Genomic DNA, 71,050 nt, shown 5'->3' with positions numbered 1-71,050 from the left:
ACTTCATTGTCCCCAAGAAAGACCGGTGGGTTACGACCGATCCTGGACCTGCGCATTTTGAACCGTTCTCTCCATCGACTACCGTTCAAAATGCTCACGGCCAAACGCATTTTCGAATGTGTTCGGTATCAGGATTGGGTTGCAGCGATCGACCTGAAGGACGCGTACTTCCATGTCTCCATTCTCCCTCGACACAGACCGTTTCTTCGGTTTGCCTTCGAGGGCCAGGCATACCAGTACGCCGTTCTCCCATTCGGGTTAGCTCTGTCCCCTCGCGTCTTTACGAAGATCGTCGAGGCAGCCCTTGTTCCCCTTCGCGAACACGGGGTTCGCATCCTGAACTATCTCGACGACTGGCTGTTACTAGCACACTCTCGAGCTCAGGTTTGCGAACACAGAGACCTGGTGCTACGGCACCTAGCCCGTCTGGGCCTTCGGGTCAACCGGGAAAAGAGCAAACTTTGCCCCGTGCAGAGGATCTCTTTTCTCGGCATGGAGATAGACTCGGTCGCCATGTCCGCGCAGCTCACGAACGAGCGCGCGCACTCACTGCTGGCTTGTCTTCGACAGTTCGAGGGCAAGAGTGCGGTTCCACTGAAACTATTTCAGAGGCTCCTGGGGCATATGGCATCCGCGGCCGCGGCATCGCCGCTCGGTTTGCTTCATATGAGACCGCTTCAGCTGTGGCTTCGCGATCGAGTCCCGAGGTGGGCATGGCATCGCGGCTCGCTCCGAGTTCCAGTGACTCCGACGTGCCGCCGATCCTTCTTCCCGTGGTCGAACCTCAGCTTTTTACGGACAGGGTCCCTATTCAGCGAGTTTCCAGGCATCTCGTTGTCTCCACGGATGCGTCTACCACGGGTTGGGGTGCCATGTGCAATGGGCATGCAGCCGCCGGTTCCTGGACAGGAGCCCAGCGCCTCATGCACATCAATTGCCTCGAGCTGTTGGCAGTACGGCTCGCCCGGCACCGCTTCCGAGCGTGCTCTAGGGCCAGCATGTGCTTGTCCGCTCAGACAACACTACGGCAGTAGCGTACATCAACCACCAGGGGGGGTCTACGCTCGCGCCGGTTGTCGCAGCTCGCCCGCCACCTCTTGATATGGAGTCAGAAGCACCTGAGGTCCCTTCGTGCAGTTACATTCCTGGAGACCGGAACCGGGCAGCCGCGAGCTGTCCCGGGCCCGTCCCATCTCCGGCGAATGGCGACTCCATCCCCAGTCGGTCCAGCTGATTTGGGACCAGTTCGGGGAGGCACAGTTAGACCTGTTCGCCTCTCGGGACTCGTCCCACTGCGCCCAGTTTATTCTCTGACCCGCGGCTCGGCTCGGATGCGCTGGCGCACAGCTGGCCACGGGGCCCACGCAAGTGTGCGTTCCCCCGGTGAGCCTCCTTGCACGGGTGTTGTGCAAGATCAAGGAGGACGAGGAGCAGGTCTTGCTGGTAGCCCCCTACTGGCCCACCAAGACGTGGTTCTCCGAACTCTTGCTCCTCGCGACAGCACCTCCTTGGCCTATTCCTCTGAGACCGGACCTACTCTCTCAGAGACGGGGCACTCTGTGGCACCCTCGTCCCGATCCTGGAGGCTGCACGTGTGGCTCCAGGACGGGACGAGGCAGGTTTGAGTTCGCTGCCACCTGCGGTGGCGGCAACCATCACTTCCGCAAGAGCGTCGTCCACGTGACACCTTTATGCGTTGAAGTGAAACCTCTTCGTCAATTGGTGTTCTTCTCGCTGAGAAGACCCCCGGAGATGTTCGATCGGAGTCATGCTTCCTTCCTGCAGGAGGGGTTGGAGCGCAGGCTGTCGCCCTCCACCCTTTGGATTTATGTCGCGGCCATTGCCGCGTCTCATGATGCAGTGAAAGGTAAGTCTATGGGAAGCATGACCTGGTCATCAGGTTCCTGAGGGGAGTGAGGGGGCTAAATCCGCCTCCCTCCCCTCCTGCCCTCTGGGGACCTCTCAGTAGACCTGGGTGCTCTGCAGAGGCCTCCCCTGGAGCCTTTGCAGTCGGTAGAGTTTTTGCCCTGTCCTATGTGACAGCACTCCTGATTGCATTGGTTCCATCAGGAGAGTAAGGGACCTGCACGCACGCTCTGTTGACGAAGTGTGCCTGGAGTTCGGGCCGGCTTACTCTCACGTATTCCTGAGACCCCGGCCTGGATATATGCCCAAGGTTCCTACCATTCCCCTCCGGGACCTGGTGGTGAACCTGCAAGCGCTGCCCCTGGAGGAGGCAGACCCAGCCTTGGCACTGCTCTGTCCGGTACGTGCTCTCTGCACCTATGCGACAGAACGCAGTGTTTCAGGACCTCAGACCAGCTCTTTGTCTGTCATGGGGGGAGCCAGAAGGGAAGGGCTCTCTCGAAGCAACGGCTGTCCCACTGGATAGTGGATGCCATTGCTTTGTCTTACCAGCAGCAAGGCCTTCCGTGCCCCCTTGGTGTGACGGCCCATTCCACTCGGAGTGTAGCCTCCTCTTGGGCTTTAGCGCACGGCGCCTCGCTAACAGACATCTGCAGAGCTGCAGGCTGGGCGACACCCAACACCTTCGCCAGATTCTATAATCTGCGAATTGAGCCGGTATCCTCTCACGTACTCGTTTCGGCCAGTTCTGGATCCGCTCAGGTGTCTTCGCTTGCTCGCCACTCCACTCCCCGGACTGGATAAGTGCGATATTTCCTCAGTTCTTCCATTGAAGTCTTGAGTCCTCCAGCACCGACGATGCGGGCACCACTGCGTTGCTCTGGATGCTAGCTAGGTGCCTCCATGCGCACGGTTCCCCATGGTAACCGTCTCATGTGTATTATCCACTGTAAGCCTCTCTGAGCATGTGTCTTCCCTTGGCAAGCCATCTGCCACCCCTGGAGTTTAAATCAGTAGCCACCTGCGGTTGGTACTCCAGTGTTCCATATGCGTTCCTATGTGGCCATATGTGTATTCTTAAGTCCTCCCTTCGGTAGGCAGCTGGTAGCATGTCCCCTTCGGGATATGTTTCCCAGTGTACCTTGGTAATCCTGTGTCAAAGTCGGATCCCCCAAAAAAAAAAAAAAAAAAAAGAGGTAAGGCTCGGGGGTTCAGTCTTTCGCAGGGCACTGGAAGACAGCTTGAAGATGGCGTGATGGCACAGACCCCCAATCTCCGTCACTTCTGACGTAACTCGAAGTGACTACGAAAGGGAACGTCTCGGTTACGTATGTAACCCTCGTTCCCTGAGTAGGGAACGGAGACGTTACGTCTCCCTGCCACTTCTGCTGTATCGCTGGGTAGAGGCCGAGTTCAGTCTTGGCTCCTCAGCGAAGACATACTGCGGTTGCGTTCACTTCCTCCTTTTATACTCACGGAGTAGGGCGGAGTACGCTATGCAAAATTCCGCAGCCCCAAGGCATTGCATGCCATTGGCTCGTGTTTTAATACTCGAAGAGGATTGGCTTTCTATGCGAAACCCCCAATCTCCGTCACTTCTGACGTAACGTCTCCGTTCCCTACTCAGGGAACGAGGGTTACATACGTAACCGAGACGTTTTCTTTCTGATTCATCTGATTTGGCCATTTCATTTCAAGAACATCAACATCTCAATTCCTTCTTTGCCCGTTTTCCTCCTTCTCCTGTTCAGGATTTAATAAAGCTGTTATCTTGGACTATGTTTTTATCCTTTGAACTTGGTGGATGGTGGAGGATATATCAAACTTATTGCATGTCAGTTACAGACTCATAACTTTACAATCATAAAGTTAGTCTCAGGGCTGAATTTTACTCCAAGCTTGAAGCCTTTTCTAAAACTCTCCATGTTTGCCAAGGCTTCATGATTAGTAACACTAATTTGCCAAATGGTTTTAGGGACGATGCACATGGTGATTATAGCTGATATGATATATGACAGATATTATTTTTGGTTTTGTAGCACACATATACTGTAGATCACAGTGTAGTGTATTTGCTGTAAAAGCAGACTTTCACTGTCTCACCAGCAGAGGACAGTGTCCATCATATTTTTAATGAGCTCTACAACAGAGTTTCAAACTGAGGGGGGTTCAACCACACAGGGAGAGAGGATTCTGTGGTCCAAATCTCCTCTTATGGTTTCAGAATTTACCTCTATATCTGTGCAGTATGTGTATAGTTCAGTCTCAAGGATAGATAGCCAGTTTCAAGGATCGATTGATCTATCTAATCTATCTAATCTATCTGATGGCAGAATGTTATTGACATTTTGGATGTCTACTCCGACACATGCACACACCGGTAATTGTATTCTGCTAATTTATTCCGCTGTTATTAACACATTTTAATTATCCTTTAATCTGCTGATATATATAGGATATTTAATCATGCATAACTGATACACTGATGATATGACACTCTTTAAAGGAGCCGTATGTAAGATTGTGGCCAATACTGGTACTGCAATCACTTTCAAATTACTGTAGAGTGGTGTATCCCCTCCCCCTCCCCCCTGACTCGGGGTTGTCAGATTGGGTGCAGAATGCAACATTTTTTTTTTTTATCCAACACGTTTGTATCTGCAGCTGTGGTAACTAGAATAGAGCTGGCAACCCAGATGCTGCAACACTACTGACTTTGTGATTGGTTGATAGGTGGTGGGTGGCACATCAGACCAAAACACAACATGACAACGTCAACATCAGTTGAGGCCTGCAACTTCACGTTTTAAATGACAATATCCTGGCTGGACTACTGTTGTCAGTGATACAAGTATTTGAAATGAACATGATTTCTTAAAGGGGTGGTTTACTGCTTTTTTGATTGTGTTGATGGGGTGCAATATAACATGTATTCGTGGTTTTTCATTTTTAAAAATTTCACCTTTATTGTAAGCCACTTTCTCATCTGTCATTTGACCGTCCGGTTTACATCCTGATTCTATGAAACCTCTCCCCTAGAAACAGGCAGTGGGCTCAGATTGGTTATCTGGGCCGGTGTGTTGTGATCGGCTAAGCTATGTAGTGCAAGTTGTCCGGATACTTCACGCCCATTACCTTTACGGGAAAGTACGAAAGTTGCATGTGTTCCTGTCAAATGTACATAATGGTGTCGATACTGCAGTATCAGTATGAGCAAGAATCAGACCCAGAAAGCAGCACTGAAGAGAGTCAAACAGAACCTCACCAAACACGGCTCTTACAAAACATCTCTGAATGGTAATTTGTCTATATATATATTTTTTAACTTTATACATGTGTTTGTTTTACACAATAACATCGAACTGACTGGTCACTATATACACAAACAGCGTTGACATTGGTTTACGTTCTTGATCAAATCGAAAAATAACGTCATAAAGTATATATAAATGAAAAATACATTTACAAAATTAGTACACAAATTCAGGTCCAAAATATTTGCACGCATTTGTCGTAGACGTGAAATAGCATAACTAAGTGGCTATAAAGCCAGCGCTGGCATTTGATAAAACTAAAACATTACATCTGAAATTATACATGCAAATACATTTAAAAATGATTTAGCCTACTTACAGGTTGTGGCCCAACAACTGCTGCCTCTGGTTTAAAGTTGGAACTGCTTCATGTTTTAGTAACAGTTTCTTGTTGAATCTGGCACTGAATTCATGGAGATTCTGGAAGCTGTCTTTCATAAAATGCACAGCACAGAGAGCTTACGATTTTCAGGAACATTATCAAACATAAATTGTATCCATTGTTGACGAACTAAAACATCCGTGGGAAGCCTGAACACAGAAGACCTGACAGCTGTGTGAAAATAACACTTTTGATGAGTCGCAGAAATATGGCCATGCCCTTTTTTGCATATTCCCGAGGGAGGGTTGATGCAAATGTCTGGGTTAGTTACGTATAAAACCCGTTGTAGTCTCATTCGAGTTGTTTCTGTGGGCATTAAACTTCCTGATTTTTAAAAGACAATATCTCTGCTTACACTGAACTTTCAGCGCTGCAACTTTGCAGATAATGTTCATGCACCAAAAACAACATTACACACCATTTAAAATGAAAAAAGTGAAATCGCAATCAACCACCCCTTTAAAGGGCACCTATTATGGAAAATTCACTTTTACATGGTGTTTGAACATAAATGTGTGTTGGCAGTGTGTGAGCAAAACCACCCTAGAATGATAAAAATCCATCCAGTAGTTTTTTTACAATCTCAATAAATCATATGCACTGCCTCAGAACGAGCTGTTCTGAGATCCAGGTCTTTGTGACGTAGAACGGGAGACAGGGGGTTGATTGACAGTGTGGCTGTGGCCTAGACCCCGCCCTCGGTGATCTGTACACACCATCCTTCATTGTTTCAACGACGACAGCCGGTAATGTCTCTTGGAAACGTAAATTTATGTTCTGTCATGGACTCGTGGGTTAATCCTGTTGTTGTGGCTTAAAAGTTAATCATCAAGTGTGGATTGTCGTCTACTGTTTGCGATCCACCGTCACCTCCAGTAACAGTACGTGTATTTTATGATTTTTGAGCAAATAGTCTTTTCAGTCAATGTCAGCCAATTCAATAACAAATGCGTCTAAAGTTATTGCCGTCATAGGATGTCTGTGTATATAATTTAAAACCTTGTTTGTATAGTGTGTAACCACACGTTTATAAATATATATATATTTTTAAAGATATTGTATTAAAAACTGCATATATGTTGGTGTTCTGTAAGTTAGCCATCTTCTCACATTTGCCACAGAAGCACCTATGACAAGTAGCTAAACATGACGCCACAGGTCCCTCGCATAAATGTAATTTCGCTCGTACGTTGCAAACTTTATCACAGAATGTATATGTAGTTTCAAAAAATTGCGCTAGTGTCTGTGTGTGTGTGTTGGACATCCATCATTTCAAATGGGACGCGATTACAACTCTAAAGTACATAAAAGTATCAAATAACCATACCGAGACGTACTGGTCCATTCTCATTTGTTTATTCTGCCGGAGTCTCTTCATACTATTTAAATATTCCGATTCAAACGTACTCTGAATGACATTCAATACGGCGCGTCTCTTCACTCTCTCAGTACCGACTGCCTGCCATAGGTATCAAGTTACGCCCTCATCCAATGGCAGGGCGGGGATATGCAGCTCATTTGCATTTAAGGTGGAATACCCCCTGAAACCGCTCATTTTTAAGCAGGCCCCAAAATGACATTTTCAAATGGTTATAATAAATTAACTGTGGGGTATTTTGAGCTGAAACTTCACAAATACATTCTGGGGACACCAGAGACCAATATTACATCTTGTAAAAAGGGGCATAATAGGTGCCCTTTAATGTCTAGTGACATGTCAGGGCCATTTTATAATTATTTGATACACATACATTCCTTTAAGCATTCTATTTCTTGAAGATCATATAATGACATTTTAATGGTCTTAAGCTCAAAATGAAAAGCTATTATATAATAATGCTTAAATTCACTTAAGCATAACAACATTGGTGTTATGTGGATGAAAGATGAACCCAATAGCAGACAGCAACTGATTCTCACAGGGTTTATTTAAGGACAGAAAACAAAACCCACGATGGGGCAAAGAACACTGGTAGGGAAAAATAAAGACTAATAACACTAGACTAAGACTATAAACTAACAACTTTGACAGGAACAAACTTCTTGTAGACAAGACTCTCAACAGATTACGCACGGCTTGACAACACACACAAAGTATGACAATGTCAAACAATGAACTGACACGGGCAGCAAACACAAGGGGATTAAATAGGGAACACTAATGAAGAGGACAGGTGAAACTGACTAGACAATAATGACAAGATGAGAATAACAAGAGGGCGGGGTTATGTAACGAGACAACACAAGCACATGGCCCAAACAGGCCATGCTCTTATACACAAAACATGGGTCTGTCATGATCCTGCCACAAGACCAGGAAAAAATCATAGACATGATGGCAGAATCATGACAATTGGTTTGGCATTGACAAAAACTATTGATTTTACTCTGTTTTAAACAAAATAGTATTGTCATCCGTTAATTACATAGAAAGGATTATCAATTGCATGGCTCTATAAGTATAATTCATCAAAACTAAAACATGTAAAAAATGAAAAATGCTTTTAAAAATGAACACAAAATTGAAAATGCAAAACTGTAATAACCTTGTAAAAGGGAAGGGGAAGCAGTAGTGTTCCCTGAGGTGGCCCAGCGTTACTCATCATCACTGGCTCTGACACATTCCTGTAGCCTCAGAGTGTTTAGCTCTACGCTTGGCCTTCAGTAGTCTAGGAAGTTTATGTGGGCCAAAGAGAAAATGTTTCTGTGTGCATTGGCTAACTGTGTTTATAGCTAGACAGAGGGTGAAACATCTGCTTGTTGAGGCCCAAGCTGAGCAGCGAGAGCACTTTCATCTGGCGGCTGTATGGACCAGATGGAACGTAATGCACATGGGAAAAGGCACAACCACTGCTTTAACATTCCTTCCACAGAACCCATTATTTATTTATTTATATATTTATTTGTGTCCCATCAGTTTACAAAGGCATCACACCTCTTATTCGACACTCCAATCTGTTCAAGAAGCAGAAGATAAGATCAATCATTCCCATGCACGCCAGCGGGTGTTTAGCACGGCTCGCTTAAAAGAAAGAAAAACTTTCCTTCAGGTTTTGTTGGCCATGGCCCACCATATTTTGTATCATAACAAGTTGGCATTTGGCAGCGATGGCCGAACCCAGCGTGAGAGTGCGTGCCCACCTTTATTCTCCTGCTCTTTCAAATTCATCTCCACAGATGGCCTTTCCTCATTGCAGTTACCCATGCTAACAGGACACAGTGGCAGCAATGCACACTTTATCTCTCCACCTTCAGCCTCTATGAATAATAAGCAGAAAAGTCATCCTATGGAGAACCGACTTGGAATACCTTTCCCGATAGCGGTGACTTACTGTGGCCCGTGCATCCGTGACCGAGGGAGAGATGAGGCGTTCCGATACCTCCCATCTTCCGCCTCCCTCTTCCCTGACACTTTTGTCATCCTGCCTGACTGCAAGGAACAGTTTTAGTAGCAAGCAATGTCAACCTGTCTCTCCATCTCTGACCCCCAACCGGGCTTGATAAGCTAATATGATGTTTTGTTGACACCAAAGGGTTTGAGCACAGCCTGCAGGCACAGGTTGAAATTGAAATGCTATTCAGGGCCAGCCACAAAGGGTGTCTTTGCCATCTCCCGCCACGCTTGTGACTCATATACAGATACTGTGGATATGCTGCATACACTCCAAAGGCCCTGGTTTTACTGGTGCCGATGTAATGCGACCTTTAAACTAAGAGCCCCCGGAGAAAGCAGGCTTTATCTGCGCTGATAAGACTTTCTTCTTGCCCTGTGAGAATGTATCTATCAGGCCAGAACAGGGGGCGTTGACATCAGGAGCAGCCATTGCTCAGTGTGCTTCCTTGGCAGTGGCCACATTACCACTCCACAGCAACACTGCGCTCTATCAACGTCCCACTTGGATCACTTGAACAGAGCGCCGGCGTCTCGCTGTGCTTTTACGAATGCTGTTGGGATTTGAAAGAAACCGTCTGGATGATGATGGGATTCAACAGAGCTCGCTCTTCAAAACAACACCTGGTTTTAGAGCATTTTGCATGAGGTACAAAAGCACTGAAAGTGATTATGTTGATTTTCCCCTCAGCTCTGTTTCCCATAGTGATCATTATGACATTACAACACCCATACAATCCAAACGATTGTGCAGAGATTGGAAAATCACTGCCATTATAGGACTCCGGAGAACTGATAATTCCACCGCTGATATTGAGCACACAAAGGAGATCCGTCAAGCCTTCTCGAAGACTCAAACTGTGACATCAGTACCTTCCCAGACGTCATTCGAATTTCAAAGCCCACCAGTGTGAATACACGGAACTATATTCATCATCTTGTCAAGGCTCGATGGATTTCGTAGTGGGGGGTCACCATCTCTCGATCTCCAATTAAAAAGATTCACCCCTCTCACAGACTGAAGTGCTGAACTCCTCTGAGAACTTAGCTCGGCTTTGCTTCACTGCAATCTTCACCTAAGTCGCCACCACAGCTGATAAGCTCTCAGCTTCATTTCCATCATACGGCGCGAGAGAGAAGTCCATTCTACTGTGCTTTATGTCCCTAATTTCTGTGTGCAGCTGATCTGTGATCTGATCTGAGCTGATCTGATTATAGTCTAGCGGAGTCACCCGCCATTGCCGAGCAGATGGTGGGGCTTTGTATGCAATTCTGAGCTCTTCCTATTAAAAGACCAGAATAGAGGATTACCACACTGGTATTGAATATTGTTATGATATTTTATCTTTTTTTTTTTTTTTTTTTTTTTTTTAAGACAGGCCCTCAATCTGTGTGTTATTCATCTGACTAATGGACAAGATTTCAACTTTTACAAACCCAAAGACCCCCTTTCCCAACTGAATATGCTAACACTTTATTTTCATTCTTAATATAGTCTATATAAACTACCATTACTACATTGTATATAATGCTTGTAGGATCATTAGTTCAAAATGCTTTAAAATTCAACAGTTTTAACAATTATATCTTCTCCATGGCCCCTCTGGAGTAACTTCAGAGACCCCTGGTAGGAACCCCTGGAGCAAATGCAATAGTCAAAAAGACTGTGATCTTGAGAGGTGCGTCATCCAGGTTTTGAGGTAAATGAAAGAAATAAGAAAATTAGTTTGAAAGAGGGAATAGCGAGCAAGGTTTTAATGTGCACTTCCTGTGTTCTCTTTTAAATTCACTGTCACTGAGTCTGAGCCGATAAGCACCAATGAGGTGGAAATATTCTGAGGAGAAGGTGAATGGAAATATTGAAGCATTTCTCATGCTTTCCCTCAGGGACACAAATATGGGGTATATGCAGGATAGCCAATGGACCCGGGACCAATAGGGGAATCCATCAGGAAATATATAGAAGTGAAAAAAGAACTAACAAGCAGGGCCTGCATTTTACTATGGGATTATTATTAACCCTAAAAACACTTGCCTATGTAGAAGATCTTTTAATATTGTTTCTACAATATCTACCCCCTTTTTTGTGATGCAGATGTCTTTTACGTAAACGTAACGAAATGGTTAGAAAAACCTTTATATTTTTATTTCACAATGAATATTTTGTAGATTATATGCATAAAAGCATACAATATGTGACCCTGGATCACAAAACCAGTCACAAGTAGAATGGGTATATTCGTGGAAATTATTTAACAATTATTTAGTAATTATCGATTTTTTTTTTTTATGCCAAAAATCATTAGGATAGTAGGCAAGGCAAGGCAAGTTTATTTATATAGCACATTTCACTATGGCAATTCAAAGTGCTTTACCTAAAATAATCACAAAATAAAAGCAAAGAAAATTAAAACAGTTATAAAAGAAATTAAAAGAGATATATGATAGTTAATTAAAAGAGTAAAAAGATGATGCATAGATAAACTTCTCATCTGGCAAAACACCAGTGTATTATATTTTTCACAACTCCCGGTTTTACTCTATAGATTTTCCCATGTTGATTACACTGTCCGTAGTGTTCTTTCAGCGTGCCTAAAAAATCTATTGGATGTCTCTGATTGACCCCATTTTTCCTTAAAATTGGACAGGAAGGAGACGGGGGTAACCCCGGGTTCCCTTTCAAGGGAACTTTGAGCTCCGTTGAACGCTGTGGGAACGGCGCTGCATTGTGCGTCATGAAGCACGTATGGAATCAGCCCAATAGAGAGACGGAACAGCCTAGGCGGGTGACGTCATCGACCAGGGGTGCGTTTCCCGTACAACGACGTAGTTCACTGCTTCACTACCATAGTATGATGCATCGTGGAGAAATCAACTAGCTAGTCACAACTGTTTCACGAAACCCACTGTCACAAAGTATCGTTCAACCACGTTGGTTTCGCACGTGGTGGAGTAATAACTACTTTTAATGAAACTGTTTGAGATCCAATTAACGCTAGTTTTGTTTTTTTTATAAATTACGGACATGTCATCTGAGGACTATTTCTAATTGTTCTCAGTTGTTTTGCTTTATTACCAGACTCAATATTTGGCTCGTTCTTACACAGTAGAGCACGTTTGCACATGCGCACGCATCAAACATGTTACTTCAAATCTTTTGATAAACTAAAAGATGTAAATTACATTTGTATGTGTGCTGAATAAATACCACTGGCTGTACTGAATGTCAGCTTGCTTATTTTGCTCAAGACAAGGATTTATACGTCCTAATGTGTTGCAATATAGAAACGATGCCTCTAACCACAGGTCGAGAGCTATCGTTCAAACCACACAACTTTGCGATGCTGTTTGCGAATGTGTGTTGGAACGATAGTTTCGGGAAACATCGACTCGTTGAACTATGCTGATAATGACGGAACTTGCAATCATAGTTGGCTAACGATGCTTTTGGAAAACGCACCCCAGGAAACTATAACGCACCCCAAAAACACAAGCGCATCAGCTTCTGTGCCTTCAGTGGTGGATCGTGGGGGATCACAAATGGATCTTTCAGCGAGGTTAAAGATGGGCTCTGCCTTTACCTGTTAGATCCAGTGTCTCAGACCCGGTTCGGAAGCACGCTCTGCGGTTTCCTCTCCCCGGGCTGAAGCAGCAGTTATAAAAACTGAGGAGATAAAAATAGCAGTATTGACAAGGAACATGTGGAGAACTCGCCAATGAAAAGAGATGGGATGTAATGAAAACCCTGTGGTCGTTGTGGTTTCTCCTTTGGTCGCAAACTCGCATTCATGAAAGAAGCAACACTCATTATTTTACTACTTCTTCCAGCGTGCGTGCAGTTGAGTTCTGTTCATGCTTTGCATGTGACGTCTCAAGTACTGCCTGACTGGCAAGAACGTTGTTCTCTAGCAATGAAACCCAGTAAACTAATCAAGGATCTTGCCAGGACTTCGCCAGTTTTAATATACAAAAGTTGGTGTTTTGAGGTGTAATCATCATGTAATCATGAGGTGTAAATCGTGTAATCTTAACACGTTTATACATTCGCCAGTAGGTTGTGAGAATACGCTCATCTGCACGTGATTTGATATATGATATGAGAAGATGAACACATGAAGAATGAACGACGCGTTACTGTTGTACAGTTACATACACTTATTACTATACTACATCACAGCCTAACTTGTCCACAGCCAGCTTTTCTGTAGTCTGATGCTACAGTATGTGGAGTGGATAAGCAGGTAGGCTACAACATTCTGACTAGAATATTATGACGAAGCCAGGCTTGTAATCAACTACAATGGCATTGAAAAACACTTAGTATTTAGCAATATTGCTGTGGGAACAAATGGCTTAAGGACAGGGTGACAGGAAATGGGAAGGAACTGATGTGGCAGGAACAGAAAATGACAGTTACATTTTTTAGGTGACGGCTGAGACAACCCGATCTCACGACCAAGTCGTACGAATTCGACGAATGATTAAAAAGTGGCTAATTCGTAACAATTCATACGACCTCACTCGTACGAATTAATACGATTTTGCTAAATCGTACATATTTTACGAATTGGCCAATTCGTATGAATTCGTACGAATGACCTACCCCTTACCCCTCCCCTAAACTTAACCATCACGTGGGTTTAGACAAATCGTACGAATTAGTACGAGTGAGGTCGTACGAATTAGTACGAATTAGACACTTTTTAATCATGCGTCAAATTTGTACGAATTGGTCGTGAGATAGTGTTGGCTGAGAGGACGGAAGCCTGATCAGACGTTACACAGGGTTAATAATTACTTATATAATTCCTTAAGTTAATTAATGAATCCGCCAATATGAAGAAATCAAACAATCATTTCGTCTTTCTCAAACTGTATTTCCTTGAAAATCAGCTCTGTCCATCTTCTCTCTCCTGAGTTTTCTTAAGGCTTATAGAGTTGTACAGTGACCTGTATCACAAACATTTTATTTAGACACACGGTAAATTAAGTCTTCTCACACATTTGCTATGAAAGAGGTACCACTGGATGAACAAAATTTGTTGGTAAAAATATACACATGATTTTAAATAAATAACAAATTTCTTAGACTGAAAAATCAATTCTCAGAGCTGCAGAGTGAAGAGGGCTACATAAAACAGCCTCCTTCAAAATCCTTATAGCACACCTGTTGCATTTTTTATCTCCATCTCTCTCTAGACTTCCACCTACTGACAATAGTCAGGGAATAGAAACGATATTTGAAAACCAGAAGGAAAACCAGGCTGTGAAGTATTGATGTGCTGTTTGCTGACAAACAATTGAATGGGCTGCAAATATATGCCTCACAGGCTCATCTCTTTGCATATAAAAAATAACATCTATTTAGGTATTTTATGTCTTATGTATTAACTTACATATTTATTATTATTTTTCACATTCATCTAAAGAAGATATTTGGAAGAATGTTTCTTTCCTGTATGGACCAATTTTTTTTTCTTCTAATTGTCAGTTTTGTTAGAAATATGGCATATTTAAGGAAGGATTTTTTTAAGGTTTAAGTTTTATTTATCCTTTATTTATCTAGTAGCTACAATACAGTTTGTTTCAAAGTGGCTTTACGTCTTTAAACGGGTAAATAATGATCAATTATGCAAACATAATTCTAGAAAGACATTATTCAGTTGAAATCAGTTCAATGTTGACTCAGTTTAGTTCATACATTTTGGGATGAGTTCAATAAATCTATAAAGCAGCTCTGGAGAAAACAGTAATGTCATCATCTAGCTCAGTTCAGTTCTCATCCGATAGTATCAGTGCAGACAAATTAATAATACTGCAGAATATTAAGTGTCACCAACAAAGCAAGCTGAAACGCAACAGTGGCATGGAACCCAAATTTAATCAATGACAGAAAAAAACAAAAAACCTTGGGAGAAACCAGGCTCAGTCAGGGGGCCAGACAAACGAACATGATGTGGTTAAATTCCAGGTTGCATATCATTCACAATATTTCACTTAGATCCTCCTGCTTGAGGATTGGGATACATTGTGCCAGCATTTGTTGGGAGACAGTTGAAGCTGGAAATTGCAGAAGATTGTGGTCTTCACTGAGGATCTGTGCAGATGGCTGGCTTGTCAACGGGGTCTTCGTAAGGGTTCTGATCCTAAGGCTCGTCTAGTTGTCATATGCTCCTCTGATTTAGGGCAGTTGTGGTCATCTGCAGGTGCAGGTCCACCATCTGGTCTGGACACCGATAGGACCCGGCTGCCTACTGTAACCTTTATTACCACTCAATCGATATCGCCATAGTGAACATTCCTCTTATGATGTAAAAAGTACATTGGATGTTATGGGAAGTGTTCCCAGTTCCGATTGACGTAATCTATGTGGTCTAACAATCCATTTTTTTAAAGGGAATGATTAAACAGTGATAGTGTGTTTTGTGTGAGCAAGGTTAAAGAGACCTTTAATCTAGATATAAACTGACAGAGGAAAAGGGAACGGAAAAACGGGAAAAGGATATACCACCCGTAGTCGATTTTGATATTCAACTGACCATTTCATCAACTGGCCAGAATTTTGAGATCACAATGAACTTGAAGGACTGCTGAGCTAAACCATTCAGGGCTTTATAAGTAATTAGCAAGATTTAAAAATGTATGCCATGGTAAAAGGGAGCCAGTGCAGTGTTGACAAAATCTGGCTAATATGATCTCACTTCCTTGTTCTAGTAAGAAAGCTAGCTGCTGCATTTTGAACCAGCTGGAGTTTGTTTATTGAGCCTGCAGGGCAACCACCCAGTAAAGCATCACAATAATGTAGTCTTGAGGTCATGAATGCATGAATTAACTTTTCTGCATTTGACACTGAGAACATATGTTGTAATTTATATATTTTAAGAATAAAAAAAATGCAGTTTTACATATGCAAGAAATGTGGATTTCACATGAAATATTGCTGACAAATAGCACGTCCCTAACTGATGACAAAGAAAGAGCAGACATCATGACTTGTTTCAGTATTCTTGTTATTACGCACAGAGGTTTTTGGTCAAATAATTAAAACCTCAGAATCTAAAAAAAAATTAAAATTCTACATCAAATGCATTCCATTAGTTTTGTGAATTGTGTTTCATCAGCCCACAGAGAAATATAGAGCTGATGCAAATGCAATGATGATACTTTCCTAATGAGCTCCCAAAGGAAGTCTACAGGGTGAAAAGCAATGGTCCTAGTACTGAGCTTTGTGGTTCTCCATTCTGAAAGTGTGATTGGTATGAAACCTCTTAATTTACAGCTACACATTGATAACAGTCAGATAAGTATAATTTCAACCATGCTATTTCACTAATGCCAAAATCATTTTCAAGTCTATTCAAAAGAATGTTGTGGTCGATAATGTCAAATGCAGCAGTAACACGAATAGAGAGATGCAACCACGACTGAATGATGAAGCAAGTCATTTGTTAGTCTATGAGAGCAGTCTATGATATAGTCTAAATCCTGATGGGAAATCCTCACAGATACCATTTCATAGTTGTGTGGATACTGCCTTTTCCAGTATTTCCAACCCGATCTCACGGGAATTCGTACGAATTTTACGAGGTGGCTAATTCGTAACAATTTGTACGACCTCACTCGTACGAATTAGTACGATTGAGCTAATTCGTACATATTTTACGAATTAGCCAATTCGTATGAATTCGTACGAATGACCTACCCCTGACCCCGCCCCTAAACATAACCGTCACGTGGGTTTAGACAAATCGTACAAATTTGTACGAGTGAGGTTGTATGAATTAGTACGAATTAGCCACTTTTGAATCATTAGTACGAATTCGTACGAATTGGTCGTGAGATAGGGTAGGTATTTCTGACAGAAAAGGGATACAGTATATATTATAGTATATGACTAAAATTTGAACTTATGAATAACAAATAGCTAAACTTTTTTCACAGTCCTGCAATGTCCTAAATATTACTGTTCATTTAGGATTTTAGCGTTGACGTTATATTCACTGTATAATGAGGCTTATACAGTATATTGCCCCATAAAAAGTGAGTGACCAAACCATATGACATAAGAAGAGATGCACCTACACTATACTTGCACTCATATATTCTTGAAATAGTTCTCAAATAGTTTTGGAAGAGACAACATGGAACTCAACCTGGACAATATGGAACTCAACTCAATAAATTTGTTCAGTATTTTGAAGTGCAGGCCTAATTATGATACATGTACTTTCTAAAACATTAAAAAAATAAATCCGCAGGGTCAGTTCAATTAACCGCTCAAGCATCCAAACAGCCAAACTGAAACTATTTTAACTCGGATCCCCTCAGTGTTCTATTGCAGAAAAATGTCGGAACATGATCCCATGTCAAAGAGGCTGTGTGCGCCATGCCCTGTAGAAGCCCTTGACGCTTTCATCTCCAATTCCAAATACCACCCTATGGTAAATTATTTCCTTTCACTTCATTTGCCCTTTCGATGTGCAAGACTAATTTCTGATTACATAAACTCTGCGGTTCAAATTTGGCTGACTCGCACCAAGCTGCTGACCTACATAAGTCAAAATGCCATTAAAACAAACGATAGAAATTACATTTTTTTTATAATGGGGTTATTAGAAACTAGAAGAGTCATGTTGTGGAAAAATCGAGACTATGAAATGCTTTTGGATGCATGTTAATGTCAGAGGTAATAAGGATTGTGTATGCTCACAATTGCGTAAGAATGATGCCCCATATGGCAGTGGTGATATTTGCGATATTGTTCTGAAATGCCTTGGGTAAGATTATATAGGCCGTGGCCTTTCAAACAGCTGTTTAGCCTTTGCGTGGATCACCCGTGGCAATCTGCAGCACAGTTATATATTTTTTCTTTGCAAGCTCACTCAATTTAGGAACGAACTCTACTTTTTGTGTGTGCCACTGAGTGGGCATATTAAATTTCGCTTCATCGTTCAATGGCTCTATGAGTTGTTTATTTGATGGGAGTTTTCTTATTGAAAGATGTTGTTTAGTCACTCAAGGCTATCCAGTATGGACACACTTTATCTTGTTTCACCAACCCAGAGTGGGTACATGAATCCAGCTGATGGGTGACTCAGTCCATGTATCACTCCCAAAGCGCTATATCCTTTTATCCAAGCCTTGCTTAATCCCAACAAGAACAGAGGGCATCTGAGATGTACTGGGCTGCTGATGATAGATAGTGGGGATGATAAAATAATGCGAGCATGATGCCAAGAGCGCTTTTAGCCCCATAAAGGCCATACACAAATGAGAGGGGAGGAGGATATGAGAGGGTCCTGATGGATGAGGCTCAGGGGGTGGACCAACATCAGGACAGTGATGGAGGGAGAGATGTGAGACGCAGCAGGTTCAGGTAGCGTTGTACAAAGAAAAATAAATAAGGGGTGTTTGCCGTGGTCTGTGCATCTGCGGTTGACCACCCATGGTTAACTAATCCCAAAGGTCAAGCCTTATATTGAGGGCTGTGCACAAATCAACAGATGACAAATGAGTGTCCAAAATATTTTTTTACCAAATATTCTCAGTAAGTAAAAAACATTATTTTATGAAAGTGAACATTCATTCTTCAGTTTTAAGAAAATAATTATTTGGTTATTATTTCATGAGCATCGTGGAAAACATTAACAGAACAACTGCTGCAATTGTATTTTTTTTTTTTTATGCCAAGCATCATTGAAAACATGTACAAAAAACATTAAAACATGTATGCAACTCTTTTAACCAAAGTTACCTATGGTACATTCCACATGTATGCTACATTTGACCAGATTTTATTGTGAATTGAACCCATGGCCTTGGCATTAATATGGTGCACAATCAATGGAGCAACAGAAACCAAGGGTATATTTTCATTAAAATATATAAAGTCTGAATAAAATAAGATTCAAATGAGAAATTCTGTTGAAGACAAGCAATCTTTTGCACAATAGTTTTCAATGTCACCGAATATGATCATTCTTTTCCAGATTTCTGTGTTCATGATGTACAGGAGCAGTGTTTATTGAGAATGGCATGTTTGATATTCCTGTATTTTAATGAGTGGACTGAAAAAAAGAAATGTCAGTTCTGTTCTCATGCAATTTGAGGTTTTGCATCTGTTACTTCAACAAGAAACCTTTAAAATTTGCCTGCTGGCTCAAATCCTTCACCCCTGACATTATGTTAACCCCCATTTTTTACAGTTCCGTGACTATGTTGACTTTGCAGACAGCTTCAGAGAAGTGACATGCTCATGATTAAGACTGCTCATGTCTAAAATGTCATATGCGGTCATGGTTAGTAACATTTTAAATATCTAGAAATACAGCAAGATCTGCATATTCTGCATTGACATGTATTCTAGTTCTATCTATCTGGTTGATTTATTTATATCTCAAGCGTGTGTGTCAACACGTTGCTGCAGTAACCAGCAGAGTGTGCTACAATCATATAGAGATATCAGTGAGTTGATTGCAGCAAAAGAGGCAAGCAAATGCTTTCAGAGAGTGGCGTAGTCACAACTGAGCTGTGCTAACCCTCACAAATGTCAGGAAACTGTTTGGCAAAGAAGATGGAAAACTAGATTGAGGCTTCTGGAGGAGTATAAAGATTGTGATATAAAAGGTGATGCGGGTTAATTTGACTTTTTGCTTCTCCGTTCACCTGCAGTCATTCATATATTCTTTTGAAATGGTAATAAAATAATCAAAGAGCAGGAAAACTTCAGGACACAGTCTCGTTTCCTGACAGTATTAGGTGTCCATATGAAGCATCTGCCTGATTGCAAGACAGATTTCGGGTTCCCCACCCCGCGGTCCCCTCTGCCTCCTCCCAGCACACTCCTGTCTTTGAGCAGACCACCACCCTTCCTCAAATCTTCATCAATCTGCTTCATTCCTGATGAGATTAGAGCCAAACTTTGATCTCTCCCCTCCTGAGGATTCAGCCTCACTTTGATGTGTTCCCTTCTTGTTAACGACAGAGCCGATAGTAGATGACAGAATCCCTTCTGGGTGAGAGAAAGAGATTGAACGGCATAGAGGAGGGGGGCAAAAGTATAGGAGCCGGGGTGGAGTGGACATGGATGAGGGATGCTCTCTGGCTTGGCATGAAGGAAGAAAACAGGACAGGTTGTCAGAGTAGATTGATAGGTGGTCCTCTGCTCTCTTTGAGCCTCCACTTCACCCACCCCCCATTACCCCAGGCTCCGTAACCATGCCTGTGCATTGAGCTTTTGTGGAGATGAGAGATTGGTGCCCTCATTTATTTCCTCTTCTATAGGAGATGTTTTAAGTGGTCCTCCGGGGTAATAGAGAGAGAGGATTTTTCCTCATTCCCCTCTTCCTGCTCGTACGGGCCCATTGCAGCGATGCGCCGGGTGAGAAGCAGGTTTATTAAGCTATCCATTACTAGCATCCAACCTCAAATTGGATTCAATGATGGCAGTGAGGATGTAAATAAAACTCAGGCAATACTGTGTACATTTATTTGAAAGGCAGTGAATTGTAGGCGATGTAGATGGGTGAAGAGTGGACAAGTTTCCATATATTCAATTCATCATAGCATATAAGCATCAGGCTTAATTTCCATAGCAATATAGTGACATTAAAGCTACAATACCTGAGATTGTATGCGCTAGAGGTCGCTACATTCAAAACAACAACAACGGCTTTGCTTGATGACGAAGTGGAGGAACGCGGAATGATGGGAACTGTTGTTTTCAACTCCACCGTGGATAAATCAGTCAGACGGGAAAATTTATCAAAAATTAGTTGTCATGGATGAGGTAAAATTCGATTTCTATAAATGTTGCGTTGGTAACACTTTAGAATACTGTATCTTACTTACTGCATAACTAATAAGGAATTAATGAAGAACTAATAGGTAATTCTTTATTAACACTTAAGTCACTACTGTTAACTACTAAGGAAGATGTGTTAACTAATCAGTATGTAATATAATTTTATGATTGTGTTAAGTATCAGTTAGTTAATCAATAGCTAATGAATTCTGTCATACCTCCCGAAAAACTACTATTAATTATCTATTAATTAAGGTTCAAGAAAAATAACTATGAAGTAACTACTAATTAACAGTCATACACAGTCATCAGTTTGTCATTCTTCAGCACTAATAAGAAAAATAAGTGCAGACATTTACCTATAGACTATGATCTGCAAATAAGCAAAAACATCTCATGTATATTACACCTTATTATTATACTTCTTATACATTTTAAACTTCTTTTGCACCATTCAAGTTCCGGCAATATCGCGGTAGCCACATACACTGAGCCTGGGTTCTCCCAAGGTTTTTTTCTCCATTCTGTCACCTGATGGAGTTTTGGTTCCTTGCCACTGTTGCCTTTTTCACTTCTCTTCGCCTTTGTCGCAAGTAACTGTCGTGTATTTTACAAAGGTTTAGATGATTACGTTAATATATATAGGCTAATATTTTTTTATTTACAGTAAGTTTGATTTGAGTCAGAAGTATGTGGTAATTCTTTATTAATTACTAATGTGTTCCCTATTGTCACTTTAGAATACTGTTTCAGGTTCTAAGTAATTCCTGAAGGACTATCTAACAATTATTTATTAATTACTAATAAGTTCCTTATATTTTTACTTTAGAAGACTGTTTCAGGTTATAAGTAGCCTAATTCCTAGATAATTAATTTGATAATTATTTATTAATTACTAACGGGTTCCCTCTATTGTCACTTTAGAATACTGTTTCAGGTTCTAAGTAATTCCTGAAGGACTATCAAATAATTATTTATTAATTACTAATAAGTTCCTTATATTTTTACTTTAGAAGACTGTTTCAGGTTATAAGTAGCCTAATTCCTAGATAATTAATTTGATCATTTTTTATTAATTACTAATGGGTTCCCTGTATTTTCACTTTAGAATACTGTTCCAGCTTCTAAGTAATTCCTGCAGAATTATTTGATACTTATTTATTAATTACTAATAAGTTCTCTATATTTTCAGTTTCCCTCAGTCGTTGCCTCAAATACATGAATTTACTCAGTGGCATTCTATGCTGAGGAAAACAGACACACACAGTACTGTATATAAAATATACAAATAATATGAGGTTAGTTTTGTATGACTGTTCAGTAGTTACTTCTTAGTTATTTTTCTTGAACCTTAATTAGTAGATAATTAGTAGTAGTTCTTCAGGAGGTATGACAGAATTCATTATTTATTGATTAACTAACTGATACTTAACACAATCATAAAATTATATTACATACTGATTAGTTAACACATCTTCCTTAGTAGTTAACAGTAGTGAAGAAGTAGTTAATGAAGAATTACCTATTAGTTCATCAATAATTCCTTATTAATTCTGCAGTAAGTAAGATACAGTATTCTAAAGTGTTACCGTTGCGTTTAAAGACATCCTTGTTTTTCATTAAACTGAAATAACCGCAAGAAAAGTAAGGTTTAAAAGTAAATTAGTTATCACAGATGTTACGGTACGAGTCACTGGACGAAGCTATGGTGGAGAGGGTTTGAAGGGGCATTCCAGGTCTCTTGCAAGGAGTTGACGTGGCTGGTCCTCCTTTTTGGTAGCTTTATAAAAATAAAAAAATCTATTTAATGTACATTTGACACATCTTTTCATGTTGTGTAAGTATTCAATCACAGCTACAGTTTCACAAAATTAACGTTACAGTGGTCGCACACCGGACGAGAAGCTCAGCGCCGCGTCGCGCCACATCTTTAAAATTCGAACACATTATTCTCTATAAGTGTACACATACCGGCGGCGCCATTCGGCGTCTGTCCGCGGCGCCCAGCAACGACTTAGGACCGTGTTCAAAATCCTGCTGCGCCACAGAGTGCCATTTACATAGTTTTATGTAAAATTTGAATTATTTTTGTCTCAAATCGTTGCTAATGGATCCTGACTTCACCCTATGCTGCAATATGCATTTAGTTTTGCATTAATTAACAGAAATCAGCTGCTTGAATGACAATTACTGATGTTATTAGATTTTTCACGTGAGATTCTCAATTCATTCAGTTAACGGATGCTCTGAGGTAACGTTAAAGTTTTCAGAATGCAGACTCAGCAACGATTGTATTTAATTGTACAGTACAATCATAACAGAACAGACATTATCTTCCTTTTATGTCATTAAACATAACAATATTGCTGGCCATACACTGATGAGAAAGTGCGCGTCCGGTGTGCGATACCTGGAGTTGTAATGGGACTTGGTTGACCCGTTCGTTGATGTTTGCGTTTATGAGACTTGTCTTTGTCGACAGAACCAGGTGCAATCGCTAAAGAATAATTGTGCTCCATTCCATAACAAATGCGCGAAACAAGCTGACGTTTGTTGCGCGATAGACGCTAACGCACAACTACAACTTCCACATTTGTCCAGGACTACACGCAGTACGAGCGGAAACCGAGGTAATGCGGATATGACGCGATTGACTGGCGACTCCCAGCTCACCCCTGCTCACACGCCCCGTTTCCTTGGTTAAAATCTCAATTTTCTCGCGATTTAAACGTTGTTTGAAACATTTGGAATACTATAAGTTATCATCTTAACTAAATATATAACACTGGCCTTGTGATTTTGGGATATTTTAATGCAAAAATCTTAGGTTCCACCTTTAATATCAATATCCATCCAATTTCTATATTACTCTAGCAAACACTTCTCATATTTAATAGTGTTAATGATAATACTTGTGTTAATAATTTTACAAAAATAATAATACAGTACAAAAATTTAATTATTAAACAAATAAAAAATGCAATAATACTTCTTTATTGATTTAATTTGTATAATTTAATACATATATAGGTCTCATTTGTAACTAACAAGCAATACATTTGTTACAGTATTAAATAAAGTGTTACCATATGTGACCCTTGACCACTAAACCAGTTACAAGGATCAATTTTTTTGAAATTAAGATTTATACATCATCTGAAAGCTGAATTTGTAAGCTTTCCATTGATGTATGATTTGGGATAGGACAATATTTGGCCGAGCTTCAACTTTTTGAAAATCTGGAATCTGAGGGTGCAAAAAATCGAAACATTGAGAAAATCGCCTTTAAAGTTGTCCATTTCAGTTCGCGATTGTGCTGCATTCACTCACAAAAATAAATGGTTTATATATTTACAGTAGGAAATTAAAAAAAAAAATCTTCATGGAACATGATTTTTACTTAATATCCTAATGATTTTTGACATAAAAGAAAAATCGATAATTTTGACCCATACAATGTATTTTTGGCTATTGCCACAAATATACTCTTGTGACTTGTGACTTGTTTGGTGATCCAAGGTCACATATATGTGTGTATATATGAACTTTAACTTACATATTAATGAAAAAAAAAAAATACTATATTTGTTTTTGTTGTATAATCATATTGAATGTTTTCCTTCCTTTTTTGTCCTTAGCTGATCAAATGCCTGACAGCATTCACATGCAGAAATGATCAAGAAGGCTTGTCTGATGTACAACTGAACACACTACTGATCTGATTTTTCACCTATGTGTTTAGTTGGTTTCAAACTTTCAATGCATTCTGAAACTACAGACATGGGATGTGCGCCTTTTAAGCTTGATGGATTGTCCTTGATTTACTGTTATAGAAGCAGGTAAACTTGATTTTTGACTGATTTACCTGCAGGGCTTAAGCTGCCTTTTAGCAGTAAAAGCTGGGATTTTATCATTTACCTTGGATTTATGATATAAAACCACTCTGAGACGGAGAATATCTTTTCCCCTCCGTTAACAGCACAAGCAGCTGCCAGTCTGTCCTGTTCAGATGGATGTACAGCATGTTCTCCAGTCCAGAGCACAATGATCAATATAAAACCGGTGGAGCTCTTTTGTTTGTTTCTATCAGTAAATCCACAGTATTGAAAATGCATTACTGTTTGCCATCTTAAATAATCAAACAATCCTCTAAAATAAAGTATTTTTGTAAGCTATAATGACGATGTTTTATCAGGGGAGTTTTCATGTATTAGCGGTCTTATTCCATTCATTCCTTTTCTTGGCATCACAGCATGCTTAATGAGGTGTGTGTCTTTTGAGAGTTGAAAATTCAAATGTGGAGCCTAACACAATGCGCCCAAGAAAGTGGGACAGCCGTGCTTTATGGCAGCCAATTTAAATGTATTTTCCACTTATGGCCTTTCCCGGTGGGATGCGATACAAAGCATATTACTTTATTACGTATGTCACTGCTGTCAAAAGAAAGCATTTTTTAAAACAAAAAACCTGATATATTATCAATTTGACAGGCGTAGATTCTTAACAATCTGGATAATCATTCAGAGAATAGTCTCAACCCATGTGATTTACCCTTGAAACAATATGATTTAGTCGGCACTCAATGAATACAGAGCAAAATATTCTTTTTCTTTCTTAAAAGCCCTTAAAAGTGTGGTCTCTTTTGAAGTGATGCAGGTGGAGCCGCTGGCCCCATGTCTAAGAGCGCATTGGAGCGTCTGAGAATGAGAGGTGTGGAGAAGATCAGACCAAAGCAGAAGTGGCTGAAGTACAATAGATGATTTAGAGGGCCCTCAATATCTGAAATAATCATGAATGAAGGTGAGTGTGGAGAGCGTCAGTGATTAGATCACTCATGCTTGAAATGAACCATAGATCTAAATGTAAGACTGCAGTTGCTTGAAATCTGGGACAGAAACTCTAAATGCCTGAAATGGGATTTTTTTTTTTTTTTAAACATGGTGACGGTAAACATTTCTACTTGGGCATTGTTCAGTCTTTAAAAGTGTTTAAGTGTTAGGAAGTATAACAGCACCAGGTCCATTTACAGTTTTCAAAAAAAGTTTTATTTGGAGGATGTTTTTGGGTATCTTTCCCTGAAGTGATTATTAATGTAATTCTTTATGGTGAAACTCTGCCTTTTATTCATTTTTAATGATTGGAGAATATGTTAATTCCAAAAAATGCGAGAATACCAAAAAATACCAAAATAATCCTTTAAATCATTTATAAATCTTAAAAAAAAAAGTTGATACTTAAAGGAGTAGTTCACTTTTGGAAATAAATGCTGAAAATTTACTCACAACATGTCTTTCTTCAGTTGAAAAGAAATGCTTGATACGACCCTTATTCATCGCCTGGAATCATTTAAAGCCCTTTGAACAGTTTGCAGTTTGTACTGAAAGTGTCTTTTGGACCTTGAACCATTTGGTTCCCACTGAAGTGCATTATATGGAGAAAAATGCTGGAATGTTTTCATCAAAAACCTTAATTTCTTTTTTGACTGAAGAAAGAAAGACATGGACATCTTGGATGACATGGGGCTGAGTAAATGATCAGCAAAAGTTTTTTTTTTCAAAAGTACTCCTTTAAATACAAATATGCTCAACGCATTCTCACCCCAAGGCGTCACCTTTGACCATGCTTCAATATTTGACGTTTTAGGCGCCCTTTAGCGTCACTTACATGACGCGATCCTACGGCGTCATCCAACTGACGCTAAAGGAAAGCGTCAGTTAGAGGACGCGGTTAGGTTTAGGTATGGGGTGGGGGTAGGGTACACGCGATCCTAGGGCGTCATCTAACTGACGCTAAAGGGCGCCTAAAGCGTCAGATATTGAAGCATGTCCAAATGCTTCCCAAGGCGTCAGTTAAGTGACGCCTTGGGAGTGAGAATGGGCTGATATGCTGTATCCACTTCATTAATGCAGTGATGCATCTGCTGTAGGTAACAAACACATTCAAGCAGTTAAGCATTACATACAAATGTATTTGACTCTAAAATTAGTAGAAAATCAATAAAAAAAATATGCTTTTCTAAAAGCAGTTAAATTTGGTACATGGTGGATCATGTCGGAAAAAGACATTACAATGACTACTTTGATGTGACCAAGAAAACCCTTTACTGGTTCACTCTGCTTCATTAATAACCATTTTATTGCCATTTTATGTGCATCATGAGGTTGCAAATTGAAGAAAATTGGTTTGTTATTGGTTTGTTAAGGCAAATAGTGAAAGCGCATAGATCGAATCAAGAACCTAGATCCATGACAAAGAACAGTATCAACTGTAGCATGAAAGCGTATCTATTCAGTAAGGTTTTTCTGAAGTTATTTCAATTCAGCATTTCCATCACAAGACAAGAGATGATCTGCAATAGGCAGTATTTAATTTTCTCAGTTTTGTCAGTTTCTTTACAATCTTGTCCTATAAAGGGCTTTACAATGAGTTATACTCAGCAGAAGCTTCTCCGTTCTCCCATCGCAACGAGGATTATTAATAGGTAACTGGACTGGTTAAGAGAGGCTCTTGAGTTAAATCAATGAAGTGCTTGAGAAGGCAGCTATGCAAGAAGACCTAATGGCCACTTGTGATCGAACTTGAGAGGACTAGCACTCAACATGAAAAGGTCTGTAATCCTGTTTGAACTAGTGCAATTTTTATATCTCCCATTTCTGAGCAAAAAGCCCTGTTTAGTACACTGAAGTCTTAGACTTGGTAAAGTGCATCGAAGACGAAAATGGAACCATTTTCATATTGCCATGTGTTTGCCATTAAAGTGAATTCAGTGACATTCGGGTGATTGAATTGAAAACGGAGATACACTTACATTTGAAAAAAAAAAAAGAAACATCTACAAATGCACTAGACCCTAAAACAAACTAAAACTAAAAGTTCAGTTAAAAGGGCTAAAACAAACATTTCAGAGGGCAGGAATATTTTAAAGAAAAGGTTCCTGCTAATGGACTTTGCTTTTAGATGCCCCCATCGGAATGCGGATCCAATCTTGTGGACACGAGGGAGATTCCACACCACCGTATGTCTTCTAAGTAGTCTGTGATCTGTACTCATCCCTTTTTTTCTTGTCCATTGAATTATAGATATGGGCATCATCTATGCTGGAGCCGAGTGACCTCAAAGTCCAATGCCTCTGTGGGGTTGTTCAGCTGAGAGGGCCGAGAAGTGGAAATCACATTCTACAGGCAACGCTGGAGCACATGAATTATTCTGATCATTTTAGGGGCAGGAAAATGAATACTGAGGGTGAAATGAAATGTAGAAAAGCGGATGAGATGCGGCAGACCCGAGGATCTCTCATTTCTTCTCCTTCGGACCCCTCCATCCCCCCTCCGAGTAAACATAAAGTCATAGACTTGGCAGATAGAGGCATATTGGAAAATCTCAATTTGACAACAGCTTCACATTTCCGCCGATAATCCACCACCTGATGACAAAGCAATAGTCGTGCTTTTTGGAGCCGCACCGGGGCAGGTAAGCGCTAAGCTGTGGGAAAATGGGGTAAAAATGTAATGCCTTCTTTGCTCTCTCATATTGGCTTGTGATGACGGACATTGTGTGGCCAATAAATGTTCCTTGCTTCCACTGGTGTGTGGTAAAGGCTGCATTTTCCGGCCCATTGGAGAGAGATGTTAGCACCTCAGGTGTGCGTTGTTTTGAAGCGAACCTTCACGTCCTCTCTAGCAGGAAACAGCGTTTGCCTAATGTGGCTGCAAAGGTTCAGAAGTTCAAAAGACGAGCGCTGTGACTCCTTCTACACACAAAATAGGGGTGTCCTCACAGATCTGGATCCTCGCATGGCTTCACATTTGCTACAGAAATGAAAAACTAGACATGAAATCCAGTGGGAGATTGTTACTTGGTGCCTTACAGGTTCAATATTTCAAACTCTAATGAATTTTTGCTGGCCTTTTTGACATCAGCTGTCTTCCAGACTGCTCACTCTTCAGCGTGCTGTGTTGTTCTGATGGGCGGACAGTGATTACCAAATACCTGTCATGTACTCAGACACGCAGGGTGAAAGGACAAAAAAATGTAAGGCCCTGTGATGGGCCGACTAGTGTGATGCCATCTAGTATTAGGACTTTTGGTTTGGAATTTACAGTGGCTGACGAAGTACACAAATCATGCACGTGTGGACTGTCAATGGATACCCGCTAACCATGTACTGACATAAATATATATATATATATATATATATATATATATAGAGAGAGAGAGAGAGAGAGAGAGAGAGAGAGAGAGAGAGAGAGAGCTGTAATCAAAATTATTCAAACCCCCAATTGGTTTATTGGCAAAATGTTTCAACTTTCAACAAATGTGGAACATTAAATGACTTCTGCAGTCTCGAAATTATTCAACCCTTTCATGGCAAGCATCTTTAGAACACCTTTTTGCTATTAACAAGATATATGACCAGACACCAGCTTCTTCTCTTAGCCCATTCCTCATGAGCAATGGCCTCCAGTTTAGTAAAATTCTTGTGTTTTTGTGCTGCAACCGCCTTCTTCAAATCCTACCCATGGGATTCAAGTCAGGTCACTGTGATGGCCACTGTAGAATCTTCCAGGAGTTCTTCTGCAATCAAGCCTTGGTGGAATTAAAGGTGTGCTTGAGATAATTGTCCTGTTGGAAGGTTCAATGACTCCCAAGCTTCAGCTTCCTCACTGATGGCATGACCTTTTCTCCTAGAATTTCCTGATACTTCAATGCATCAATCTTGCTTTTTACACGCTGCAGGTTTCCAGTGCCAGAGGATGCAAAGCAGCCCAAGCATCACCGAGCCTCCAACATGCTAAACTGTAGGCATTAAGGTTGGGGATCTCTAGGCACCTCACGATTTGATTCGATTACAATTCAGAGGGCTGCGATTCGACGCTAAAGCGATTATCAGAATCTTTTCTGTGTGAATTCTTTTTGTGTGTGTGTGTGTGTGACTATAAATACGTTGATTTAAAAGTACAAAGTAATGACCCATAAATAATTAACGTACAATGTATTTTATTAACATTGCAAAGAACCAACAGGAAAATAAATCTGTGCCTGAACTAGCAGCATACTTGTAGTAAATTAATAATATAACAACAACAGCTGAGTGTTTTTCCTCCTCATGGGTAGAAACCTCATATTTGTTGTGTTTTCCGTAATATTTTAGTTGTATTCTTGTTCTTGTGTATTCTTGTATTATTCTCAGCATATGTTTCATTATTTTTCCTACAGACAAACCGCTGATCCATTGGACATCTGTTCCGCGGGAAATGCTGCAACCTATCAGTGGACTGGTCATGACGTAAGCACCAATGAGGGTGCGGGCACCCTTGTGCGTCATTGTCCTGCCGAAATAGGCGTGGCTTCTTCCTATATAAGCCGAGTCCAGACAGGGTGTTCCTTGGTTTTCCATACAGAAACGAACCAGAACGCAACATTAGCACGGCGGGGTTACGCAACACTTGTTCCCTCTTCCAGAGAGAACCGATGTTACGTTATGTGGTAGTGATAAAAGTAATAAAGATAGCCTGTTTGAAAATACACTTAAGTAAAATTGCTCCATTACCACCACTGGCAATTTGCAGCCCAAAAGCTATACAACACCTTTCATATTTTCATTATACATTTTCGAAATGGTTTAAGTTTTACACATTACACAGTTTCTTGTAGTTTTCCCCATACAGTTTCTTGTAGTTTTCCCTACAAACTTTTTTTCAAAAAAGGAGGCTTTTAGATAAAAAAAAAAAGAAATCAGGGGGGAAGATCTTGTTGCATTACTGTTGACAAGATATTTTCTTCAGAGACTCAAAGAGTTTTCTATCAATGCATATTAGCCTAAAAAGTTCTGGAAGTTTGGACACTTTTGAAACACGAGATGTGTTGGACTCTGAGATAAGAGACTTCCCATCAGTACAATTCCAAGAAAAGCGCATGAGTCCATATATTAATTAGAATAATCCATCAAAAGCACTCACTGTAGCAGAGTCTAATGATGGCAACGTAAAGTTTTAACCGTCACTGTTGCTTAAACTGTTGAACGATGGTGTAAGTATCACTAAACATGCTGTTCGGGAGATTATTTTGAGCCATAGCTAAATGTCTTTTGTATGGCAAATAAACAGCCTATTGCTTGTTAAATGAGTCAGAACTACAAGTAACCGAAATGAGTGTACAAGTGAATGGGACTCATTCGGTGAATGACTGGAAAATAGGCCATGACACAACACATTCAAAACAACATCAGGAGCTCTTAGATAACACAGACAAAAGACTTTTCAGTGCTCTTCACAACATTTGCAGCTTGAAAGATTGAATATAAACATCATTTTTGGCACAAAAGAAAGCGGGAACGGTGCTTTAGAACTCTCTGGAGTAAAGTTTAATCCAAGAATTTTACATCGTTTTTGTGAATAACAATGGAAACTTAGCCCGTCAGCGATGACGGCAACAGCGAAGGATACGGCACCCCATGAAAGCTTGGGGTAGAAAGAGAAGAAAATCAAAGCCCATGATGAGGTAGATTGGTGTTTAGCATTTCCCCTAACATGACATGCCCATTAAAGATTAAGGCTAAAGAGACAGGCGAGGCTAATGGGAAGCGACGCAGCGTTTTAAGCCTCGGCCATGATGAGTTACATCCCTCAGCAGCAGCACGGCTGCGATGACATGTTGACTGCCCTTGATTCAGGCGAATCCTTCACGGAGTCGGCCACGACCGCCGCGAATCCCCAGCATACATCCAGTGCGGGCCTTGAAGCACAACTAACCTTTAGTAGGATTAATGTTACAGAGATTAAAACACACTTGAGTGTACATTTTTCTTCTACTTCTTGCCGCCCTTGCTTTCATTACTGAGTATTTTATGTAATCTTGTCTTCGGGGCTTATCCTACGATTACCAGCTGTATTTGATTCGAGATATACGCTTGTAATGAACTCAAGTCTAGAGAGACGTCTTTAGAGTTTGCAACATTTTTGTGCAACATAACTTAATTTCTTATGCATATCAGGTAAAACCTGTTAGGTTTTGCTTTTTATACTAAAAAGCTGTGCCTTGTGACTGAGCATGTATTAGGCAACGTTAACGAATAGTTGACCCATTATTTATTCACCCTCATGCCATTCAAACCTGTAAGCTGTTGTTTATTTTGAACATATCATTTTCCCATAGATTTGTTTCCCATACAACAGTTCGCAGTGACCGCAGCGGGAAAGCAACAACAAATCAACATAAAAACAACAGAACGATTATCATTGAATATTAACTGAGATGTTGGTCAGTTCATTTAAATGTAGCTAACATTTAACAGTGGAGAAAGGCCACGCCTCAACTAATCAGCCCGTTCCCCGTCTGTATATACACTGAACCCACCTTCACCGCACCGTTTGCCTCTGTTTCTGGACATGAATCCCAAAGTAGATCGAAATATATAATTTAAAGCCCTTCTCTTTTTTACTTTTATATGTAACAGCTTAACTGCCTTACAGTAATGTTAACATCATTCACGTTAACCGCAGGACGTTTTTTGTAAACAGCAAGTAATTTGCGACTATCCCCACCTAATGCAAAACCGGCTTCTGACGCAGCACCGGATGTAACTGGGCGGGCTGAGACAAACCCGGAAGTGATCGCGCATAGAGCCTATTCCTCTGTCATCGCTTCAGTGAACCTCACGCTGCTTGTGAGCAACAAGGATCAGCTGATCGTCATCAGATTTGAAAGTAACTGCTCCCTTCAATAGCTTCAGCTGTTTGTTCGGCTCTGCGTTACAAGGTTTGTAAACTTCCCAAAGAATAATAAATACAGAGTCTACTCACTATATATTGAAACACATACAAACTAAATTAATTTTAATTTATTTATCGTGTTTATTCAATATATTCTGTCTTCAAATTGCTGATATAACTATTTAATTCACCCAAAAATGAAAATTAAGTAATTATTTACTCACCCCCATGCTGTACCAACCCCGTAAGACCTCCGTTCATCTTCGGAACACAAATTAAGATATATTTGATTAAATTTGAGAGGTGGATCACTCCTCCATAGGCTGCCGAAGGGACTGAAACTTGACGGCCCAGAAAGTTATTGAAGAAAATGTTTAAATATTCCATGTGACTACAATGGCTCAAGTATAAGTTTATCAAGCGACAAGAATACTTTTTGTGCGAAAAAACAAACAAAAATAACGACTTTATTCGACTATTCCTTTTCTTCCTTGTAGGCCTGAGACAAGAGTTCAAGAGATTTCCACAACGCATGCGCGAGAACTGCGTTCTTATTCTACTACTTATTGTTCAGTTCTTCAAAACTTAACTTAAGTGAAGATTACTCATGCCCATTCCTACCAAAACATCAGGGCATCCTCCATTCAGACTTACCTATCCGGAATCAACTTTATCTACAAACTCGCCACTGGTGACCAATGCCACTCCGATGCCACATTAGAGGTCTACGAAAACAAGAACCAGTCCTCACCATTAAACGCTTGCCTGTAACCTCTGACCTCCTGAGCCGATGCAAACATTACTTTCTGGCTATATGAGCCCTTCGATCGACCAAACGTTAGAATGCATGTTCTTTCTCTCATTCTTCGGCTTCCTGAGATGCTCGGAATTTGCCCCGTTGACTTCAATCCACCCATTCATCCATTCAGCTCACATGCCAGATTCTCTGATATCCTAAATAGAAGCAAAACCGACCAATTTGGAGAATCCTCTCCAATCTACATTTTTCGCCTCAACTCCTTCCACTTTCGGAATACGTTCTTTCCAGATACGCCAACCATTCATCTCCTCAAGAACCACTTATCCTCGCAGAAAACAAGACAAAAAACTAAAAATGCCACGAGATTCTCGTTTAACAAACGCTTCCAAAATATTCACAGGACCTCTGGCATATCTCCCGAACATTACTCCATACAGTTCTTCTGGAACCGAGCAGCCACCACAGTCGCAAGCATGGGCAATCAGTGTCCTAGGCCGCTGGTCATACGAAGCATACCGCTTATATAGCCGTAACAATCTTAACAATCTCTGTCAAGCTCAAGCCCGCATCGGCTCATCCAAACCTTTGAGGGTCTTCAAGTAACTCAGCTTACTATCTATCGAGACGAAGCCCCCACTCCGAGTCTCCCTGGACTAGACTCCCTGATCACCCAGACGAAGAATCGTCACATCCTTTCCCCATCCCTTTCGACCTTTCGGTCTTAATTCCATAATGCTAATTCTGCATAGTTGTGGCATAGTGAAAGCTTTATCAAAGCTTCAGAAGGTTTACTGTATAATATAGCTTATTTGGATGAGCTTTATAGTGCCTTAAATGCTAATTAAATGTATAGAAAACCATACAAAAGAAATATTGTTTCCCTCATCTTTTTGACGACTAAATGACTAAAGACAAACAACGGACAATATTTTTGAGTTCAAATTTTTATAACTTTATATTATTTATTATTATTAAAATATTTTTTAAAATTTAAAATTAAAACGATTTACATGGGGGCAAACTATTCCTTTAAACTTAGAATCCTTTATTTAGTTTTCAGATTTATCTGTGCTTCTGCTTTTTTAGTAGTGCATAAACCTACAATTTCTCTTAAAAGCAAAAGCCCTTCAACTAGAATACAATTTTTCTATATATTTTTTTTTCCCAAGACATGCATACTGACCCTTCTAAATGAGGTTAGCACACCTGAATCCTGGAGTGTTGCTTAAGCCCTTAATGGCCTTGTAGACACACAGAGAGACCAGATGAGACTAGTGTCTATGTACATATTTGCAGAGAGCGCTGGATGGCAGGGTGATTGAGTTAACATCGCCATTGTTTGAAATGTCACCATCTGCCTCACAACAGCTCATCCCCAATCAATTTAAAATGAATACTGTTTCCTCTCCCTCCAAATCTAGTTCTTCATTATAGATCGGCCTAATGAGCTGACGATCTTGGGCAGACACTGGACATTTTCTGATAACGATCATGACATTTGGCCTCTAAGAATGACATTTGGCCTCCCTCTCTCTCTCTCTCTCTCTCTCATATATATATCATAAAATAGGTTGATTGAACTTAGCTCACAAAATTGGCAGGGGACCAACTGTAATTTGCAAAATAAATAAATAAAAACAAATGGCTTGTGATAAGTCAAAAGCTTAACGCAATGCATTTGTAAGTGTTTTCTGGGTGTGCAAAGAATTGCAAAGGTTTTCTGTAAAAGAGAACATTTATTTGAATGAAAGTTTGATTCCATTTGCACATCATCAAATGAACTCCAACCAGATCACATTTATAGTTGAACACATTCAAAACACGGGAACAATAATAGCGAATGTACATATTTCAAGAATATTTAGTCATCATTGTGGTGTATAAATATTTGGTACAAAATTTCACAAGATATAAAGTAAAGTAGTACATGGACATAATCTACTCTCCAATTCACTGGTACAAAGCACCGTTCATTAAACCAAGTTTTTACAGCATGAGTAACCATCTTTTTCCTTTTCATTTTTCTTTTTTACAGCATATCAATGACAAATAATGGAAATTCTGCTTCTAAAACACAAATATTTATCAGCTCCAGCACGAGCTGACTCACCCCCTCCTAAGCGAAGAGGTGAAGGCAATCTCAAGGCTCATTTTCTAGTTTGAAGAGAGGGCGCAATCATTGCAGAGTGATTTACTTCAAGATTTGACTCGCACCTCAATACAACACTGTTGTGGTTAACATTCAGCCAAGGAATAAATCAGTTGAGCTTTTATTACTTCCCTGGCTATTCTTTTGCAGTATGTCATTAAGGGACCACGTGGAAGTGTCTCTCACAAGAAGAAAGTCATACTAAGCAGTTCTGAGTTCAACCAAACGCTAGTCAGACTGCTAAAAGAAGAAGAAACACATTTAGGTCCAATGACATAGCAGATAATTGTAAGCTTCTGGCATTTTTTTTTTTTCATGTGGATGATGAAAACCAGTGCCAACCATGAAACATCTCCTGACCCATTTTCTAGACGGGTTTCACACAACCAGTCTTGATTCCGAGTTACAGGACAACACATATTTTCTTGACTGTGTAAGTAGATTAATAAAATTATGCAAATGGTTAATAGTAAGAGTTTGAAAATTCATCCCAGTCAGATGTTGAACTGTTTGGTTCTAAGCCACCCGCAACACAGTGAGGTCTGATGGTGAATTCACAGGCCCGAGTTTGGTGGTGGTTTCATTACTTTCATAAAGTACTCAACCTTGGCCTTTTAGTCAATGACCTGCTCAAGTTCACTTCAAATGTTTCAGAGGCTCAATGTCAACTGATAAACTGTTCTTTGCAGCAGTATTTGAACAGAGTTTTCGCATCTGATGCTTGGCTTTTCAGTGATGGTTCCAGATATGAAAGACCGTAGACCCTTCCAGAACAATCAATCTGGGATTATGCAGAAAAAATGTCACCACAGATGATCTTTCTGATGAGAAGTCCGCAGACAGATACGTCCTCCTCACCGAGCATGAAGTTCGTCTCATCTTTTGAGAAAACGCACAGCCAGTGACGACAGAGAAACCGGCTGCCTGATTGTAGGACACAGAGAAGGAGAAAAGGGCACTTTGTAAAAGAAATTAGGCTGCCTCATTCTGGCACTCCAGTCTTCATGTAGAGGCAGATCAGCAAATGAGTCTTGTTCTGCAGTCTGTCCATTAGGAGTCCCAGTCACTGTCCTCCCCGCCATACATGTCTGCTAGCTTCCTGAATCGTGGCCCCCACTCGCTGAGGTAGTTATAGTCCTGCGCCCCCTCCGAGGACACGGACCCCAGTGAGCTGAGCGACTCGGCCACCGATCCGTTACCTTCGTACGCGTAGGTGGCCAACGAGTCATAAGGAGGAGCCGTGGGGTTGCCGTCATTTTCCTGCACGCGCTGGTTGATAAAGTCCAGCACGTCTGTGTTCTCTCGGGACGGCACAATGGTCCTACGCAGCGGCGGCGGGGGGTAGAGTGACTCGGAGGGAAGGATGTCCCGACGCATTTTGCTGTCCTCCATCGCTTCCGGATGCCGAAGGGCTCCGATGTCAAAGGCCTGCGTGTCCTCCTCGCCGCCACCCTCATCATTGTAGCTGACGACATTGTCCCTCACGTCCTCCTTGGAGATGATCAGGGGCTCTTTCTTCTTCTGACGTTTCAGGGCAGCAAAGAGCACTACGATCACTACAGAACAAGAGAGAAAAAAGTCAACATTAGTTAAGTACTTGAATGAAAAAGTTTGACAAAGGTTTGTCAGTTAGATTTTTTAAAAAGAAATTCATACTATTATTCAACAAGGACGGATTCGAACTTTCTATTCATCAAAGAATCTTGTAAAAAAGTTTCACATTTTCCACAAAAATATTAAGCATCACAAGTGCAAAACTGTTTTCAATATTGATAATAACAAGAAATGTTTCTTGAGCAGCAAATCAGCATATTATAATGATTTCTGAAGGATTATGTGACACTGAAGACTGGAGTAATGATGCTGAAAATTCGTCTTAGCAGTCTAGTTTCCTGTGGTTGAGTTTGGTTCCCTTGGTTTTTCTGACATGGAGTAATTATGATCTGAAAGTGTTCTCTATTTCATTGATAGTTTTACTAGTAACTTAAACCCGAGTTCATTGTCCATTCTACAAGTTTTTGTATCCAGTATTTTGAATTGTTATTTCACTGATTCTTGAGAGTTGGGACAAAACACGTCATAAAAAACTTTTTTTTAAAATACACAGTATGTCAAATAGAGTTGTATGTTTCTGCAGAGAAAGGTCTTAGCTATTTAACCATGTAAAGGAACAGGTTCTAAATAAAAACATATTTTTAACAAATAAACATGTTTCCCTTCAGAGCTGGATTTGTGTCAACTCCGTCAGACACACTAAAAAGTATACAATTTTAATTCTTCCAATCCAACAAGAATCTAAACTTCTGAAGTATATTGTAATAGTGTATAGTTACACTGATATGTAAAAAAATACAATATATAAACTTAAGTTGTGATTTCACACAATTCTGAAAACTCAGATTTCTAAATATTTGCATTTTTAAACTTTGATTTTAATTTCAATAGTGTAAAAACAAATTTCTTAAATAAACAAAACATAAGAAGATTTAGATCAGATGGTCCTTTATTTAAAAAAACAACATAAACTGAAGGAAGAAAATTTTTTTCCCAAAAAATTAACAAAAACATACATCCAACGCTGTTGATAAAGATCTGACGGTGTTGATGAAGATCTGACGGTGTTGACAAAAAAATATGTGCATTGTGATTATTGAACAGATGTGCTTTTTAAACTACTACTAAAACTACTCCTTGTTATTAGAGTATTGAACTTACTGTAAAGCAAACTATAATAAACATGTTGCACATACACTTAGTTTCCAACTATTATAAATTATACCATTTCCAAATGAAGAGTTCAGATGCAAAAGCCTCTAAGTGCCATTTGAAATTTTCTTCTAAAATGATCATTTTTATCAAGCTTGTATATTTAAGTTCAGTAATTTCACTTAAATGGCAATGATAATTACCTATTAATTGTCATTTAAGTGAAATTACTGAACTTAAATATACAAGCTTGATAAAAATGACCATTCTAGAAGAAAATTTCAAATAGCATTTAGAGGCTTTTGCATCTGAACTCTTCAAATATCAAAAAAAAAAAAAAAAAAAGAAGCCAGAAACCAGGGGCCCTCCTCCCCTTCTGTTTTCATCTACCCCCCTATACAACTTCCTGCTCTCCCTTTTCTCATCCTCCTCTTCCTTTCCTCCTTTGTAAGTAGCCATTTACTTTAAAGTGGTGTGGGTGTGGGTGGATGTGGGATTGCCCTGCACTGCCTACTTTATAGTGATCTTAAATGGACATTCCTTGACAACAATACTGGGGCCTCATTTATAAAACTTTGCGTAGGATTTGCGTCAGAAGTGGCGTACGGATGAAACATAGGACGTGTGTACGCACAGAAATATTCGGATTTATAAAACCGTGCGCACGCACATCCTACGCATTTTTCCCTTAATAAATCACAATCAATTCTAAATGTAGCGCAGCTTTTGCGGCTTCATGTCACGCCCATAGTTGCCCATAAATAGTCCGTGAAACGCCCACAAGTTAATATTCATCAATTGCGAAATCATGTTAAAAACAGTGAGGAATTTAAAAAAAAAACTTAACTTCACTCAATGTGAAGTAGAAGTTATCATTGGCGAGGTGGAAAAGAGGAGAAAAATGTTGTTTGGAGGGCACAGTGTGGGCACTTGAGTGGCAAAATAAATGAGGCTCCTGGACCTTTTCTGTGCCTCTCTCCAATACTTTCTCAAATTCCTCTTTGCCCTGTGTCTCCCATCTCGTCTATTTGTTGTACTTTTTTGTCTTTAGCTCTCTTCTTTCACCTTTGTCTTTCCTTCTCTTGCATGCTTGCTCTCTTGGTCACTGTTTATTTTTTCTCTTCTCTTTCATTGGTACTCTCTATTTCTTCGCCTTTGCTCCTCAACTGACAATTTCTGTCTGGCCATGCTTCCCTACAATACAAATTTAAATAAAGGAAAATGTACATGAATAAGACTATAGAATCAGATTTTGATAATTCAGATCATGATAAATGTTTTTTTGGTCATAATCGCCCCCAGCCCTAGCCTGGTAATACCAGACTCTGCTACTTCTCTTTTCGCGAAATGAAATTAGCGGAAGTAGGAAGTCTGACGTAGTCAGGCTACCCCAGCCCTACATTGGCTTCTAATTTCTCTATCTCTGTCTCTACATATAAAGATACACTATATATATATATATACAGTATGTGCTGGCAAAGTTACACGTTACACAATAATAAGCAGACCACTGCCTCACCATTCTCTACAAGCCAGATGTGTATGGTTAAATAACGTAATGCATGCTATTATAGCCCTACAAAGCAAAAAGGCAGTAACTGCAGTTTTGGTAAACCATTAATTATTACAATTTTCATGACATTCAAGGCATCCTTTGTTATGACAAAACATCTTATCTTAAATGTGTGTCGTTTTAGAGAAAAATGGTAGTCGTTTGTACAGTAACTGCAAAAAGCCCTAGCAAAAGTCATTTTTCTCAGTTCTGCACTCTGCGTAGTTACTGCCTTTTTGCTTTGTAGGGCATTTATGTCTCAGTAAAACCCTGAAATAACAGTTTAACCCTTCACTATATTCACAAATAATATTATATTCACACATTAAGAGGTTATTGGTAGATTTGTCAACTCCGTCAGCTTACAGGTCAACTCCGTCAGACATAGAACCTGACGGAGTTGACGTCTGACGGAGTTGACGTAAGGGCATGTATTTTCCCACCAAAACATGTATTTCACACTGCAGCTAGGTAGTTTTTCCTCAGTTGCTAACTGTCCCAATAACCTCACTAAAATGCTTTAATTCAATCCACTATGTTTTAAAAAAAGTATCTTAAATGAAAGACAGTATTGACATTGTGCAGCTGTGACCAAAGGAATATTGACATTGTTTGTCTAAAATATAAAAAAATGTAAAACATACCAGAGCATGTGTGGTAGTGCTGCTTTCACCACGGACAGGGAGATAAAAAGGGGTCCTCAAGGATATAGCTGACCATGCTATTTCCTGATTTTAAGAGCTTTATGAAAAAATCTGACGGAGTTGACAGAAGCTGAGGACGCAACTTTAATAGGCAGATTTTTATGGAAAATATTGTTTGATGTTCACTTCATGCATTGTTTTTTATATTTATACCCCTTATTTTTATTTGATATATATGTTTTCACAATTGTAGAGCTTTTTTCAATATTTTTGGGATGGTTAATATTGTAACTTCATGCTGAGGACAAGTGCATTAACATGGACTATCTAAGCACAGACCATATATTTAAACAACTTTTCCCCAAAAAGATAAAAAAGTTTATTCTGAAAATCAGATAGGTATATACAATTCCTTCCGATTTAACTTTGTAAGTATGCCATACATGATGAATTTCTTAATTTTTGCTATAAATTAGACTTTTCTATGTGGGACATGTTTTGTCCCGACTCTCAAGAATCAGTGATTTATATATTTATATTTATATATTTATTTTGAGTTTGTTTTCATTAAACATTCACTGCTTGCAATCAAATCCAGCCTATTAAATAGTAATAATATTTCACCATATATTACTGTTTTTCCTGTATTTTTGATTTAAAAAAAAAAAAAAGAAAAAAAGCCTTGGTAAGTGTTAGATATAGCCTGAATGCCAGCCCGAACCCCGCCCACAACATTTTTTGGTCGGGAAGTTCGGTCTGACTCGATCATGATCGGTTGAAAAATCGTTGGGCCAATCAAATTGCCAGGGCGGGCTTTATACGATGATGGACAGATGATCTGCAGTTACGTAATCATCACTTTATCAAATAGCGCTTGGGTTGAACTGGTTTCCCTCACAGATGACTGCAGCTGGAGAATTGAGATGTATAGAATTCGCTATCGCGTCCTTTGTAAAAGAAATCAACATTAAGCGCATTGATTTTAAAAGCCAAATTGTAAAAAGCCATCCTTCCTACAGGATTAGGCAAAAGTTTAATTTATCAGCTGGCTCCGATGGTCGCTAAGAAGATGGAACACAATGAAAACCCTGTGGTTTCTACTTTGGTCGCACACTTGCACTCATGGAGGACCAAGTAAAAGAATCAAAACTCATTATTTTACTAACTCCAGCGTGCATGCTTTTGAGTTCTGTTGACAACTATGATGGTACAACTATGATTGTACATTTTGTAAATTTTCCTTTATATCCTTGCAGTAGAAATTCATCAAATGATCATTAGAAATAGCCATATTTCTAGATGTGTTGTGTAGTAATGTATGCTTTCGGCATTTAAAGAGGTGATTCAGATAGCATGTGGTAATTAACCACACTATCAGTGGGAGCAATTCATTTTCCAGTAAATCCCCCCTTAGTACCATTTGGTTGCTTTTATCAGTGATTTTTCACTGCAATAGAGTAGGAAGATTTTCATACATGATGCATTACTCTGTGGGTGACACCTACTGTAGGTTACTGCACACAATTCACAGGTGAGAACTATGAGTAGCTGATGTTAAAGGAACACCCTGACTTTTCGTGACTTTAGCTTATTCACTATATCCCACTTATAGTTAAATAAGTCTAAACATACCCTTTTCATCTCCGTGAGTACTGGGAATTAATTTCTCAGAAGGCAAAGCACTGCTACTTGGGCGGAGTGATTTGCTCACAGCACCTGAGAAGTCAAGGTGAGGAGCAGAGAGTTCGCTCAGAAAGTTGCGCTAATCACTCCGCCCAAGTAGCAGTGCTTCGCCTTCTGAGAATATAGTTCCCAGAATGTATACGGTTAACAGATGCCTGCGTCTCATATGACCTTGTTATTTATACACACTGTGACTATTATGCAAATCACAACATACAAATAGGAAAATGTTGGCATTATTTTGTCACTTATTGCAGGGCTCTCAAGTTTTGAAGCAACTTGGTCATGGAGATGGGTGTGTGTCATTAATAGTATTATTATTAGTGTTTATGTTGTTATTAATAATTGCTCAGAATTGCAGAAGAAAATAGGATATAATTATAAAATATGACATGATTTTAAAACTATAACATCAATTATGCAATTCACTTTAATTCATTTAGTGCTAATAAAATTATTAAGCCAATTTGGAGAGAGAGATGTTTATAATGTGCAAATATATCAGTCATCGTGTGATAACGTAAATATGACTAGGCCTTGACTACTTGTTCTGAGCAGGTCTTGTTAGTGAACAGGCTGTAAAACTGTTGGCTAAGTTACAGATACTCATGAAAAACTGATACTAATTATCTGGGAATCATTCTCTAACAGCAAGCAAGTTGTCTTTGTTTGTGTCAAACAAGTTGTGAATTTGTTGTAACATTAAAACAGGAGATGATGACTTACTCTCTGCTCAAAGTGATGCTCGAAGCTCCGGTGCTTTCCTCTGTGGGTAAACTAAACTTTCGGAAGATGTTGTAGCAGAATCTCGTGAACAATTCCAGGGATATGCTTTTTTGTCATTGGTTTTTGCGTTAAATCGTACCCAGATACAATAGAAAAGTTTTCTGATAGGCTATTGTGAAGCCCCTTTCTTTTCTTTTCTTTTTTTGATTGGGCAGGCTCAACTAAGAACTCTAGGGTTTTTCCCACAGTTTTCAAAGCGTGACACTTGAGAGCACTGCTTATTGGGAGCAGTAGGCTAGCTGGAGCCAGTTACTTCTAGTATTTGTGCTAAGCTATAGGCTAACGGTGGGTGTGTCAGACAGAATTACAGCACGCACAGAGATGAAAAGGGTATGTATGGACTTATTTAACTCTGGGGGATACGGCGAATAGGCTAAAGTCCCAAAAAGTCGGCGTATTCCTTTAACAGATAGAAAGACTCTATTAAGCAAGCTTTTCATTAGCAATTCAAATGATAAATTGATCAATTACACATGCATGTTTGTTATATGACAAGTGTTTCAATTAAAATTAAGCCTAGAACTTAAATGTGATATTGCATTTTTTTGTTGAATCAAAACAAGACTGGATTCATTTTCATTTAATTGAAAAGTAGCCCTTGTTATTCAGTTTCCTGATTAAATAACCAACAACAAGTTTTATCAGTTCAGCCATCTGAGCATGTCAGAAACGGTTTCCTTTATTTTCTTTTTTCCCCTAATTGCTAATTATTTTACATTCAGATCAGGCGTACACACTTCAAACCACTGGAATTGTAATTAATCAAATGGCAGCGCAGACAAAAGTGCTAACTGACAGGAAGACAGGTGGGGAAATGAACTGAAAAGTCTCAGTAACAAAGGGCTTGAAAGATGAACAGTCAGATGGATTCACAGATGGGGGGAGCGGGCATCATACAGATGGACATATGAGAAGTGATCTGATTGTCAAAGGAGAGAACTGAAGGCTACTTACAGAGCAGGATGAGGATGCAGAGTAGGATGGCCACCAGCGCCCCCGTGCTGAGCCCCGCAGAGCTGGTCAGAGCCTCTGCATTGCACATCTCCATGTTGCCATCTCGGTCACACGTGCACACCCGAACTGTGAGTGTGCCCGTGCTGCTCTGCATTGGAAAGGTTCCATCTGAGATCACCACCGCCACTAGATGGGTGCTCTTGTGCATTCGGCCAAATCCGGAGCGTCGTGTAAAGATTCCAGCTGTGTTATCTGTGGAGAGTTGAGCGCTTAGTTGATTAACCCTTAAACGCATACAGCTAGTCTATTTCGACCCAGGACGTTATTCACTAACCTCTCCCTCATTCATTTTTTTTTTTAAGTTAGACATCCACCTTCTTAGTATTCCTCAATTGACTCATTTTAAACAATGCATATATATATATATATATATATATATATATATATATATATATATATATTTTTTTTTTTTATAAAAGAATAACTGTTTTCATTTTTGTAAAAAGTGTACAGGGTCGCTACTAGGGGACCAATGAATCTCTGATGACAAATAAGTGCAATTCACCTTTTTTCCTCAAGGTGGCAATTTCTGTTACACAGTGATGACGTGATGTTTCACAGACATAAAAACAAAAGAATACACAAATATAATAAGCAAAACTTTAAATGGTTTATTAATTTTTTTCAGAGCAAGTTCTGTACGCAGTCAATTAGATGTCACTGTCACTTGATGATGGATCTGGCGGGGAAGCTTTCAGTTTTGAAGACCTTGAAAATTATAGTTTTGAGAGTTGAGATCTCAAATAAACCCTTCCAAGTTAAAAGGTAACGAACTCTCCTTTTTTTCAGGAGAGTTTTATTAGAGACCGGGCAGTTAAAGATCGCAAGATGCAAATATGTATTAATGATTGGCGAAACACGTATGCAAAAATATATTATAATATACAAAATAGTTGGGCCATTATTACCTAAAATTGTGTCAATTAATGCCGGTTGTCTGTTGGTCTCACTACTTGTGATGGACAAGTATTTTGTTGATGGACATCTGGCCAATCAGAGTAGAGTAGGCTTTCGGGGAAGGAGGGTTTAGAGAGACTGAATCTTAGAACGAGTCGTTTGAGAATCTTTGAAAAATGTGGTGATATGCAATTTGACCTTTCATGCATGTAAATCTGATCTAGGAGACCTCTAAAACAAAATTAGGAACCTTTAAAATGGCATAATAGGGGCACTTTAAGTAACGAGACAACTGTCCTTTCTGCAGACCACAACAGGCCTAGAACGACCTAAAGTTATGGCTCCTGCAAAACAACATGGCTCAGCTTTAAACAGCTAGATGTGAAAAGGCCATGTGTCCTAAAGATTTCTCCTGTTTGAATGGTCTGTGTTGTCATGAAGAGAGACAGTGAGCTAGTTAGAGGGCCAGATGATGTGAGAGGGCACCCACCTCCATTATCTCGGACTGAGAAGTTTGCTCGCACTGAGCTCTCTGGTGCCAAGGAGAACAAGAAGCGATGTCCACCAACTGGGTCATCTAGATCCACTGCACTTATTGTCTGGATTTTCTGTCAGAAAAAAAAAAAAGCATTATATTTGAAATTAAAATCATATTAGTTTTTATCATCACTGTTATCTATTTAACAAATTTGTTTTAAGATGTTGCCATTTTTGTCAACTTCTAATATCAAAACGTGACATTTTCAATAAAGAAGTATTTGTGTTTTTTTCTTAATTTTTCATTTCAATTAATCTTTTCTCACACTCAAATAATGATATGCATGGATCAAACAAAAAATCTATTTTTTTCTATTATCTTTTTCAAAAGCATTAAACAAAAATAAACATATAAACAATAAATTACACGAGCAGTTTAGTTACATGATTATGTTTTTATTTATTGTAGCAAAAAATGAATATCCTTTTTATTTCAAATCTTTTTTTATTTTCTTTTTTTCAAACAAAACGTGCATTCTTTAACACACACACACACACAGAGAGAGAGAGAGAGAGAGAGAGAGAGAGAGAGAGAGAGAGAGAGAGAGAGAGAGAGAGAGAGAGAGAGAGAGAGTATACGATATTAAAACAAGTTTATCCTGTTAGTTTTATTGTAGTCTGAATTTAGATAACGTTAGCAATGGCTAACTTCTGCTATCCTGTTAAGCCTTTTGTTAATTATCTTGACATTATGTAAATTGTGTGAAGTTATAATTAATAACATTTAATTGCATGAGCTTGACAGACACTTATTCTTGTAAGTAACTACTTAAAAAAAAACAAAGCATGTTAATTCATTTTTATTTAACTTACAAAGCTGGAAAGGTACTGCATAATCGGAATGACCTATTCACAATGTCATTTTTCAGACCATACAAGTGTTTACATGTAAACACTATAAGTATGTTTACAGCAAGAAAAGATGTTGGCTCAGTGATAGAGGCGCATGGTTATCTTTAGTTGTCACCAAGGGCAATTTTAGTTTAAATGCATCTCTCAAGGGTGCACTGGCAACACGCTGTGACAAAAATGTAATCATCCATTGTGTGCCTCATGATTTTTTTTTCTCTACCAGGCTTACGCACTGGCCAGATTTCTTGCTTGCGTGTTGCTGGCTGGCTTCCCTTTCCTCTGGGCTTTACTTCAGTCTGTTAGAATATAACTGCTGAATAGAATCAAAATCCCAGCAGTATCCCACACTGCCGTCACTGATATATAGCTAATAAACAAACTAATTAATGATTGTTTAATTTCATCATGCAAGTAACAGAATTTCCCCCAAGTCTCTTTTACCTAAATGAAATTATTACAATCATTATAACATTTTTATAAATGTAATTGATAGCATATTCACTTTTTCTTACAAAATTGTGTGAAATAAAAAAAAAATAATAATTATGTGATTTTGCTTCACAGGTAAAATGAGAAAGATATTTTGATATTTTTACTGGAAAAAGAGCAAAATACTTTTGTATTATGCATATGCATTATGTATTATTATGCATACACATAGTCTTTGTTCTTTTTGTACCCAACAACTAAACCAAGGCAAACACCAGGTTGAACAATTCTGCCAGGCGCTGAGGTGGGCGGGTCAGTGAGGTGGGTGATGACGGACAACGAGGGATACAAGAAGAGTCAGGAAATGGAGGAGAGGTGGACAGTTATTATGAAGTGCCTGTGATATGTGACAGCCCCTGTCATCCACCATGACACATAATCTCATCAAGCCTGACAGAAAAAGGCTCTGCCGTCTAATCCATGAAGGAGAAATACTCATCACTGATCTCTATCTCGCTCTGGAGGTGTGATTTCTGTAGAGGTCACACACTGTTTAACAGACGCCCCTGCTTTAAATCAACACATCCGTCCAGCGGCCGAACAGGAGAAGTGGACTTATTCCTCCTTATCTTACATCGAAATTGACAATGTGGCAGATAAATGGGAAACATATACTAAAATGCTCTTTACCTGTCCAACTTTGGCGTTTTCACAGACGAAGGTCTCGTAGAAGGATGCCAGCATAGGGGGGTTATCGTTGACATCAAGTACGCGGATGTACACAGGCACTCGGCTGGTCTGCTCTGGGTTGTCTAAGTGTCCTTAAAAAGATGTGGCATATGATGGTTGACTACTTGAGATGATAGAAGCTCACATTATTGGAGCCACGGGAGGAAACTGGATTTCTAATTTAAAAAGTAAACTAATATATTTAGTCAATATAAGCTGTCATGGCAAATGAAAATGCGGAAATCTTACTGGAGAAATTGAATGCAGGATGACTCGAGCTTAGCAACCTAAATTCATTCCAAATGAAGTGCGGCTGCGAGCTGCGCGGAGTTACTTACTGAACTCGGTTGCGATCACTGAAATGTTGTGCCAAGCGAATTCCTCACGGTCCAGAGGCCTCTGCAGGAATATAGATCCATTCCCGGCATAAACACCAAAAACCCGGTCCACATCTGTGTGCCGATCAATTGAATACCTGCAAGTCAAACCATTCAGCTCAATTGTCACCAGTTTCAATGTGTTTGCGACAGTGTTCTTTTCAAAATAGTGTAGAGTAGTTAAACTGTGATGTGACCTGTGACAAATCGGTTTGGCTCAATTATGCTCAGAGAAAATGAAAATGTGTGAAAATCATTAAAAATTCACGGAAAAATGCAAGACTGTTTTGTCAGTGTTGTCATTATCATTGTTTTGTATGGAGGAATAAGCAGATCCACACTCCTCCCATAATTGTCCCTTTCATTCTCATATAGCGTTGGAAAGTCCAATTCATTCTAGCCACTGACATGACAGGTCATTATCTAGTCTCATGTAAACTTCACTTAGCCAAAGCAGCAAAGCCGACTCTGTGTTATAAAAATGTTAGACCTATAACTTCTGCCAATAAAGATTGCTTTATCAATAATCTTCCTAATCAGTTTCATCATCTCAGCATCCTGGGGTGCGTTTCCCGTACAACGACGTAGTTCGCTCCTTCACTACCATAGTACGATGCATCGTTGGAAAAATCAACTAGCTAGTCACGACTGTTTCCCGAAACCCACTGTCGCAAAGTATCGTTCAACCACGTTGGTTTCTCACGTGGTGGAGTAATAACTACTTTTAATGAAACTGTTTGAGATCCAATTAACGCTAGATTTATTTGATATAAATTAGTATGTCATCTGAGGACTATTTCTAATTGTTCTCAGTTGTTTTGCTATATTACCAGACTCAATATTTGGCTCGTTCTTACATAGTAGAGCACGTTCGCACATGCGCACTCTTCAAACACGTTACTTGGATTTATTACCTCCAAATGTCATGCAATATAAAAACTATGCCTCTAACCACAGGTCGAGAGCTGTCGTTCAATCCACCCAACATTGCGATACAGTTTGCAAATTGGAACGATTGTTTCGGGAAACACAGAATCGTTAAACTATGCAGATAACGACGGAACTTGCAACCATAGTTGGCTAACGATGCTTTCGGGAAACGCACCCCTGGATAGCTTAGAAAAAGTTGATATTGTGACAGAAACTTTGAACTCTCTCTTTTCCAGCACTTTAGATGCTGCAGTTGCTCCATTGCACTTAAAGAAGATAGAGAAAATAGTTCAATGTCGTGGTACAACGAGCACACTCAGACCCTTAAGAGAGCAGCTAGAAAAAATGGAGCGTAGCTGGAAGAAAACTAAACTAAGGTATTTTGGAGTTCATGGAAGGAGAGTTCGATGTTATACAGCTGCTTCATCTAATGACTATGAATTTCTTCTCTTATAAGATTGATAATATCAAGGACAAAATTGTAACTATGCAACCGTTTACTACAGTATCGCATCAGGGAGTGCATTGTAGTATCTCTGAGTAAAAAAATAGTTGATGCAATTTTCTTCTAGAAACAAACTTTGTTGCATTATTTTCTTATCACTGTGAAGCTACTTTCATACAACCTGTATTGCAAGAACCGTTATATAAATAAAGGTGACTTGACTTGAGTTGACTAGTGAGTATCAGTAATTGAAACTATTTGATTTGAGTCCCTGTGCAAAAATCCTTGTTGGCATTCTACGAATAAATAAAAAAATGTTAACTAAAAACATTTAATTTAACTAAAAACAAACAAAATGTTAACTGAAAACAGCCTAGCTGAGTTTCCTGTGTCATAGAAAACCTGGAAATGCCAAGGGATCTTTAAATGGTGTTTTCCAGGCCTGGAAAGTCATCAAAAATCATTGCAAAAGTATTCAAATATAAAAAAAAAAATCATAGAAATCTCTACAGTGACAGTAAAACTTAATTGAAGTTTGTTGAGAAAAAAAAAGCCTAATTGTTTTGTGCCAGAAGGATGCCATCAGATAGTTACTGTATACATTTCAAAAGCTATTGCACCATCCTGTAAGTGAGCTCTTTTTGTGAGTATCTTGTAACCCAGACAGCAAACTGACATTGAATCAACGTGGAAACGACGTCTCTCATGACATCGAAACAACGTTGATTTTGCTCATTGAATTAACGTTGAACCAACGTCAGACGCGGCATTCTTCAAAGCTAAATGAAAATCGAAAATTGGTTTGCTTTCACAACGTTGATTTCAAGTTGATTTTTCCGTTAGTTTTGAAGAATGACGCGTCTGACGTTGGTTCAACGTTAATTCGATGAGCAAAACAATGTCAGATCAACGTTGTTTCGATGTCATGTTTCCACGTTGATTCAATGTCCGTTTGCTCTCTGGGAAAGTACCGGTAAAGGGTGCATTTACTAGTCTGACTACTTTAAATTCTAATTTAACTTGTAACTTGGCCAAACAGCTCCCCCAACACTGGTTTACAAAACCATTAAGACAACTGAACCTTTAGAGCAGGAGACACGTGAGGATGCTTGATGCACACCACAGCTATAACTGCATGAAATTCCAGTGCCCTGAGCCCACACATGCCCAATTCCCATTTGTTCTTCTTTCACCAGAAGATCACAATATTGCCCTTTCAAATGTAATCAGTCAGTGGGATTGTTCAATTTCCTAATTATCCTCCTGATGTTCAGAGCGACAGTGTTGCCCGTGCTTCTGATGTCCCTGATAATTACCAGCCCTGAAGTCCTGTTCTCTGCTGCAGAGGGCTTTTTAATTGCACTTCCATTCTGCGTTCTTATTTACTGTGTTCTCCGGAGGGAAAAAAAACATCCATTTATTGTCCTCCTGAGCCTTCCGTATCAGATTTATCATTATGGTGCTTTGGACAGTGATAATACCCTCGTTTATTCTCATAATTGTAGTTTATTACAATTATCTCATAAAGATGCTGCGACTGAAGGACCTCTTGAATTAAATGTGAATTTAATAAACACGCTCCGAGGAAGCAGTCCATCTAAGTTCATATTGCCGTAGCTTCAGACAGATTATTCAGGGTTTTGCAGATGTATCAAAAGGTCACAGGAAGAAACAGGCAGAGGTTTAAGTGGTTTGCAAACTACTGCCAGGCTATTGTGTGTTGGGCAATGTGCATTTAAAAAGATTTACGGTGCTCTTGTAAATCTAGATGATGAAAACAATGTGATGGGATGATATTAATGCAAAAGCCCTTACTTGACCGGACTGCGGCGTATGTCAGGATCCACGGCACTGACCGATCCTATCACTGTGCCCACAGCCGCGTCCTCTTTCACCTCCAAAATATAGCTGATTTTCTGAAACTGTGGGGGCTCATCCACATCCTCAATGCTGATCCTGACAGTTGCTATGTCCTTAGCGTCCAGGCTCAGAAATCGTGGATCTGGATGCATGTTTTGGACCTTGATCTGAAGCAAGTATGATTTCTTCTTCTCGTAGTCCAGAGGCTGCAAACACATTCACAGGAATAAACATTCCACTCCGAATTCAAAGTCGAATTGGCCCCCCTTCCCCATTTTATTCACAAACCATCAAGTGTAACTATTTTAATAAAAAAAAACCTCAAATCATGAAAGAAAGTTTCGTTGTACCTTCTTTACGCTAAGTATGCCTTCTTGGGTCTTCCTGTCAGTGCTGATATCGAACACATCCAGGCCGTCTCCGCCAACAACGGTGTAGTCCATCTCTGCGTTTCTGCCGATGTCGGCATCCACAGCCTCGATCCTCCCAACTGATGATCCTACGTTGGTGAGCTCTGGAACGCTGAACTGATATATACCTGGGGAACATAATGTTAATGTCAGGGTTTGTGCTTGAATCTTTGAATTCTCTTGAGAGAGAGTATCTACACTATGTAGTGCAACAAAAGGCCATCTAGAAGAGTTTGGCAGAACAAATCTCATTTGGCAATTTGCATTTGTAAAACTACATATATGATCCCAGTTTCTAACACAGTAGCCAATTAAAGTGCTTTTTTAAGCCTTTTCACCTACTCTTGGTGTTCTCTTTACTGTAAAAAAAAAAAAAAATGGTGAACATGACTGATATTGTGCTGCCTGGAATAAATCCGCTTTGTGCTGATAGCCTGCATTCCTCTAATTAACATGACAGAAATTCCAAGAATTTTCTATTTGCATGCAGGCTAAAAGAATAGATTATTTTAAGAGAAACACAAAAGAGTAAGTGAGCTGAGCCCACTCTGTCCATTTAATCAGGATTAACACACAGACCTCACGCAGTTGCTAAAGCTTTGCCACTAACCATTTTCCTTTCCACAATGACAACAAAATATATGAAAATGAAAGTAATCTTTGGAATTATGGAACAAATGTCTTGTGCAAATATCAATTTGTTGACATATACAAATTGACATATGTATTTTCTATCTATTAAATGCATGCTTACTCTGTGTGAAATGAGGGGGGTTGTCATTCACATCAGTGAGGCTGATGTTTACTGTGGTGCTGCCTGTTAAGCCCCCCTTCTGGCCGGCCATGTCCTTGGCTTCGATCACCACCTGGTAGTGCTCCCTCTGCTCTCTGTCCATATCGGAAGGTCCCAAAGCTGTCCGGATTATACCTGAGGGAAAGATGACTTAGTTCATTAACGTCCAATCTAGCCCAGTTCCTTACTCTAGGAGATGGACGACACCAGACCTCAGTTGCAGCTGAGTCTTTGTTGTGTTTGAACAGTACACTAATTGCGTACATGCACTGAGACTGACATTTTGCCGCAGAGATTATTACAGGCAGCAGCTGCTGATTGAGAGATCGCTGCGGGTTCTGAAGAAACAAGACCTTGGATTATTAAAACCGTTGTTTTACAAGCTAAACCAATTTGGTGACAAGCAATTTCAGAGTAAGACACTGTTTGGATTTGTCGGATCAGTAATTTTTTTTGCAATAATTCTTTTATATTCACAGCAAGAATTCTAAAATAATACAAGACACAATGTAAAAGTAGGCAAAAGTACATATACATATAAAAAATACATTTTCTTCATAATGTTTAATCAATGTAACAATTTTTCCTCTGATGTCAGTTAGGAAATGCAAGCTACTGGATAATGTTAACCAATAGCCAAATAGCTTTAATGGGATTGATTGGCAAACTTACTTTCTGGTATGTAACGGCCACTTTTCATGACCCAATTAATTTTGTGTTGGATAAAAGTCTTTCTTATTGAACATCCTGTCACATCACATTGCAGAAGTAAAATGGCTTGCAAACAGTGATTCACGTTGACTTTGAGCATAAGTATGCCTGATGCCCCGGTTAGATCCAAAAAAGGCAAAAGACAAATCCAGTATTTCACGTAAAGAAGAATCCAAGCCCTGCTGCTTCTTTAAATGGCACAAATGTTGTCAGATTAACCCCCACCTCTAATGAATATCCCTTTTTTCAGTCTTAGGATTTCATGTGCTCATGGACATCATAGTTCGTGTCCCATCTGGGCTAAAGCATATCAGTGTTAAGCTGGACACTAATCTGCCATGGGAGCTTTTGTGTTTCTATTTCTCTTTTGTTTAAACAAAGACCTCTGCGGGAAATGTTCCAGGGCACACATTAGCAATGATTAAACTCGCTGGGCGAATTTGCCCGGCTAAATTGCTTGAAAGACAGAGCTGCAGTGCAACCCTTGCCCTGTTTCATATAATACAGATACACATTCTCTCTTTCTATTTCGCCATTTCTGTCTATGATATAACAGTTCAACATGGACTGACCTGTGTTTGGCTCTACTGAGAAGTATGGATGACCCTGGCTGATGCTGTAGGCTAGCTTTGCACTGTAGCCAAACATTTCATCGTCTGCATCCTGGGCGGTAACTTGAGTGACATAGGTGCCTGAAAAACAAGAAATTAGTTCAAGATAGAGTTCACCTATAGTCATTATGTACTCTCATGGTGTTTGTTATGACTTTTGTTCTTCAGTGGAAAGCAAAAACGAGGAAATAGGAAGAATGTGCCTGTCACTCTTGTCTATGACTAAGAAATTGAATTTCTGAATGATTCATTCATGAATCGGACTGTTTTGGTTCTCAAGTTCAACTTACTGATTCATTGATCTAGTTTCAGCAGTTAATAGTCCTCCAGGGGAAGATTATCTGTTAATAAAGACTAAAATGACTAAATTTGGATAAAGTTTATAAGCTCTAGTCACCATTTATTAAACTGCATGGACTATAGTGACCTGCACATTCCTCCTTAAGTGTTCACAGAAGAAATAAACTTTGGAGCCAGATGTGGGAGAGTAAATAATAAGACTCGATTATTCCTTAAAGTGAAGATATAACAAGTTACTGTACTAAGCAATAGATTGCTTTGTAATATTTCTACAATATTGATATACTTCATATGCACCCACAAGACATTCAGTGGTTGTTTTTGAAGCTGCCGAATCTTACCAATGTGTGACCTCTCAGGTACGGACGCTGTATAAACCTCCTTGTCAAACTTGGGCTCATTGTCATTGATGTCGTGTAGTTTCACAATAAACTCGGTCTCTGGCTCCAGTGGGACACCGGTCTTCTTGTTGACAGCCTGGGCTCGAAGCGAGTAGAAAGGTTTTTCCTCTCTGTCCAGGCTCCTGGTAGCATGCAGATCTCCTGAGCTGGCATCTATCACAAAGATCGTCCCCGCACCTTCACCTGAGAGAACGTACATCACTGTGCCGTCTCCTTTATCCATATCCGAGTGAAGCTGTTGAGAGGAAAGCAATTCAAGCATTTCATCAGCACCTCCGCTCATTCTGCCGTTGATATGGCTCATGAATATGTATTGCATTCGATATCCTGAATGTATTCAATGTCCGTTGATTTTGAAGGAATAAGACAATAACGAAATACTACAGGGGGAATGTAGCAATAGACAGGTACTCCATGGCAAATATGTGAAAATTAGTCCTTGTGGAATTGAATTTTGATGGCATATCAGATGAACGTACAACACCCTGAATGTGCAATCAAGGTGAATGCCTGTCTATTATGAACAGTGACGGTACCGCATGGTACCTTTTGGTGCAACCACTTTTGTCAGATATTTATGAGGTAATCAAACTTTGTGTAAAGAAAAAAAAAATCTGTGTATAAAGCAGTTTTGAATTTCTGATATTCACTATTGTTGCACAAAATGATTAAATTGAGAGATAGGAACATCACATTTTAGAGCTGAAGGTGTGATGTGATTAGCTTTGACAACTACATCTGATAAAGGAGTGAGAGGTTGATTTGACACTTCTTTCCACTTGAATAAGACGCTTTGTTACAGTAAAATAGGGTAGTAAAATACAAAAGACCATTCAAACACAATGGCTCTTATGCTCTACATGATTTTCCCTCTGAACATTATAGAAATGGCTGCTTCTACTCCACACTGACTGCTACATGATCCAGGCACATAATGTCCATAACAACAATGAGAGCTTTGTGAATTCTGCGCTTGCAACATCCCACATGAATAATCCACTGGTTCGTGATCCTTTGCAAGGCTTTCAAGTCTCTGAACCAGTGGTTCTCAGACTTTTCAGGCCAAGTACCACCTGATCAAATTAGAACATCCAAGCACCACAGAGTTAATTCAACTCTCGGCAGTGCATGTTTAAGTTTATATTTTGAATCCCTATAAAAACCATTATCAGTTCATTGACTGGCCTCAGAACAGCCTCTACAAACACACAGCATGACATAACATGTTATCACACTTGTTAATACACATATGTCACAATCAAATTCAAACTATAGTATACTAAATTATTGTATATTTACTATATAAACTATATAATAAATATTAACCTCCTTTTATAAATATAAATATTCAATATTGTATAGCATACACTGTTTTGAGGTTTGGGTTGATACGATTTTTAAACATGTTTTAAAAAAATCTCACTAAAACTGCCTTTATTTAATCAAAAATACAGTAAAAATAATAACAGTGAAATATTATTACAATTTAAAATAACAGAATTTTTTATGTAGGCATTATTTTATGTAATTGTATATGTTAATTTCCCCTATTTTTATATTGAGATTACATTTACATCATTTGATTTTATATATAATAAATATTTAAATTATTATCTTATTATACATTTTTCATTTTGTACATTATAAAGCGTAACATTTATCAGTTTTCACCCATAAAAAGAAAACCTGCAATCCACTTATGACTATCTTCAGATTTTTAACACTTGTGTGATATTTCTTATAATTTAAAACACTACCATAATAATATGATGTGTCTTGTGCCCACATGTTCTATTTGTAATTCAATTATTTTTAAAGGAACTTTTTAACAAATTAACAGGTTAATCTAACAATTTTTTAGTGTAAATCCTGAGGTGTGTCGCCTACCACCTGATGGCCACAGTTTGAGACCTTCTGCAATAAGAAACAGTAGCAAGCTGTTAAACTTAATTTTAATCTTTGATCCTCTACAGCTCTGAGCTTCAGATGAAGTGTGAGGTACCAGGGAGGTCAGATTTTCCCCAGCTCCTAATCTCAAATCCAGCAGGCTCTATGCTGGAGATCCCTACATATGACTTGGCCACAGTTTTGTTCATTCTCTATATTTAATAACCTCAGAAGACAGAATTAGATTGAGTGATGAAACCAAATGTATCTGTGCGATCGACTCTATCAACATTACTCCAGCATTGCTCAACATTACACCACATTTATACTCTGAAACACGATCTCTTACCTTGCCAATATATTGGTGTTCGGTTCCTGTGTATTCCTCTTGCAGAAAAAACTGTCTCCACATCCATCCTCTCTTTGAACGTCTGAGCAACTCTTTGTCTTGCTGTCCGTCAATTTCTTTGGTTTTCCTTCGAACTGGCCCTCTCGAAAGGGCAACTGCATTAACAGTTTTGTGTGCACATGCCCACAGAAGAAGTACAATCCAAGTCCTCATCTTTCCCGCTCTTAGGGTGTCTTACAGGGGGATAATGATCCTATCTGCCAAAGTTACAGAGCTCTGCAGTGCAGGCAGCAGCCACCCTCATAGTCCTTCCTGCTGCCAGCGAGCCACACAGTACCTGTAATAAGAGATAGAAAGAAATTGAAAAACAATCGGTTATTGGGCAAAGTCTCACAGTGTTATTCTAAGGCTGCTGGGAATGCTTCCCTTCCTAATTAAAGCCAACTTCCTGTATCATACGACAGCCACCCCCTTATTAAAGATATCTTTGAAACATTCTCCATAAGAATTCTATAGCAAGTCTTGTGGCCGCGGCTCTGATGTCTATATAATTGGCGTCCCACATTCACGGAGTATAAAAGCAGAGGCCATTCGAAGTGCTGCAGCCATCATGATAAAAGGCAGAAAGGGTTTTTTCCCCACCTAGCCATTAACCCCCAACTTTTAAAATACTGCAAAGCAGGCCAATGGGCGAAATCTCACAAATTTGTAATCAATGAATCAATATGCATGCTCTCTAAATGCTCTGCTTTAAAGATCTAACCACTCACAGTGCTTTTAATCCAGAGTTTTTTTTTGAAACAACAACAACAACAACAACAACCAATGTGTGTTGGGTTCTATCAGCATGCATGGTCACAATAGCCTGCTGGCTCTGAACTGACCTGCTGGAATGACAGTCTGATAGACAAAAGCTTCCTGCCACCACATAATAATCAGCAATCAGCACGTTTCCTGTTTCCACATCAATCTGAGGCTTTGTCTGCGACTGAACGCCTGCCCTCGCTCCCTCTCGCACTTTATCAAGCAGATTGCAAATGTGATTGCGCAAAGTGGTGAAGGGGAGACGTGGGCCTCTCAATGAATCGCATTTAAGTACCTCTGCTTTTTTGATTTACAATATTGCTTGCGACATTGGCGCACCTCTCTCCGTCAGTGTAAAAATGCATTAGGTCAACATCACCCTTCATCCGGGAAGAGCGACGGTTGAGGGCCAGCGATTCAGATGGAAATGCACAATTGCGATGCCGAATTGACTTTCATACTTCCGTGTATGACTTAAATGGTGCAGCTATTCCCCTAATAGCCTTTTCCATTTGCTCCATTATGTTCTGCTTTATGAATTGGCCTAATTGAATTAGGTAACAATAGATAGCACAGGGTATTGATTTACTGTCAAAGTCAATGAGCCAGAAATTATTATGGTGGGCTCTATGTATGTATAAACATACTGTATGTGTGTGCATGATTCTTCTGCATGATGTGTGCATTTCAGTACAAACGGGGAAGAAAAATGGGAGATGTGAGCCCTGTTATGTCCAACAATTGTAGTTTACGGATGCTGCGCTTTAATGAATTTCAGCCACCCAAAACTCCTGGGCAAAGAGAACGGGCTCCTGGAGCACATTAGTCAAACCCAGGCAGCCATTTTGCTCAGCTCTGTGACCTGGCAAATCCCTTGACACAGTCCTGCCGGGGGAACTCAGCTGGATCTAAAGCGGTTTTGTTACATGGTGTGTCAGACTGAACAGACACAGTTTCCAGCACAAAATGTCTGCTCGTTCATTTACAAGTCCATCCTGCTGGGAGGGAGATGGATAGTGAAGGATAAAAATTCCCCTGCTGTTTTTAAATATAAGCAAAAACCCAAGACAACTCAATGGGACACTATGGTTTCACATAGTGTCTCACACAGCACTTCATTTTACAGCCTCACCAATGTGTCATTTGATACATGCGGATCCACATCACTACAGAGTCTTAATATCAGTCAATGTGAAAGTCATGATTGAGTACCTAAAAAGAATAACACACACAAAAATGAATCTATAGTATTTACCCTAATGTTGTTCCAAACCACGGTCATTATCGTAAACTAAAAAAGAAGACAAAAACTATTTTAATATTTTAACTAAAAATAACATCACTGGGAAAAATAAAATAAAATATATTTTTCATGACTCTAAATCTAACTAAAATAAAATTGATAATATCTAAACAATATAATATAAATAATATTTTCTTTTATTTTTTTTAGCAGCATTCCATTAAACTCACCATTGCCATTATGTAAAAGTGTCACTAAAGGGTGATAATGCATATGCCTATTAACCTCATCCTGAATGCAATTTTTATTTAAATAAATGTAATAAGACCTTTGTTTATTTTATTTTATTTTTTTTTTTGCATTGGAGTGACTTACAATTTACAATTTAAAATGAAAAAAGGGGTAAACATGTTAGTGTTCTATGTTTTTTATGGATTTAGAAAACTTTATGTTGGTTGTCTCTAGATCTGGTTCTGTTATTATTGTTATTATTAATACATGACTATCAAAGCCCAAATAAAAATGGTAATATTTTTTTTTGGTAAACTAACCATTAACTTAAAGCTGTAGTGTAATTTTTGTGTGATAACAGTTTATTTTGGATAACAGTTTATCCAAACACTCTACCCGTCAGTGATTGGTTGCAAACAAATAGATCCGCCCCAAACTCGCGCCATTGGTTAAGCCAATGTTGCAGTGTCAAACTGGGGCACGTTCAAGTTCAAAACGGTGCGCAACGTTTTGCTACGTTTTCCTGGTTGAATGTCATGTTTCCTGGAAACGGCTTTGAGATACGTTTTCTTTTGTCTCAGAAATGCAGTCCAATCAGCAGCAACATGTATATATCCTAAAGCACGCTGTATTAAAGTGAACTCGCATAATGGGTTTTAAAGAGAAGTAATTTACAAATGTATTCCATGCAGCTCGGTATACGCAACGTAAGTTTTATTGTAAAAATATAGGATATCAACATAATGATATAGTTTTTAAAAAATATTTTAAGCTTCATTGCAAGTGTATGACTTTTGGTATAGAAATAAACAATGGCAATTAAGTGCTTTTCCTAAAAATGAGAAAGAAAATACAGGGTATTAAAACTACAAATAAAGTCAGTATGTGAGGCTAAATAGATGTGTTTTAGTCTGAATTGGGTAAGAGGATGTGTGGTTCCATTTCAGTTTCCACAAATCTCTTGGCAGTTGTATTGTTGATGTTCTCGTGTTCTGGGCGGCAACTGCAGTAACTGTAACATCGGGCATATTTTGTTGAATTAAACACATATTTACACCGACTTCAACAGGTTCCGAAAATTCTTTACAAAGAACACAAAGAATGGCCTTCTTAGCTGCCATTGTTACAACTCTTGCGTCATCAGAACAGTGTGTTCAACGTACCACCGTTTCTGTAAAAAAAAAAAAAAAAAAAAAAACGTGCAACGTTTTGTCAGGGCTGAACGCAGCCCTGGTGTGGAATCTCAAACGATGCGACCAGTTCAACTTCACTCTTTCCTGAGAAATCAGCCCACATGGAATAAATTACACACAACACCTTTGTTGCACTAGCATGTTTACATTTTTCAAGTTTCAATTAATGCAACGATAAAGTAATTAACTCTCAGGGTGCCTGCCATAAACTGTGCCACGGTTGTCTGCTATCCAAAACACAGACAAAACAAATTAACCTCAATGGCACCTCACTCGCGTCTGCCTGAACGTTATCTGCTTTTGTTTTCAGATCAGGCAATTTACCATGCAGTCTGACCTTGAGACATTACATGTCCTATTTTTATTCTATTTTTATTTATTTATTTTATTTTTCTTTCAAAGACACAGTACCCTCAGAGGGCCTTTGGGAACGTGAGTGAAGTGGGGGCTGACAGGTGAGGGAGGAAGAGGAAGACCGGCGACACCTGTGGTGGACGCGGGGAGTCGGTCAGGCGACAGGAAGTGCCAGAGAGAAAGAGAGAGAGAGAGGCGGGGTCCGACCGCGGCCCTCGCTGAAAGCTCTGCCACGCTGCAGACAGCCACAGCAGCCCTGATAAGTCCCACAGGGGCAATTAGGAGTGAGAGAAGGAGAATGTCAGCCACGGGCAGTGAGAAGGGAGGCGACAGGTAACAATTCTTGCTGCAGGAACACAGACCAGCAGAGCAGAGAGAAACAGAGCTAGCTAATGCCACACACTGTCTCCAGGCTCTCTATTAAAATGAATAAGTCACCGGACCACCAGCCATTAACTAGAAAGACTAGACGCCACGGTTTTTAAATAGGTCATTCCCGTTTGCATAGCCAAGGTACATGATATAGCATCTCATGATAGCGATAGCATAAATGTTTGATTTCTCTGAGAAATCTGCAACTCTTTATTTTATTTTTATTTTTTGGCCTCTGCAAAGAAATTCTCATGTAGCTTCTGGCTACATCACATCTTAGTAAAAGCACTAAGAGAAAACTCCCCAGCTAGTACTCATATCTCTCGAGCAAATGGTAGGAGACATGTGCCATGTTTGATTGCGGTTCTTTTCCTACCACTGAGCAACAGTGCATGAGAGGCAAAGTCGAGATCAGGTGAACACAAATTCAGTCAGGGTGGCACACTTAAACAGATTCGAGCTCCTCTTCGGTCCGCTCGGTGCACTTGCCTGCCAAGCAGCGTATCCGTGTCATTCCCCAGGGCATAGCGGGTAATCAATATATATTGATTTGTCTGTTTGGGGGGGGAAAGGGCTGTCTAGACAGCTGGGTTTTCGAATGCTAAGGTATCACTTATCCTGCAACACTCTAGCTCTAGCTCGGCTGTAAGCGATGATTGATTTATTCATTTTAGACATACGTTTTTTCCCCATATCTGACCTACCCTACATTTGCCAGGGCTATTTATACACATCACTTGAGGTATAAATGCAATAACACATTTACCTGATGGCAAAAACGATAAGATGTGAAATAAATCAGTGATACTAAGCAGAAATAAACTGTGCTGTTTTTGCAGCTACAACCTAAGGGACTGGAGTATCATATAACAATACACAATCAACTGATATACTGTTTTTATGATCGATACTGATGGATTTTTTTAAGTGTCCAATGACTGATATTCCAAACTAAATTTGAAATAGCCTATTGTATTTCTGCTATTTGACGCAAATTAACTAAAACTACAACTACAATTTTGATTATAATTATTATCATGATAAAAATATAAAATTTGTAATAATAATTATTGTTATTATAATAAAAATATAATGCACATTATTTTGCTATAGTACAAAAATGTTATTATTTTGATGAAAAAACTACTATATTACTACTAATACTACTAGTCCTATTACTACAATTTTTCATTATTAATCCAAATAATACATACTATTTTTGGGTACTATTCTTTGGAGACTTGCCAAAGAAACCCAACGCTAAAGTCCCCCCGTAGTAAATAATTTTATACCTTAAAAATATTTGATCACCAAAATTACATTTTTAAAGTTTTTTCCTTGAAAATAACAAACAAAAACTTAATACTTAAAAATAGCTTGATTGTAATTCTACACCCTTGCCTCATTTAGTATACGCAATATGCAAATTAGCCCCGCCTCCACTCCACTCACACCAGCTCAGAGATCCACTCGCTAACGCTCACACGTTAACATAATTGGTTACAAGGTACTTGTAGTTTGTGACATCAGAAATGCCAATGGTTTCAGACCTGCTTTTGAGACTGTCTTTAGATCACTGCACAATGATGTTGACTTATGAATTTGCACATGGTTTGTCTTAAAGCATATTAAAAACACCACATAGACATATAAACAACATTAAAATCTTGATTTTCACCACCGGGGGAATTTAAAGAACTGCCTAACTGATAAAGTTAAATAGTATGAAAAGTGTGAATATCGGCCAAAACCAATTATCTATAGTCTGCACACACATAAAAGGAGTCACTTGATATAACATCACATTGTAACATACTCCCGGCATGTGACTAGATTGCTGGAAGTGCTTAACCAACAGGGCTACCACACCATAGACTTAATCCTCAAGTCTCGACCCTTCGAGACACAAGCGTCCCCCGAGCCTCCACCATAATCTCTCTGGAAACATGTGCGCCCTAATCTGAACAGTAGGAGATAATGGATTCAAATGTTGGAGGTCTTTTTTTGCTCAATGGGATGGCCATGTGCACACCAACACAATTAGTGTCAGGGAGCGCTGCCCATACCAGATGGGTCCTCTTAATTACGTAACGAGAGAGGCCATAATGTGATCTGGAAACAATGTTGTGCCACTGACTTAGAATCTGCTTTTCCTGGTCGGCCATAAAGACGGTGAAAGCGTGTGTTTTTGCTGCACATAATTGCCTGGGGCAGACAGAACTGTGTGCTGAATTAAAGCAATTTAGCCAAACCTGCTAAAATCTAATGTGCCTCAAATCCCCATTTAGCTGCATAACATTCATTTGCTCACGAAAAATGGTCGCGTGATGGACTGCAGCTTGTCCTTCCTTTGTCAATGCGTGCAGACTGTTCAAATAGATAGCACAAAACACCTGTTAACCTTTGTGTCAGTGTGGCCCTGGCGTTTACAGTGGAGCTGGAAAGGTTTCCCTGTAATCCCTTAACAGCATTGTGGGGTGTTTGTTTAGGGTTCCCCTCACGAGGCAACAGAGAGGCCGTGGGAACAGCAGTTTTACGGCGTGTGTAACAAACTCCTCGGGAGCCAACGAGACAGAAGCCTCCCTTCAGCATTGTGATTCAGCCCTGGAATGCAGCTCCCATTGCAATGCAAATGTATCCGCGTCTGGTTGTCTTGTGTGAGTGCGCGTTTCCAGCCGTGCTTGTTTACTTGTCACTTCCATGACTGACAAATACGCAAATCACAAACATGGTGCTAATAGAGTTTTTGCAGAGGCTCTTTCAAAGACTCTTGTTCGGATCATAGTTTATATTTATTGTGTGCTCTAGCCTGAAGGCCCTTTTACAACTTGACAATGCCATTAACTCATCCTCAGACTCACAACATCTTGTAAGTGTGGCACCTTTACCTTGGTAAACACAAGAGACTTGTGTTTCAGACAGACTGAGACGTGGTTGTTTAACCCCCAGACTGTGTTTCAATTTATGGCTGAGATTTTCATGAAGGTATCTAAATGGAACCGTTCCTGACTAGGTCGCAATTCATTGTGTAGTTTTATGCCTTTAACTCTTGCTTTGAGGAAGAGGTTTTAAAGACAGGATTTTTACAATCAAGGTAACAATGCTTCCATTTCAAAAGGTCACAAGAAGTCATCGTAATTGCAATCACAACATACTTTGACATTTGATTCTGCATCTTTGTTGATATAGTTCAGGCCCCACATGACAAGGAAAGAAAAATATATATATATATCAACAGAAATAATCAATAATGACATTTATTGACATTAACAAGCGCAACAACACAATTCAATCGCAATGCTCCGTGACCACAAATAAATAAACCCAGTGAGTGACAACTGGAAAATTCTTTGAATTAAAAACCACCAATATATGCCGAAGGCAAGTAGAGATTAAAGGTTAAAGACTGTTGATTAAACTGACTTCTTTTCGTTTATACTTTCTTTCTTTGAACCTAGCGGTGGAAAAGCTGTACTCTGTAAAGCTGTACTCTGCCGGCCCTGGATTTGTCAATACTGTAACGATAAGTAAGATTTGTATGCTAGTATGGGCAGTAAAAAAATAAATAAATGGCTGATTAAAATTCTACAATATTTTGTCTAAGTATCATTTAAAAAAAAATCGTTTTATTATAGTTGCTACAAGTGAATATTTTAATATTTTATATAATATGGATGTACATTAACAGTAAGTCAATTCATTAATATTGTGTATTACAATGAATATATATATATATATATATATATATATATATATACATTAAGATTTGTTAAATATTACTTTAAGTGACCAAATGTAATGTATATATATATAAAAAGGAGATGCACAATTTAACATCATACACAATTTAAATAAGTTTAAAAGTAACTGCATGCTAAGCTCAGAATTCAAAAAATAAAATAAAATCAAAATTAGGCTGATAACTGATGTTGGGGATTTTACTGCTACAAAACCAGATGATGAAGGAAGACCAGAAGTCAGAGTCATGCAATCTTCTAAAAAAGAGTTTGCAGTTTCATCAGCAGAATCCAGCTTCAACACTCAGCAGAACCTTAGACATATTGTCTTGTACAGCTATTATGAATCTTGGCTAATTCAGTTCTGTCATCAAATAAATTAATTGTCAAAAAAAAAAACATATTTATTTCCTGGAAGCCGGGCTAAATGAGCAAGCACTGTTAATGTATTCTTGAAATGGATAATGCCTGTAACATAAATACCAGTATTAATATATATATATATATATATATATATATATATATATATATATATATATATATATACACACACACACACAGGTTTTTTTTTTTTTTTAAACTATGATTTTTCAATTCATTATAAAACACAAGAAAATTAATTGTAAATATACTTTTCACTGATTGGGGACAAAGATATTTTAGTTTATTCTTCCAATAACAGACTGTATCTCATTTGCCACTAAATACATCACAGTATGTATGTAGCTTTTATTTTTGCTTTTGGGGCCTGTGTCCTTTCTGAGACCACACTCTGACTGTGTCGTCTTCCAGTTAATAACTATTTGCTTGTGGGCCATGGTCCTTGTATGACAGTTTGCTTTTCCAAGGGTAAATATATCACTATCGCAGTTTCGGTGTGAGATGTCACCGGCAGAAAATATCCAGGCTAGATTGTCTGACCAATCTAGGTTTGAGAAAACTGTGATTCCTCAAAAGAATGGACATTTTCGGTGCTGGTGTAATTCATTTCACACACGTCCAGGGCAGGTTTGAAAATTGGAGAGCTGTAATACATTCTGCCTCATTTTGGACTGACTCGCACATAATAAGAGAAAGCAATCAATTGAAAGAACCATGACAACTGAGAAGAACATTAATGACATTAGGCCTATTATTGTGCCTGAAAGTGGACTACATGATTGGATGCTGCCTGTGCAGATAGCCCATTTTTGACAACTCAGCTTTGGTGAGTAATTAGGTACCGCCACGTTTTGTGGACACAGTTTCAATTTCCAAAGGGAGGAAGCTTCCCAGTTATGCAAATCTAGACTGTGTTACAAGCTATGCCGAAGGAGATATATCTCACAGTGAGTGCTATAGAGTTCAATGGGCTGCATTTCAAACACCAGCCACCAGATGATTAGCCACACGCACATGGGACTTGTTCCCTCCTGGTGTAAAATGGTAGACATATGGAGACAGTTAGAGATGCCTTGTATATGACTATAAAAAATTGATATAGCGGACTCGTGTTTCTCTCCATACATGGGTGGAGAACTCCACTTCCACATGTACCAGCCAGAGCAGATCACATCACCAGAGACAGCCAGAGCTGAGCAAGTCACTGCGAACATGAATCAAGTCACTTCAAACATGAATAAAAAACTTTGAGGAGGATTTAGATTAAAAGGACCTCCAGACGCGCAAAATCAAATTTGTGCTGAACTAATGCTTTATCAAAGCAACCATCTCAAAATCTTAACGTCGATGGCTGAAGGATACATAGGCACCGCAAACGTTTAATTCAAAAAGTGCCCCACCCTCACACTCAGATTCAGAACTGAAGTTTAGCTAATTCCCCAGGGTCACTGTGATTAAGATGGGGAGAGTCACAGGTCACATTCAGAGCAGTCATGCCCTGACCGAATAAATCATCTTACATAAACAGGACCGCCAGCATGCTGTCTCTGTCATCTGCATTCTTATTTCACACTGCATTCAGCACAAAGAAAGCAAGCGATCCTTATTTATTCTTAAGCACCAGCATGAATGGCAGAAATATTCATTGTGCATAGTGAATTCTGTTTCAAGTTTGTTTTTCATCATCAATGCTATTTTTTCCCCCCACACTCCCTCCAACTTGCACTCTCTGTGATCTGCCCTGTCATCTTACATACTGACTGATGTGTTGAGTAGGGCTGTGACGGTATGGGATTTTTTCTTACCGCGGTAAAGAAGCAACAAATCTCGCGGTTTGGCGGCTAGATCCGATTAGAACCTGGAAATTACATTTTTTCCCCGCAGTGCTGAATGAGAATAGCCATAACCACATGTGACATATAGGCGAGTTATAGACTATAATCAATGTGTCTGAAAAAATAACGAGGCATTTTAATTGTTTATAAGCGGATGCGCCTTTAAAGAGAAATGCACGTTTCATACGGATTGAATTAGTATTAGCTTTCGATTCGAATTTGTTCTTTTTAAAGTGGACATTTCAAGCTTTAGCCTTCATAGACTATATTTTGTTTAAATTCTCGCGCAGTTCACGGAGATCTTGAAACCACGCCTGATAGTTTTATTTTATTTTACAAAAGCACAACGTTTATTTGTTAGTGTGAGTTTACGCAAATAAAAGTAGTTGTGAATAAGGTATTATTATTTTCTGTATGACCAGAAATGATAGAGTAGCCTATTTTAAGTTGTTTCCACTGTTGATAGGAAAATGCAAATTTTTGCGCCCGTGCCTCCGTGCCATGCAGTGCGCGCATACTGTATGTTTAATGGACTGTCTCTCCCTTGAGCAGGACATTGAACATATAGGACTTACGGAATACAGTAAATTATAAGCAAATATTTATGTGTTTATAGTTCATATCACACACCATGCACCTGTAACTTTCAGCAAAAAAAGAAAAAAAGTGCGGTGATGATGTCACACCACAGTAGGCATCTCATTAACGCGATATTGAATATCACCACACCCCTAGAGTTGAGTATACATGGAGGATGTCCAGAGCTTTCATATCCCAATTTCCTATAGGGATATGTGGATGAAAGAAAATAACAACACACCGCTGGAAGATGCAAACTTATTATCATGGACATAAATGTTGAAGAATATTTCCTTTTCGAGCCCATTTAAAAATTCACTTGAGACACGATTTCAGTCGCCCGGCCCTCTATTCCCATCTGTTCAAATTAGGAAAACAACAAGAACAACTAGCCAGGAAACTGAAAACAGATAGCGGACGATGAATTGGTAAAGAAAATCAATCGGCTCGTATTGGACTAAAGCGGCTGTAGATAAACACTGTTCTATTGATTTCAGGAGTGCTCTACACATCACAACAGCAAATTACCCATATCTTGGAAAAATAGGCATAAACTCCAGTCATGCTTTTCTTGAGAATAGTTCTTTTTTCTTTCTTTTTTTCAGTTCAATTGTCTGAAAGTATAATTTTTGGAGGTATTTATGTGGTATTCCATTATTGAGGTAAAAGCATGATGGAGGTTCATAAATCACTCTTGGGTGAAATTAATCATGTGCATGTGCTAATCAATGTTATCCTGCTTCATCTCCTGCGAGCAAACACAGCTTTTACTGGGCCATTGTCAAGTCAGGTGACAGATAGCTCTGATCTAATTATCATACAGAGACTACTGAAACATTTGCATACAGGCTTTCTCACAATCTGAGAAGGCACAACTCTCAAACTATTAAGACTGTCAAAGTGTTAAACTTTTGATCAAAAAAGAAATTCCATTGTTTGTCAGAACATCACATTTTAAAATCGGTTTGTTTGAATGTAGCATGACAACTATGACAATTGCAATTAAAATGATTTTATTGTTTTGTGTTTTTAAATACATAAAGACAACTCACAGATTTAATTAAAATGGCCATGATAAAAACAACAAATATGCACTTGATTCTCCATCCAGTTGTTATGTTGCTTGTTGTCAAAGAATTCCAGCAAGTCAAAGGTCATATGGCCTTGCTATCTATCTGTACAATTTGGCAATCTGAACCCAAACAGAATTGCAAGCATTTCCTAACCCTTTGGTGACATTTGATAACATTCACATGATACTTTTGTATTTTAAAATGATGTTGTATGTTGTAGGCTTCCCATTGACTTTTAAAAGACCCATGTTTAACATAAAAATACAGGTGAATTGAAACATGCATATTGTTGCATCCAGTATGCTATTAACCTCAAGTTGAATAAACCCAACCAGTTTCCTTATTACTTCTCAAAAATATTCTTAACATCAGAATGGTCAACAGATCAGGTTTGTTGTTTATTACGTACACTATGTCCTCAAATCCAACCAAAGTATGAGTAGAACACCTTAGAATCAACCATATGACCACAGTTGTTCAACCAGTATTTGCCAGACAAAGATTTTTTTTTACAGTGTCAAATCCAGCAATTTAGTGGATAAAAAACTGCATTGCCACAATGACTGGAAAGTACAACTATTAATATATTTTTGTCCAAGTAAAAAAAAAAAAAAACTCTGACCCATTTTAGACATTTTTGCACCTACTGTAGTTCTTCCTCGGAATAAAATATGAAGAAGTCCTGGAATTTATGAATAATTTACATAATATAGAACTACTTTAATCAATCCACCAAAAAATCTACAGGTGCCTGACATAAAAGGCCTTGAACAGTGCTATAGTCTGAACATGTTCCCACACCTTTTGATCATCCAATTCCCATGACTTCTCCATTACCTTTTCCCAGTCATACATAATTACTGGATGAAAATTTAAAAATAAGAGACAGTCAACAATCTCTATAAAACAATCTTTTATAGAGATTGTTCTATTGTTCTCGCAAACAGTAATGTCTACCACATATATATATATATATATGTGTGTGTGTGTGTGTGTGTGTGTGTGTTTAAATTGTGATTACTAGATCAGAAAAAGACTAATCAGATATATGTCTATCATATATATATATATATATATATATATATATATATATATATAACTCGGTTTTAACAGGCCTTACACTCTAACAGGTTTACACATAAATACAATAAATACACTTATTGTTTGGTGTTATTACCTCTGAAAAAAGGCATTGAAACAAAAATAACCAATGCCATTACTTTCTGCCATGCCACACAACAGATGGACAGTGAATGAACTGTACAAAATGTCAACCCACTAAAACTGAAAAAAAAAAAAAAGTTTAATAGCTAAATTAAGTAAAACCATCAGGACAATATGCAGTGATACATTCATTGCACATTTCCCCTCTTGAATTGAATAACTTGTTAAGAAAATCAAGTTGAAACCATTAAAAAAATAGGAAAAAGTTATTATTTTGACAAGTTAAAAGGACAGATGGAAACAAAGATGACAACATTTTTACAGTAGGTTGTAGCTTATAGACAACTACAATAGTCCAAACTTTCCTCAAGCCTCAAGAAATCATATTAACATTTTACATTAGAATATTAAGTTACGCATTTAAATAAAACAAGAGCAGCTAAATAAGCAACAGTTTAAGGGTCCTCGCACCTGGGTGTTTCGGCCCTAACAAGACAACAATATCGCGTGCAGTAGCCTAGGCTATTAGTATATCTGGGCGTGTAAAATTAAAAACAGGAAACTGGAAATAAAATGAACAGGAAAAAATATGATAGGCTACAAATGATTTGATGCTATGATAGGCCTATATATCACGCTGCGATACAAATCACTTATAAGTAGCTTAGTAGTTTGCAAAAAAAGTATCCCGGCAAAATTTGACAGCCATCATCATCATCCACACGCATCCATGAAAGTCTACGGCATAAGCAAAGGTCTAACTGTTGAGGTCACACAGCGCGTGCATGTTAAATGCAGAGCCGTTACATTAAACGCAAAATGAGATAAGTAGGCTACAGTTTATTTCCTCCACTCACCTCAGTGCTGAGGAGTCGACAGTAGTCCTGGTTTCGATGTGTATCCTCTGAGCGCTGTGAAGACACTACTGTGGACTTCAGGACTGCATGCGTCTCCCTCTCCCCTCCACTGTGTGCGGAGCATCTCTCTCTCTCTCTCTCTCTCTCTCTCTCTCTCTCTCTCTCTCTCTCTCTCTCTCTCTCTCTCTCTCTCTCTCTCTCTCTCTCTCTCTCTCTCTCTCTCTCTCTAAGCGACAGAGCTGCTGATTGGCTGTCACATAGCGCGGTGACTGAGAGGGATCATGAACATTAAGAGATGCGAAAGTAGTTTGTAAATTAAGCCTGCGTTATTTGATATCGTCGGTTTGGAAATGTGGGTCACTCTATTACCTCTACTTTAATTCAGTTGATCATGAATCTATTTTTTGGGCCGTAGAGGAAAAAATAGGAATCATGAGTCTATTTTTTTTTTTTCTGGCCGTAGAGGATACATTTTATTTATGAATAAATTATGAAAGTTCATTGCGTTTACCTGGCTTTTAATAGATATTTTTCAAACAACATAAAAATAAATTCAGTCCTGTCATTTACTCCTCATATTCATGTTATTTTAAACTTGGCTTATTTTCTGAAGAGCTCAAAAAGAGATGTTAGGAATAATATTAGGGACTGCCTGCGTAGTCATCATTCACCTTTTTCTCTCAATATGCTCTAATGAAAGTGAATGGTGACTGAGGCTGTCGTGCTTACAACTCATTTTGTGTTCTGAACAAAGACGTTTGGGTTTGGAACAACATTGTTGTGGGCATGAAGCCTATTTTACATTGAAGTTGTATCATCCATATATTTTTCTGCTGAGAATCAAACCCCCCACAAGACCCCAGCTGACTTCATTTGCATGATGCTTTAGCACTTTTCTGAGTGATAAAATAATCACTGATGTATGGCCTGGTTATAAAAGCAGTTGTA

At 39.1% G+C, this 71,050-nt stretch overlaps 1 protein-coding gene across 1 annotated transcript; it reads right to left on the bottom strand.

Annotated features, from left to right (window-relative positions):
* Positions 1 to 34,949: 34,949 nt before the first annotated feature.
* Positions 34,950 to 70,231, bottom strand: cdh6 (cadherin 6). Its single transcript, XM_039677540.2, has 12 exons — positions 70,103 to 70,231; positions 56,280 to 56,616; positions 53,984 to 54,278; positions 53,304 to 53,423; positions 51,982 to 52,155; positions 51,168 to 51,355; positions 50,773 to 51,023; positions 47,544 to 47,680; positions 47,167 to 47,297; positions 45,149 to 45,266; positions 43,702 to 43,953; positions 34,950 to 36,932 (listed from the first exon to the last, which is right to left on the bottom strand). Exons 2-12 carry the CDS (start codon positions 56,490 to 56,492, stop codon positions 36,427 to 36,429), a joined length of 2,385 nt encoding a protein of 794 aa, XP_039533474.2. The 5' UTR covers positions 56,493 to 56,616; positions 70,103 to 70,231; the 3' UTR covers positions 34,950 to 36,426.
* Positions 70,232 to 71,050: the final 819 nt, after the last annotated feature.

This window comes from Pimephales promelas, chromosome 5 (assembly GCF_988280905.1).
Source record: "Pimephales promelas chromosome 5, fPimPro1.hap1.1, whole genome shotgun sequence".
Classification (NCBI taxonomy): Eukaryota; Metazoa; Chordata; class Actinopteri; order Cypriniformes; family Leuciscidae; genus Pimephales; species Pimephales promelas.
The sequence above is the reverse complement of the archived record's forward strand: the minus strand, read 5'-3'. Positions and strand labels throughout refer to the sequence as shown.

What these genes read in the sequence shown, in the direction of transcription:
- cdh6 (XM_039677540.2), bottom strand. Translation starts at nt 56,492, where the DNA reads ATGAGGACTTGGATTGTACTTCTTCTGTGGGCATGTGCACACAAAACT. An exon ending in AACACCAATATATTGGCAAG is followed by an intron (nt 54,279 to 56,279) that starts GTAAGAGATCGT and finishes TCCTCTCAACAG; the next exon opens with CTTCACTCGGATATGGATAA. An exon ending in AGTGATCGCAACCGAGTTCA is followed by an intron (nt 47,298 to 47,543) that starts GTAAGTAACTCC and finishes CATCTTTTTAAG; the next exon opens with GACACTTAGACAACCCAGAG.